The 71,251-nt window shown below is 49.0% G+C and overlaps 5 protein-coding genes across 5 annotated transcripts; all 5 read right to left on the bottom strand.

Moving 5' to 3' along the window:
• Window positions 1-29,198: 29,198 nt before the first annotated feature.
• LOC109769170 (alpha-amylase/trypsin inhibitor) lies at window positions 29,199-30,172 on the bottom strand. The gene has a single exon (XM_020327918.4). It carries the CDS (start codon window positions 30,103-30,105, stop codon window positions 29,398-29,400), a length of 708 nt encoding a protein of 235 aa, XP_020183507.1. The 5' UTR covers window positions 30,106-30,172; the 3' UTR covers window positions 29,199-29,397.
• A 3,509-nt stretch (window positions 30,173-33,681) lies between these two features.
• On the bottom strand, window positions 33,682-34,544 carry LOC109769171 (protein P21-like). Its single transcript, XM_020327919.4, has one exon. It carries the CDS (start codon window positions 34,473-34,475, stop codon window positions 33,795-33,797), a length of 681 nt encoding a protein of 226 aa, XP_020183508.1. The 5' UTR covers window positions 34,476-34,544; the 3' UTR covers window positions 33,682-33,794.
• A 7,157-nt stretch (window positions 34,545-41,701) lies between these two features.
• Window positions 41,702-42,675, bottom strand: LOC109769169 (alpha-amylase/trypsin inhibitor-like). Its single transcript, XM_020327917.4, has one exon. The coding sequence runs from the start codon at window positions 42,606-42,608 to the stop codon at window positions 41,901-41,903; it is 708 nt and encodes a 235-aa protein (XP_020183506.1). The 5' UTR covers window positions 42,609-42,675; the 3' UTR covers window positions 41,702-41,900.
• Window positions 42,676-46,180: 3,505 nt separating this feature from the next.
• LOC141023262 (protein P21-like) lies at window positions 46,181-47,044 on the bottom strand. The gene has a single exon (XM_073499667.1). The coding sequence runs from the start codon at window positions 46,972-46,974 to the stop codon at window positions 46,294-46,296; it is 681 nt and encodes a 226-aa protein (XP_073355768.1). The 5' UTR covers window positions 46,975-47,044; the 3' UTR covers window positions 46,181-46,293.
• Window positions 47,045-54,561: 7,517 nt separating this feature from the next.
• On the bottom strand, window positions 54,562-55,315 carry LOC109769167 (thaumatin-like pathogenesis-related protein 3). Its single transcript, XM_020327915.4, has one exon. The coding sequence runs from the start codon at window positions 55,259-55,261 to the stop codon at window positions 54,749-54,751; it is 513 nt and encodes a 170-aa protein (XP_020183504.1). The 5' UTR covers window positions 55,262-55,315; the 3' UTR covers window positions 54,562-54,748.
• Between the last annotated feature and the right edge of the window lie 15,936 nt (window positions 55,316-71,251).

Here is a 71,251-nt window from a genome sequence, read left to right as displayed (position 1 = left end):
GCTATACCATATCATGCTATTATGAATTGCCTGAGATGTTTATCCCTTATGATGCACCCTTCTTGATTGCGCGGTAGTCGCTTTTATTAGGGTGATCTCTCACAAAAATACCAAGTAGTTAGTGTTCTCCCAAGTGTAGCACCGTCACGGCACCTATCTTTTCGGGGTGCGCCGTGTCACACGGGTACGAACGATTAGAGAAGTGTGAGGCGGGTGAGTTGAGACCTCGCAGCGAGATCACTTGGTTGTCTTGACGTTCCGGAATGACCGTCATGAGCTCGGAACACACGCATCGAAAGATGAACAAGAGTCACATAGAGATGTGATTGGCAAGTTGGCCTACCGGTTGAAATTTTTCGTCATCAGTGGTGTTACACCAATGGCGAACAATTGAAATGTGGGTCTTGTATCACTCACAATCAATTTTGAGAGATATTGAATTGAGTGGGAGCGCACTGTTGAATTAACATGTTTAATTCTTAGTGCAATTAATTATGAACATTGTCTAAGTGTTATATGCAAAATAGTTGTAGAATAATGGCTCGCGTTTCCACCTTCCCTGTTAAAATTGAATAGCTGTTAAATATCTGGTTAAAACTTTACGATTGGTACCGTAATATGAGGATTGTCCTCAAAAGTGCCGAGAAGGACTTTGTCCTATCGCATGCTTTCCGTATCCTCCCGCTAATGCTATGGATCATGTGACTCTCGTCCTTTGATCCAAAAGCTAGAATTCTGTTACGGTCAAGTGGAATATGTTTGCTTCCATGAAACCCAAACTTCGAAAGTTGGGATAGTTATATGATATTCATGGAACTGAAAATTATTTTCAGATACAAACAAAGCAATGTTTGTTTGCAAGTATTAGTAAAAGTGTTTACTATGCATTTGACTGTTGGGAAAGGGATCCAGAAGAACGCCTGTCATATAATGAAAGGTGAATAAAACAACAACTTAAAGAGAAAGGAAGTGTCCAAAGGGTGTTAGTATGACTTACACGCCTAGGAAGTCCGGGGCTAATGCCACTCTTAAGTTGGGTGCTTCTTCTGAGAGTAGGAGAAATACTAAAAGTTAAAATGCTAGAAGTATAAAGGCAAAAGGAAAGAAGACTGGAATATCCAGCTCATGTATGAATGTCATACAAGTTTTTGATGTATAGAAGGCTGGTCAAAGATATAGTTCTTGCGAATTATGGTTAAACATGTTAATCACTAATTCTTGGGTATTGTGAGTTCATCACAAAAATGCCCGCTCGATTGCATTCTGTTGCAACTCGATGTAAGAACTACTATGGCCTGAAAGACTAGCTAGAAATGAGGTTAAGTTATACACAGGGAACATAGTAAATGTTACTATACCTTCCATCGGTGTATTGCCGTCTGTATTTATTTTCATAATTCATTTAGAGTTTTACAAACTCTATCCCATTGCATAAGGCATCTTGCAAGAAGGTTGTTCATAAGAGAACTTTTTATGTTCGATGTTATGAATAACACAAGGGCCATACTTTCATTATGAATGAGATGTATGTTATGAATATTGATAATAATACAATACCTCTGGGTTTACTTTCATAATTCATTTTAGAGTTTCATACACTCTAGCCCATTGCACAATGTTTGTTGCAAAAGAGTTGTTCATAAAAACAACAATTGTTGTTAAGTATTATGAATAACATAAGGGCCATACTTCCATCATCGATGGGACGTATGTTATGAATATTGAGGGTAATATGATACATCCATAACACTGACGCTAAATGTCGCAAGACTAAAAGAATACACACAAGTGTGGCACTACATTTGGTCACATTGGAGAAACCTGCATGGAAAATTCCATTATGATGGATTTTGAAGTCTTTTTGATTTTGAATCATCTGACACTTGCAACTTTCCTCCGAAAAGTGAAGTGACTAAAATACCGTTCACAGGCCATAAGGAACGAACAACAAACTTATTAGTGATCATACATTTGATGTGTGTAGTCCGATAAGTGTTGTTAGTGGTGGATTTATTTATCTTCAGAAATGACTCAAGTAGATATATGGATATTTACTTGATGAGACGTAAGTCTGGATCTTTTGAAATCATTCGAAAGGTTCTCAAAAATGAAGTAGAAGTTATTGTAACAAGAAAATTATGTTTCTGCAATTTGATTGCACAAAGGAATATTTGAGTTACATGTTTAGCGAATGTCTGATGAGTTGTGAAAGGGGTTTCATAAACTTGCACCTCCCGGAACACCACTGCAAGTGGAAAGTCCGTGGAGATGTAATCAAACCATTTATGACATGGTAAGGTCAAAGATGACTTAAATAAATTTGCCATTATCCCTTTTAAAGTGATGCTTTAGAGACTGCGGCTTTTACACTGAAAAGAGCTACATCGGGTCTGTTGAAATGAAGCCATGGTATGGTACGCCCAACCATGTTATATCTTTTCTTAACATTTGGAATATGGGGCTTGTGTAAAAGGTTACAAACCTATTCCAAATCAGACAAGTGCTACTTTGTAGGTTATACCAAAATGTTGGGTATTCCTCCCTCACTATACCGAGGCAAATAGTTTTGCCGCGAAACGGTGTGCTTTTAAAGAGAATGGTTCTTTCTAAAAGGTGAGTGGGAGAATAGTGCAACTCGACGAGATAAACAGTATCTTCATCAGATCAAAGGAAAGAGACCTTGGAAGAAATTCCAGAGTTTCCTACTGCGACTGATACAGAAGTCTCTACAATAAAATGTATGAACTTCGGTCGAACTTGCAGCTGAACCACGTAGGCAAGGCTCGTGCAAACCTCTCAGGTGCGCAAACGAGATATTGTTGTTAGACAACATTATACCTACGATACACAAGGAAGCGTTGACGGGCCCTGACTCCGGAATTGGCTAAATGCCAATACAACCCGAGTTAGTTTCCATATAATTGATTCAAGATTAAAACCTTGATACACCTTTCGGAAGACTTAGAGTCTAACGAATATTTATGGAACTTAAAACTGATACGGATAAAATGTTTTATCCATAAAGCTCGACTTGTTGAAATAATACGATGAGGTTGTTTTCATCGTAGCGATGCTTAAAGTCGGTTCGGGTTGAACTAGCAATTAATACATATTTCAATCATGAGATATGAAACATGGATGATAAAAGGATTTCCATCTGATGGAAATGAAAGCTAGGACTTGTATATGATACAGTCCAAAGTAATTTGTCGATCCAGAGGATGCTAGTAGGTATGCAAACTTCAGAGTTCCAGCAATGGACAGAAGAGAGCAAAATGGAGTTGGAATCCTCATATTATGAAATGGTCAAAGGGGTTTTGACTTCATCAATGGGTAACGAAGATGCTTGTAATTCAAGAAAGTAAGTGGGAGCGTAATAATATTTCTAAAAACCTTATGTGCTTGGCACATTGGTAATTGGAAATAAATTTCTTGACACAAATTAGGACTTCATTTGAAAATAGTTTTTCGATGAAGTGCTTAGGCTAAATAGCCTCAATATTAGGCATGATGATCTATGGAGATAGATTTACCTAATGGGGCTAAGCAATGAATACATATTGACAAGATGCTAAAACCTTTTAGCATTTAAAACGCCAAGGAGTGATTCTTGCCAATGTCACATGGAAAGAGTTTTTGCAAGACTCGGTGTCCCAAAACACTGATGAGTAAAATACATGATGCAGATTCCACACACTTTTGTGTTTGGATTAATCATGTATTCCATGGTATGTAAAACAACCAGATATGTCCGATACTCCCAAGGTGTTGCGAGTATGGATACCAAAGTGATCAAATTACTGATTATGGGACAACAGTGAAAGATGTCACACAGTACTAGAGTAAGTACTGATGACATGGTTTTCTCGCAAGCAGAGATCATGAAGAGTTCGTTGTAAAATTTTACGTCGATACAATCTTCATCTTTTCTCCATGCGATTTTCGATTTAAATTAAGGGTTTTGTGTAACACACAATGTGGTGGCACAGTTAGTTGGAATTTGTTCAAACTAGTTACTGTGGCGAATTCTATAACAAGGGCTAAGTATGTTGACGCTTTAGAAGCGACAAAGAAGATGTTGAATCATATAGTTCATTCATGAACTTAGTATAGTTCCAAGATGGCTTTTGACAATGGGACACTACTGCAGGTAGTTGCTCTATAACTCAGTCTGAGGAATCCAGGTTCGACCTGTGATTCACATACATACAAAGCCAAGTCCACACAAAATATGAATTTTGTGAAAACGCGAGGACATGCAAAGATACACACGGAACTGAAGTCGTCAGATCCATTGGACATCAGGCTATACCACAAGCGAAGCATATTTACACCGGTGTGCCACAGGTGTGAAGTGCATTAGCATAAGCTAGATTATTGTCTCTAGTGCAAGTGGGAGTCTGTAGGAGATATGCCCTAGAGGCAATAATAAATGTTATTGATTATCTCCCTGTTCATAATTATGTTTATGTTCCATGCTATAACTGCTGTGGTTCCCGAGCCCGTATATCCATAAAGGCTCTGGGGAGAACCCATATGCACGTGTGGAATAATAAACGATAAAATGTATTCCTAGTCATGCCTCTAAGACTAGCTCAAGTGTTGCATGATGATTATGTTTTCCCAATCATGGGCATGTCTATGCCAAGCAACTTTGAGGGCACAATGTCAGGAAGGACATCTGTGTTGAATCGACCCGAATTGATGTTATGCTATGAGATACATTCGTCACAAGTTTATTGGTACATAACACAGAGATGGTTAACGTTTGCATGATTCCTTAGACCATGAGAGTATCGAGTTTCTTCATGCTTGCTTCATGAACTTTGGGGTTTGTTAAACGTCATCCGTAAATGGGTGGCTATTACGGCGGCTTACGGGTTCATGGAAAAGTGTGTCAAGTAACTTGATAGCTCAAGATTGGGATTTGCTCCTCCAACGATGGAGAGATATCTCTGGGCCCTCTCGGTGTTACGGTATCCATCATCGTCTGGCCAGACACTTTGTGATTTGATCACGGGGATACCGGAACACGATAACGAGAAAAGAGAACAATACCGGTAACGAGGTAACTAGCATAGTGGACAAGTTGTTGATCCACGGGAATGCCAACATGTCTCACCTCGGGTATTTGTAACATATCGCGAAGCAACAGGAATAGCACACGGCAACTGGAGGTTCACTCGAATATTTATTCGTGTGGGTATAGGGGTCAATATGGGTGTCCACGGCTCCGATGTTGATCATTGATTGGAAGGGGTTCCGGGTCATGTCTATACTTCACCGAACCTATAGGGTCACACGCTTAAGGGTCATCTATCTGCTGAATACTAGACAGGGAGTCTGAGAGAAAATCACCGAAAAAGTTTCGGACAGCGGAATCGTACCGCAGAGAGAGGTCATCGGATAAGTTTTGATGATACCGGAAAGTTGTTTCGGGATACACCATTAAGTCAAATTGGTTTCGGCACATGCCTAATAATTCTTGGAGGATGCCAGAATCATTCTGGAAGCTTTTTGGAATTTTCTGAGATAAAAACCGGAAATGTTCCGGAGCTGCCGGAGCCACTTCAGATGTGTTTCGCAGATGAAAATCACTAAACCCGGAATTGTTTCGGAACGCGTTGAAAATCATTTTAGTGGGTACTGGAAATGTTCTTAGCCCACATAAATATTTTCAGTTCGATCAGACGCTGAAAAATGTCGTCGTGAATAGTGAAAATCAGCTTTATGGTTACTTTATGGAAAGCCACCTTTTGGGGCTTTGCTCCAAAAGATCTTGGGGATGACATGGATGGATAGGAGCCATTTTTTGGGCCCCTCATGGGGGTGTGGCCGGCCACATGGGGTATCCCCCCTTGGGGACCCTCTTGTTCCTTGGTTTCACTCCTAGGTCCTTGTGGAAGGACTTCATTCATGTGCATTTTGGGTTTTTTGTGAAACTACCCTACCCCCTTGGGATTTCCTATAAATAGAGGTGGAGGGGCAGCCCTCCACACTCATCCCTTGCTCTCATACACATGCCATGCATTATCTGGCTTCTTCTCTCCCTCCCACGAAAAGAGTTTCGTAGAGCCGTAAGGCTGTCTGGGTTCTGGCAGGAACTAGTTCTGGACGGCGAAGCCCTGCCGGATAGATGACACCGTATGTGTGCAACTCTGTAGAGAGATCCTAGTTTCGGTCTTAGTTCGTGAGTGCCTCCCGAAGGGCTGTCCGTGTGACCGTCCGAGTTTCGAAGGTCCTCCCGAAGGGCTGTCCGAGTGACCGTTCGAGTTTCGAAGGTCCTCCCGAAGGGCTGTCCGCGACACCGTCCGGGGGCTGTTCGACCGCCTCCCGGAGGGCTGTCTGAGGAGCAGATGAGGGTATACATCCTCGCGGTTGGGAGGTTGTAAATCCTAGCTGCGGGGATCTGCACCGCCGATCGTCATCGACTCTACTTCCCGCTGCGCTACGAGTCGGTAACGAAAAAGATCAAACCATGTATGCAGTCTCCATAGTGGTCCTGGGCTGGTGCGTAGGTCGGAATTTTTTTGTTTTCTGCTGCGTTCCCCTTCACTACACTACTCTAATGCAAGTAGTATAGAGAAGAATAGACGATATCTGGTGATCAAGGGGGGGGGGCTTGCCTGGTTGCTCTGGCAAGTAGGAGGGGTCGTCAACTCCGTAGTCGAACTGGGCAGCAGCAGTATCGGTCTCGTAGTCTACCGGAGAGAAGAGGGGGGAAGAAACAGTAAATACAATGCAAACATAAGCATGACGATGCGTGACATGACAATGAACAGTGCGAGGTGTGTCCTAACGTGACAGTAGGTGGTACCGGCGAAGGGGGGGAACATCCGGGAAAGTATTCCCGATGTTTCGCGTTTTCGGACAGACGGACCGGAGGGGGAAAGTTGCGAGTTCGATAGGTTAGGGAGGTGTGATGGACGAACGGACTGCGTATCCGGATTCGTCTCGTCGTTCTGAGCAACTTTCATATAGAAAACATTTTCATCCGAGTTACGGTTTAAAAGATATGAATTTTCAAAGATTATTTGAATTTCTGGAATTATTTGAATTTAGCAAAAATTAATTATGACGTCAGCATGAGGTAATGCTGACATCAGCAGGTCAACAGGTCGGCTGACCAGGTCAAACTGACCAGTGGGCCCTACCTGTCATAGACAGTGGGCTAACAGAAAATTAAACTAACTAATTTTAGTTAATTAACTACTGGACCCCACCTGTCAGTGCCTAATTAGATTAATTAATTAGTTTTATTTTAAAAAAACATTTTTTTTGTTAATTATGCGGCGGGGCCCGCATGTCAGTGGCTGGGCCTACCCAGTCAGCAGTTGACTGGGTCAACCCAGTCAGCAGTTGACTGGGTCAACCCAGTCAGCAATTGACTGGGTCAACCCAGTCAACTGGGACCGACGGGGCCCACTGGCAGTGGCTCTGGGGTGGCCCCAGGCCAGCCACGTCGGCGGCCGGCGTTTAAACGCCGGCGCACGCTCCGGCGACCACCCGAGACGGCGGCGTTGCGCGGAAACGGCGCACAGGGGGCCATTTGGCCGCGGTTTCTTCCTACGGGACGGGCGCGACGCGACGCGTCCGTTGGTGGCCGTGAAAAGTACGGGGATGGCCGGAAACGGCCGCTACCTCGACGGCGGCGGGTGTGCATTCGGGCGAAGCTCGGGGTCGGCGCTACGGGGCTCGACGGAGTGCATGGATGGGTGCATCTGGCCCGCACAGACGTGCTGAGCATGAAGCCGGGCTCAGCTGAGCTCGACGGCGAGCCTGGCCGCGACGGTGAAGCGCCGGGCGGCGACCGGAGCTCGGCAACGACGGCAGCTAGCTACGGAGCACTAGGGGGCCAACGAGGAGCAGCAGGGGGAGGAGAAGCTCACCGTGCGGCACTCACGTAGGCCCTCGACGGATTAGTAGCTGCAGGTCGGCGCCGGGGAAGAAAGGGATCGCCGGCGACCGAAGTTGAAGACGAGCTCGGTGTGCTCGTTGTAGGGGCTCCGGTCTCCAACGGGCTGCACCAGTCGAAGCAGCGGGCGACGGCGATCCTTGGAGACACCATGGGGCGGCGAGGTGGGCACGGTGGCCGTGGCTAGGCCGGAGGCATGGCGGCGGTGGCGTTCGGGCGAGGTGGGGAAAGGGATCGGAGAGGGAGGAGAAGTGGATCTGGGGGGGGGCGTCGAGGGGGGAGTGGGGGCAGGGGCCAGGGGGTGCAGGGCGTCGCCCTTATCCCTTCGCCGACGGGGACGGCGAGAGGGTTCGGCGGTGACCGGCGAGCGCGGTCGCTGGGTCGGGTGAACAGGGAGGAGGGAGGCGACCGGGGGAGGTGGGCTGGCCGGCTGGGCCTGGGGTCGGCCCAGTTGGGCCAGGGTCCAGTGGGGGGAAAGGGGGGTTTCTCTTCTTCTCTTTTTTTTTGTTTCTCCTCTGTTGCATTTTCTTTTCTTTTTATTTATTTTCTTTTCTATTTTAATTCATTTAAAAGTATTTAGGCATTTTATAAAAATGTGTTCTCTCCACAATAATTATCAGTGCAATATCTGGCATGGCCCGAACATTTTTGTTTAAATTTTTGAAAACTTTTATTTTCCACTTTAAATTTAATTGAAGTTTAAATTAGGAGTTTGACAAGAAATGTGATTCAAATGTGATCAAGCCCTGTTTAGCAACATGATTAGCTTAATCACATAGTTACTGTAGCATGATTCTCGGGGTGTTACATCAGTAGTGCACGACTCGCCTTTCTTTCGTACCGGTGCAGATCCTGATTGAAAATTTATACCTCCGTAAAAACAAATTGGAGATGAAAGAAACTATCTATAAATATGCCTGTTGAAATAAACGACGTGAACCTGTTGGGGTCTTGAGCCATGGTTATTGTGTTAGGGGCTGGTGGTATTTTTTTCCGTTGCAACGCACGGGCTCTTTTGCTAGTGAAGACTTATGTGCGGAGTGTTTTTGCTCGTCGGACGGCATCGGCCCCTGGTGATGTCATCTGTTATGCTCCATAATCACCTAGGGCGTGTTTGGTTACATGCATCAATTTTCAGAGATTGCATGGAAAAAAGGACAAGGCTGAGTTGAGCCAGGTTGAGGAAATAGAGGGCAAAATATGGTGTTTGCATATTGTTTGGTTGCTTGCAAACGGGGTCTCTACATTGTGAAAGCAATTTCCACCTGATGTTTAGTTGCATACATGCATGGCGATTAGGAGTTCACAACTACACTTGAACAGAGAGGTTACACTAGAGCGCACGTGTGACAACACACACACACACACATTTACATAAACAACACACGCATATGTGCCAGCACACCCACACGTTCGCAAAGAACAACACACGCTCACGCTCGCAATGAACAACACACAACGTGACAACACTCTCATAAGTTCGAAGCACCGTTGTACAGTACACTTGGGAGTTCAGAAGGAACTAGTGAGATGTTTCTTCAGCAGACAACTCACTCTTGATGAATTCCTAACTTTGTTTCTTCGCCATAAAACATTGTTTTGCACGGACTGAAATGTGTTTGGCCTTCTTCGATATCGCACCTGAGTTCAACCAACAACAAAGGAGGTGAAGGTACAACCATGTTTTCAAGGTCAAATGATATACTTAAGTTAGCGTTCACCTGATCATGTATTTGCATTGCGCGGCTTCTTGTGATTGGACCGTTGATGATTGGTGGTGTGGTGCCCATGGTTGGGATGTCCTCATCAAAACCTTACTGTCACTGGTGTTCGGTATAACACTTCATGGTCCCCTTGCTCCTAGCCTCACCGGTGCTCAATCTCCATGATATTGGGTACCTACAGGGATGAAGATCGCGGACAAGAGAAGAGATACTTCACGAAACCATTTTATTTCACACATACGAGATGTTGTGTCAAAGACTCCCATTGATCCCTTCACCAAATACCTGGGTTGCAAGGCTCATGCCTCACCCCATACATTACTGAACTACTCACACATGGAGATCAGATCGCGAGAAGAAATCATTGAAGAACACATCTTGGGATTGGTTGATCTTAATATGTCTTATAGTGGATGCCTTGTGCGATGCACGATTACAAGTATGAACTAGATGAGGGAGTGCTATGGTGGTGGAGATGGTTATGGAGTTGAAAGTGGCGGCAACTAGGGTTTGTGGCTGAAGATGATGATGAACAGGTTCTGGCTGTGCTCGACGCTCCTCCTTCTCTCCCGTTCTATTGACATTTCGACGGGGTCCCTTTAATAAAAGTTGTTTAGGTGGACGAGCTGCCTTAGTTTCCACGCCAAACGACCACTCATGCGAGCGTGCGCGGTCGCACGGAACGCCGTCTTTGGCTCTGAAGGCCTTCTGACGTCTCCCGTGTGAAAACTTGTTGCGGTTGTGCGGTGTATGAACTTGAATCACCGCGTACGCGAGAAGACCTCAGTGTAAACATGTACAAAAAAAATTCCATTCAAAGTGATGAAACAATAATGATCCTACGGTACTCACAACATCATACTCCTCTAAAAACATCAACAAATCCATGCCAAACTCAAGTTTGAATCAAAAATATGCATGTCCTAGTCATGGCAATGCTAGGCATGTAGAACATGGATTCACGAAAAATAAGTTGGGGAACGCCCTCTTTGGCTTTGGAGGTCTTCTGGCGCCTCCTGGTGACATGTTTCTTCTCCATCTTCCTTCCTTTCCTTTCTCCCACGTGATTTCTTCCCTTTTAGGCCGTTTCCTGTGGAAAAAATATCATAGAGAGGATTTGTGGAATCATTTGCATTCATTTGTCATTAGTGGCAATATCGGAGCGATGATCTCTCTTTAATGAAATATCTCGGTTTAAACAAGGTTGAAATGGGTGTAAAAATATCACTCATCAACACGTTGAACATTTTTTAAATACACGATGTATATTTTTACCTAAACACATGCTCAATATTTTTTCAAATACACGGTGAACCTTTTATAATAGCAATACATGGTCAATATTTTTTCAAATACACGATGAACCTTTTATAATAGCAATAAACATCTTTATCAGACGCAATACATTAGGAATATTGTTTATACATATTTATCATTTTTCAACTACATGAAACAGTTTTTTATACATCTAAAACATTATTTTTTACACTTTGAACATTTTTAAGTACATGCTTAATATTTCTGTAAATACATGTTTTGATGTATATAATTTACATACATTGTACATTTAATTTATAGATGGTTATTTTTTTATGTCAACTTTTTTTACACACAATGTCCGTTTTTCATATACAACAGGACCATTTATATATACCCATTTTAACATTTTTAATGGCAAATAGTTTTAAAATAAATGTTAATGTAATGTCTACTTTTTCTATACACATTGTATATTTGTCCTATACAATAGGAACATTTTTTTATACATGTTTAACATTTTTCAAATAGATGATTAGAATTTTTGAAATAAAATTTTGATGTTTTTGTATACATTTTTCAAATACATCAGAAACATTTTTGTTATACACGTTTAGCATTTTTTTCAAATGAATGGTTAACATTTTTCAAAATTTAATGTAACAAACGGAAAACAAAATGTGAAAAACAAATTGTTAAGAAAAAGAGCGTTTTGAGCCATGTGGCATCCCGCGCACTGGGCCGGCCCGGTCACGTGCTCGCTTAAGTGAGGCAGTCATCTGTCTCGCTGTAAGCGAGACATAGGTGCGTCCCAGAACATGACTTCCTAGACTTGTTTAATAAGTTCGATGGTGTAGCCGCGATCAAGCACCTAGGGGCGCCCCCGGGGACTACACACAAAAAATCCTTCACTCCACTTTGTTGCATTGGGCCGGATCCAGCTCTAGGATTGATCATACGCTGCCCTAGACGCGTTTGGTGGCATTTCCTATTTAGCGCTGCAGGCGCCTGTTATAGTGCATTTCGCAAACGGGCGCCTGCAGCTGCTGCGAGCTGGGCCGGCCCATGTATATCTTCTTCCCTTCTGTTTTAAGGTTCAAAAAATGTGCGCCCGCGGGAGTTCGAACTTTCGATCACTTGAAGCGAACCGCAATACCAATAGGCTATCGAACGACTACAGCTTTATAACTTGTATTTTCGTTTTTATTTTTATCTTCAATCGCGGGAATCTTTTGGTTTCGGGAAGCCTCAAAAAACTTCCCAAGCCGGTTTTTTCATGGTTCGTTGGTCATTTCCGGGGCGGTTTTATTCGGTTTTTCTTATTTCTTTTTCATTTTTTGAAATATGTGTTCTTTTTTTATTGAATTTGTTTCTTCCGTTTTTTAATATGATGAACTTCTTTTGAAGTTTTGAACTTTTTTCAAATGCGATGAACTATTTTTAAATTTGTTGAACTTTTTTCAAATTTGGTGAACTTTTTTCAACTTCGATGAACTTTTTTAAAACTGATGAATTTCTTTAAAAAATCGATGATTTTTTTGCAAATTTGACGAACCTTTTTTCAAATTTGATGAACCTTTTTTCAAATCCAATGAACTTTTTCCAAAATCATGAACTTTTTTTTGAATGTCGATGAACTTTTATAAATTTTTATGATTTTTTCCAAAATCTATGAACTTTGCTAAATTTTGATGAATTTTTTTTCAAATTCAATGAACTATTTTCAAAATGAATAAACATTTTTCAAACTCGGTGAACTTTTTTTCAAATGGATGAACTTTTTTCCAAATTGACAAACTTTTTCCATTTTTCTGGAAATCTTTCTAATTTTCGAACATTTTCCAGAATTCATTTTTTAATACTTTTTGTGTATTTCTGTTGAAATAATTAATTCTGGGTATATAATATATCTCTTTATGTTCGGAAGGGTATATAATACATCTCGACAGTTGGGTCAAATAGAGCTCGTTTCTTGCAGTGGACAAGCTTGGCAGCTTGGTGTGGTGGTTGCGACGTCGGGTTTCCCTTCGTTGGTGTGAAGTTCGATTCCCAGTTCATCTTATTTTTGCAGTTTTTTTCCTCCCACGAATGGGCCGGCCGGCGCTTGCATCGCTGATTAGGAGCTCCCGCGTTTGGTTCAAGGGATAGCCTTCTTACGGCTCGGGGTAGCAAAGGCTACAGGGGCACGCATCGGCTGCAGTAGCGCGACAGGGCGGTGTTGACTGAGGGGCCAGCAAACCCAGGGGCGCGTACGTGGTTGCCTGAATCTACGTCCTGCTTTCTCTCCAGCGACAACCTTCTATCTCCACCTCAGCCTGCTCCTCTCCAAGTATTGTGCAGTGGTCTATGATGTGAAATTATTGAGTTAAAATCCTTCATGGTCAATGCAGGAACCTTTTTTATGCTGAAATAATTCTACTAGTTCGTGTATGGCTGGTTAAAAGGGCCACCACAACCCCTATCCATCACTAATCTCACAAACCAAACACTTCTTATCCTTCGCACCAAACAAAATATGGGCTAACCTCACCAACCCAACCAAACAAAATAAGTGGCTATCCCTAACTAAATGGCTGGGGTACCCATAGCCACCCTAGAATGGGAGGGAGGCATTGACTGGTCGATCGGCACCTTGCCGGTTTTCCCATGTTTTATGTTGACATAGCAGTGTGGCTGTCAAGAGGGGAGGGACGACGGTATTGTGGCTCAATGACTCTTGAAATATATCATTTCGCTTAGTGCTCCTAGTAGTGACTGATCGCCATAATTCCATCAAGCTCCGTGGACTAGTCTCATCTTGTTTCATGGTCCTAGCTAGTAATGACTGTTGAGCTCTATCAAGTATTCAAGTTTTGCTGGCCTACCGTGATGTGCTTGCTAACTAATCTTGACTTCTGTGGAGAGAGAAAGAGCAGCAAGCTACTAATAACTTCATTGTAGATAAGAAAATTAGGTGACCATCTCTATCCTGGATGTCCGTGTCGCACGACCGCGAGGAGAATTATTATTTGTACAATAGCAAGGTGCAGCTACGAAAATTCAAAGGAGCGCTCGTCCTCGCCTGCACACGTTATCCTTGCTTCATGTTGGTCTCTGGATCTGAGCTGGCAGGAGTCATGTGGCCCGTCGCGCAGTGCATGGCCGTCTGAGCCCGTTCCGGTATAGGTGACTCGTGCCATCAAGTACCGTTGGCCCATGAGAACAGTTACTCAGGTTGGTGACAAGCGTGAAGCACACGTGAAGTACCAGTTGATGAATCTGCTTGGAATTGGATTGCACGTATCATTGTTCTTTTTTCTTTTGAGTTGCATGTATCACTAATTCATTCTGAATGAATGGCGAAAGTATGATATGCATTGTTCTTTTTTTCTATTGATGGTACAATGCTTTGTAAATCATTCTGAAAGCAAATTCCCCATTTAAAAGAAACAAATCTTTTATCATTGTAAAAATATCCCTGTGTAGTTTACAACATGATTTACTAATTGTAACCTAGAAAAGAATACAAAGTCTATGCAACTCTTATGCCATCTGATTCTACAGGAAGATTTATAAGAATGTTGCCCGTTTGATTGATTGATTTTTGGATTTATTCTATTTTGAGTTTCTTTTGATTTTATCCACACCCGTGCAAGTCTCCTGGCATGAGCAACTAAAGTTGCATGTACGTGTACTGACGGACAACTGCATGACAGTTGGTCACGCGCAACTACGGTTGCACGCCCAACTGCTTTTCATTTTTAGGATACACAGTGATATCTTTTAAACACACATTGAATATTTTTCAAAAACTTGTCATTTTTTTTTCTAAATACACGGTTGATTTTTTTATATGTGTTGATCATTTCCTAAGATACACGCCTATATTTTTAAAATACATGCTGAAAACATTTTGACAACACTTTTTTTAAACATGTCAAAGATACTCTAAATGCATGATGAACATTTTAAAAATATATTGAAAATTTCGTATGGTATATATTTAATTCTTTTACAACATAAAAATCATTTTTAAACACATGATAATTTTTTTATTTCTTTCCCAAAACAACACAAACATTTTATGATAGATAAATGATGAAATTATATTACACAATGAATAAACTTTTAATGCACGATGATTTAAAAAAATGCACGATGGATATATTTTAGTACACTATGTTTTTTAAAGATATAGAATGCTCATTTTTACACATGGTCAATAATTTTTAAATATATGTTCAATATTTTTAATACAGAATGAACACTTTTCAATATACGGTTAAATGTTTTGAATTACACTATGGGTAATTTTCAAAAACACAATGGATTTTTTAAATACACGAGGAACAATTTTTTAAGATTTCCGATGAACATTTTTCTAATACAGGATGAACACTTTTTTGAAAGTGTTCACACATTTAAGAAATTATTCATGTGTAACTATAAAAAGTGTTAACGCATGATGGACTTTTTATATTACACGATAAACATGTTTGAATTACGCTATGAAAAAAATTAGTGCACGACAGAAAAGATTTCAAAATACAATGTTTTTTGAATATGTGATGATTTTTTAACATGATGAATATTTTTTAACACAGGTATAATATTTTTCTAATACACATGAACTTTTGTTATATCCCCGAACATTTCTTCGATCTAGGTGGACACACTAATATTTCTAGCCCGTGTATTTTACCCAAAACAATAGAAAAGTGAAAAAAGGGCTAACGGAAAAAGAAAAGAAAAGAAATAAAAAAATAGGGCGTTCACTCCACTGGTATTTTTAGAAAGGGCGTTGCTAACTTTTACTGTTTTAGGGCTCCTTTGATTCAAGCCAATTTTATAGGATTTACGGAGGATTGAAATCCTTAGAAATTTTTTCTGTGTTGGTCCTTTGATTCATAGGATTGGATCTTATAGGAATTTATGGAATTTTTTGTACTACATTTCATAAGAAATGTAACATCCACTCCAACCTTCTTTTATAATTCCTTTGTTTTTCCTCTGCCATCAAACACTTCTTGCTAATCCTACAGGATTCACTACCGGAAAACGGGCCTACCCCAACGGCCAAACCTATGCCTACGGCTGCCGTCGGCCTAGTTAGCGCTATGCCGACAGCCCAGTCCTGGCCGTCGGGTTACACCGATCTACGCCGACGGCAGCCGTCGGCACACCACGGCCGTCGACCTAGATGCAGAGATGCCGACAGCAGCCGTCGGCACAAATCCGCCGTCGGTATACCTGTGGGCCCGGCGACCCTGGCCGTGACAAGCGGCTAACGCCGTCAAACCTATGCCGACGGTCGGGACTGGCGGCCGTCGGCATATCTCCGCATGCCACGTCACCGATCCGCGGCGTAGGTATGCCGACGGCAGCCGTCGGCATAGGTGCCACATCACCGATCCGCGGCACGGCGCCCACCAAAACCCTGCCGTCTCTATGCCGACGGCAATGCCGACGGCAATGCCGCCGGCATAGATATTTTTTTTACATGTGTTTTTCTGCTTATGTTTTTATGCTTTTTGTTACATATGTTTTTATGCTTTTTTTTAATATGTTTTTATGCTTTTTTATGTATTATATGAATATATATGTAGTTTGTAATTTTTTCCATAGATTATGAATATATATATATATATATATATATATATAGTTTGTATTTTTTTTTCAAGCACATTAATAATGTGCTGTCATGTTCTTTTGAATATAGGAACTTATATTTTATTTAAATCAAAAACAGCTATGCGACAGAAGTTTAGTGGCGGTTGCAAACGCCCGGCACCCGTCTCCGGAGTGTGACCCCCTCACGTCCGCGGTGTGCCCCTCTCACGGACGGCGCCGCCGCCAGGATCTGGAGGGTGGAAACAGCCGCATCGGGTCTATACGGTGGGGATGTTGCTCCCAAGTGTTTCTGTGGGATGACCTACCACAACCGGGTGGTGGTGTGGCATGTCCGAAGAGGCGGCACCCATCTCCGGGGCGTGGCCCCCCTAACGGACGGCGCCGCCGCCGGCACCTGGAGGGGGAAAACGGACACATCGGGTCTACACGGAGAGGATGTAGCTGTCGGTTTGGCCCGGATGTTGCTCCCATGTGTCCCTCTGAGCTGACCTCACACAACCGGGTGGAGAGGTCCACTGGTCAAAGCCCGTCCGTGCAAAGTCAAAGGGCTAGATCCCGTGGTGAAATGCTCCAGGGTTAGGCGGGACGGGGTCCCTGGGGGGGTAGCAATGCCACCGGAGCGTCGCACCGGCCCCTCATACATGCGGGGTGGTGTTGTGGCATGTTCGAAGAGGTGGCACGCGTCTCCGGGGTGTGGCCCCCTCACGGACGGCGATGACACAGTAGTAGACGTTCTGCGATAACGGTGCGGCGTGAAAATTATTAAATACTCGAATCGCGATAAAATCATGACTTTTTTACACGACGTGGGCACATGTGCTATAGGACCGATGGTAATTTTTCATAATTTTTCGTGATGGAGAAGTAACCGAACAATTCCCTCTACGCAGATTGCCCCTCGCATGTCTACGACTATGGCCGGCGGCCTCTGTGGGCTAGCATGCCGCCAATCTTGCATACGCGGCTTATCACAAGTCTGAAGGTGTTGTGGCGGTTGCAAACGCCCGGCACGCGTCTCCGGGGCGTGGCCTCCCAGCTCACGGACGGCGCCGCCGCCGGCACCTGGAGGGGGAAAACGGACGCATCGGGTCTACACAAAGAGGATGTAGCTATCGGTTTGGCCCGGATGTTGCTCCCAGGTGTCCCTCTGTGCTGACCTGACACAACCGGATGGAGAGGTCCACTGGTCAAAACCCGTCCGTGCAAAGTCAAAGGGCTAGATCCCGTGGTCAAATGCTCCAGGGTTAGGCGGGACGGGGTCCCTGGGGGGGTAGCAATGCCACCGGAGCGTCGCACCGGCCCCTCATACATGCGGGGTGGTGTTGTGGCATGTCCGAAGAGGCGGCACGCGTCTCCGGGGTGTGGCCCCCCTCACGGATGGCGATGACACAGTAGTAGATGTTCTGCGGTAACGGTGCGGCGTGAAAATTATTAAATACTCGGATCACGATAAAATCATGACTTTTTTACACGACGTGGGCAAATGTGCTATAGGACCTGGACCCAAACGACGAGGACGCACGGATTGATGGTGAGGCAGTTGTGAATCAAAGAGACATAATTATGCTTGAAAAGTTAAATGAAGACGCTGACGATGAGGAAGAGCCTCCACCTCCGTCAGACAACGAAGAAGATATGCGTGATAGTGATGATGAGACCGGTCGACAAATAGATTACAATAGTGATGATTCATATGGGTTCTAGAAAAATGTAAGTTCTTTTAATGATCATTACAATAGTATGCTTAATGTGCTCTTCTGCTATTAATGTTTTTCCTGTATGCTTGTTTATTTGATATCCTTACTAATTGTTTATTCTCTTCTCAATGCAGGTTTGCTAATCATGGGCAAGTCCAGCGGCGCTAGTTTCCTCAGTAAATTCAAAGGACTTACTCGGACTGGACGAGCCCACAAGGTTCCCTCCCGACTACGCGAGGATGACACCTCACAGGGAGGTGGAGTGGTCGGGGGAGGAGACCCTAGAGGAGGAGGCGGTGGGGGGAGAGCCCCTAGAGGAGGAGGAGGTGGAGGGAGAGGCAGTCGGAGCAAAAAACTCTGGGCCGTGTCCGAAATAGGAGGGTCTTCTTCGATGCCCTCCTATACAGAGGCACCTTCTGAGTCTGAGGAGGAGGAGTATGTTCCTGATGGCGAGGAGGAGGAGGGTGAGGAGGAGGAGGCCGAGGAGGAGGGTGAGGAGGAGGGCCAGGAGGGTGGTGGAGGGGAGGTTGATCTCGAGTTGTGGGGTACCTTGCCACCGGGTGCTCCGCAGGGGTGGCTGCGTGGTAATGCCGGACTACCTACACCACCTTCTATCGAGGCGCACAAGTGGCTCATTGAACCCGTGGGGACAGAGTAAGTGCCTCTCAATCATATTTTCAACACAAGACAACATTTTCTTATTGTACACATGGCAATCCTTTGATTCTTTCGCAGTAACTGGATCCTTCGCGGAAAGGGCCGTAAACCGAACGGCGTTATCACTGTCCTGTTGAAGGAGTTTTGGCCTGGCCTATTCTGCCCGCGGGCAGACAGGGACCCGCAGCTGCGGGTTTTGGCCACGAGCTGGGCCCACTACGAGGCTCGTAGCAACGCGGAGTACGGGACGGCCGCTAAGGCCGTGATCACCAAATTTTGGGTAAGTTCTCTTCTGAATCACTTATCTTCAGTTTCGTTCATAGTTTATCATTGAATCACTCAACTCATGCCTTGTTTGCTTCTGGTTTATGCATGATTGCAACAACTCTATAGAGTTCTTGATGAGCACAAGGCCAGAGCCGACGTGGTCTTGCTTGCGGCTGCGAAGAAGAAAGCTCATCAGTTGCAGTACGAGGTGCGCTGGGTTGCCGTCTCGCAGTACTACCACTCCTACCTGCACCAAAAGATGACCAAAACTCAAGCGCAGAAGCAACGACTTACCTTGAACAGGGAGCAGTTCATGATGGTAACTATTACTAACTTTTCATTGTTTCAAGCAGTCAACTATATGTTTCGTGCTCACATGTCATGCTTCCAAAATTTGCATAGGTTGTTCCTCGTTGGTGCTACGGAAGGCATGACGGATGGGCGAGTTTGGTGGATAGGTGGCTCGGCGACGATGCAGAGTTTGCTGCCAAGAGCATCAAGGCCCGGGCTAACCGTGGAAAAGACGGGACACACGGCCAAGGAAACAGGAACCACTGGGGCTTCAAGGCCATGAAGGTATATCTATATGCATGATGCATTTTTGTTCTTCTTTACCGTCATGTTCTTATGTATGGCTAACTTCTATTTGACATTGCAGGAGGACAAGTTGAAGAGGCTGCTCTCAGACATTGAGTCGTGGAAGCTGGCCCGCGAGCGGAGTGATCCCAAGGAGGGCGAGAGCCACTACTACGGCAAGACCGAGGAGCACCTGGAGTCTTACACTCAGCACTTTCAAAAGTTGCATCCGGATGTTCCTGTTGCTGAGGTCGCCCAGTCTCAGATCGATGACACGGCGGTGGTGGCCATCTAGGGGAAGTCACATGGCCGGTATCTGTGTTTCGATGGCTTGATCACTCCTTCGATCTCGTACACACGGCTTCGGGCTACCTACTCGAGCCAGTTAGAGAGTACGGGGCGTTCACAGACTCCCTTAGCCCGCCAGCATGCTGTAAGTACTTCCCCTTTATCTTTTCTCTCTAGCATTCTCAGTTTATTTTCAGCATTGCTCACTTAGAAACAACCTAAATTATGTAGGCATATAAGGCCTTTGTCGAGCATAGGAATCTCGAGGTGCGAGAGTACTTGCAACGAGTGAAGGCAAACGATGATTACAACCGTCAGATGATGGCGGTTAGTTTTGCCCTCTTAAAACCAAGCTAAATTTTTGCACTTTCATTCCTTCTGACCTTCTAGTTTGCTTGTTTAACTAACATCCAGGCTATGTTGGCGTCTTGGAGTAACCGCACGGATCCACCACAAGGGACCCCCACCACCACCTGCGGGAGAACCCCCACACGTGCCCACGTTCGATGAATGGGTGGCACTAGGCAGTGGTAGTCCGGTTAGTACATTTGCCTAACTACTGACAAACTAGTTCTCATTCATTCAACACTATCATATCATATTTACCGTTAGAATCTTCTCTCAAACATGTAGGGGACCGGTGGCTCGACTCCTGCTCCATCGACCCCAGTCACTCTGATCTTCCAGAGTGATGGTGGTCGCGGTGGCGGTTTTGGCGGTGGCGATTTTGGCGGAGGTGGTCTTGGCGGTGGTGGTTTTGGCGGAGGTGGTCTTGGTGGTTTTGGCGGAGGTGGTCTTGGTGGTGGTGGTTTTGGCGGAGGTGGTCTTGCTTGATGTCGATGATGATTCCGTGCATGTGGCCGTCGTGCCATACCTTTCATGTTCCTACTTTTATGATGTTCCATGTCTTGCACTACTTTTATGTTCATGAACTTTCGCCGGTGATGGGTGGTCTTGCTTGATGTCGATGATGATTCCGTGCATGTGGCCGTCGTGCCATACCTTTCATGTTCCTACTTTTATGATGTTCCATGTCTTGCACTACTTTTATGTTCATGAACTTTCGCCGGTGATGATCTTTAGATGATGAACTTGACTATGTTTAAATGATGATGATGAACTTGAGTATGTTTAGATGATGAACTATCATATTTCTGCATAATCCCATATTATTCTGCTTTGAAATGCTGTCAAATGAATTGAAAAAGAGAAAACAGGGAAAATAAAAAAAATAAAAAAAACTATGCCTACGGCAAAGCCGTCGGCATATATAAGCCCAGGACTTCCCAGGATGCGCCACGTGGCAAAGCTATGCCTACGGCAAAGCCGTTGGCATAGATTTCCATCTATGCCGACAGCTTTGCCATAGGCATAGCTCTGCCGCCAGGAGGCACCAGGGGACGACACGTGGCAAGGCTATGCCTACGGCAAAGCCGTCGGCATAGATTTCATCTATGCCTATGGCTTTGCCATAGGCATAGCCCTGCCACCAGGAGGCACTAGGGAGTGCCACGTGGCAGAGGTATGCGACGGCCAAGCAGTCGGCATACCTCTGCCACGTGGCATTCCGTGGATCATTAGCTCTTTTGACGGAGCCGTCCGTTGCCGTCAGGCGAAAAACACTGCCGACGGCTAAACTATGCCGACGGCTGACGCCTGGCCGTCGGCATAGGCCCCTATGCTGACGGCTATACTACGCCGACAGTCTGACAAGACTACGCTGACGTGATCTATGCCGACGGCAAATGACCTATGCCGACGGCCCTGGGCTGTAGGCATAGGGCGCGAGTCCGGTAGTGATTCAAGTGTGCATGCCACATCAACCCTATATTTTTTCTATTCCTATACGTTTCAAAAATCATGCGAATCAAAGAGGCCCTTAGAGGAAGTATACTTTGCTAGCCCTTTTTACTAAAGAAAAAGAAATCCACGAAATAGCAGTGCGCACCGGACTGTACACCCCGTCATGTGCAGCCCACGAGAGATGTTCACTCACGGCTTCGTCAACTCCCCATTATCGAACAGTAAATGCCACCTCCAACATCGCGTTGTTTCACTGGTCCACGTAAGATGAGCATGCGAGCTCGTCCACCATATCGCCTCTCTGCATGCAGCTATATGTCTCTTCGAGTTAGCTACAAAAGATAGACAAAAGGTAGACAAAAGTGGATAACAGAACATTAGGATCGAAAAAACTTGGCTGGACAAAGGGGATTCCGATAATCCATTGTAATGTCAATTGTACAACCGGGTTTATTTCTTCAAAAAGGAGGTTGAAATCCGTGGCCTCTGCATCCAAAGATGCATAGAGTCGTCTTTATTATATTATTCAACAAAGTTTAACAAAACAAATACATTGATCAACCCAAAATCATCTTCATGGGCAATCTCTGTCGCTACACCTATAGCTTGATGATTTGGCATGACCTTGCACCAACACACACAATCTAAATCGATGGCCTTGCCAAGCTGTCCCACGACGAGCCGAGAGTACCAACCTATCAAGCAGACCCTCAGTATGCACCACATTCAAATGCTCTAGAATCCGCCGTGGCCATCTTCCGTCGTCCTATCTTCATGAGGGATCAATGCAATGACCTTGCCAAGCCCAACTTTCGTAGACGCCACCACAACGCCAGATAGCGAAACCACCCTGCGCGCGCGTCCACCCACTCGGCGCTGACGCGGCTGAACTGCAGGCCACTGATGGCCCCTGCACATCCGAGGATGTTGGTCTGCAGCATACTTAAGTCATTTATCTCTCAAGTGCAATAGTATGAATTGTAGGGACGCGGAGTATCTAGCTCGAGCTCAAATGAGCTCGGATGTCGTAAACTTTGACAAATGTTCTAAGTGCTTGCATATTTTCATCATTAGATCACATTTGTGGAAGTCGTGACAAAAAAAATTGATGCTCAGAAAATACTACTTTCGAAAGCATTTTGAGCACTGATTTTGTTTTTTGGCCACGCCTTCCACAGATGTGACAAAATTTGCAGACACTAAGGACATTTGTCAAAGTTTACTACAATAAATAAACAGAAATTTTTGAATTGTTTTTCATTTGTTTTTACTATTCATTCGTGCTCATTTGAGCTCGAGCTCAGATGGGTACTTTTGGTACTGTAGCAGCTGCCTCTTGGCGCATGGTCAATGTATATGATGCTCATGGTTTGTAGCTTAACAATGAGGATCCTCTGCAAGACGGGCCTAGCCAGCAGCTCACCATGCGGTGGAGCTGCGCTGGACGGGGTATCTCAAGGGAGCACACTGGTCCACGGCAACTGCGGCGGCCTGGAAGCGGGGCATGAGTTTTTGCGGTAACTGACGAAGCAATAATTACATGTGACGGCTCGTTCTTTTCAACGGCTCTACATTTAAAAAAGAGTTCAAAGGTGAAAGTCACCTTCTCAACCCAAGCTCACACTACTGGGAAAAGGCTTACAGGTGAACTCAAATTAGTGACGGGCGAAGCCGGGCACCCGCCACAGCTAATTTTGAAAACCAGCAGCAGCGGGTGACAGGACGCACCCGCCAGTGCTGGTGGTGTAGCAGTGGCGGGTGCGCCGGAATGACTGCCACAACGGGACTAGCAAAATTTGCTAGCATGTTGAAACCTGCCACTAGCGGGCGTTGCTGCCTACCTGCCACTGCTACTTCGTCTTACAGTGGTGGTCGTGGAATACGCCCGCCACAGACATAGTGGGGTGACCCTCCCAAAATTTTAATATTCCATCCAGATGTTTGCAGCGGCGGGCAACAAAGGTACTCGCCACTGCCGCAATGCAGTCACCCATAGAATAAAAAAAATCAAGAAGTCAGCAGTGGTGGGCATCCTGTATTGCTCACCACAGAACTTTATTGACTTTTTTGCTTACCCAAAATTCAGTAAATGCCGTGAAAATAGCAAGCCAACTCCAAAAGTTGTCAAATTGTAGAACGGGACTTCTGATGGCGTATATTACAGATGGAAAAATTTCAAGTCCAAAATCTGTTTAAAAGTTGAGTTCTATGAGTGAGGTGGTCATTTCGAAACCCTATACACTTGGCAGGAGAGTGTCCTGCCTGCACACGATGTGCGTCAGGTTTTGGTCGTAACAATCTCTAATTTTCATCACACCCTACACATGTTCAATGAAGACGCCATGGAAAGTTTCAAACATTTCCAACCTCGTTAGCATGGCCAAAGTTTGTTTTGCCTTCTGTACTTGCCGAAAATTCAGTTTATGCCGCAAAAATACCAAACCAACTCCAAAAGTTGTCAAAGTGCACTGCCGTATTTTTACGCAATGAATATTTGTGGAAGACAGATTTTACGTACGTAGGCTTTGGGCTGGCGGGCGGCCCTGCCCGCCTGTCGTTGCTAATGTTTGCAGTGGCGGGCGGCACGTTATGCCCGCCGTGTGTTAAACGAAAACACGCCCCCTCCCCCCCTCGCGCATAGTTCCCCTCTTTTCCCACCTCTCGCGCGCTTGTCCACCGCAACCGCGGCTGGTCGCCGTGCACCTCTCTCTACTATTGCGCGCTCCGGTCCGCCGCTGCGCACATCTCTCTACTATCGCATGGCCGGTCCGCGTGCCGATGCCGTAGCCGTCGCCGGTGCTCGTACTCCGCCGCCACCACAACTGTAGTTTTTTTCCCGCGGGATCATGTGGGCCGGCACCTCAACAACCTCGCGGCCGTCGGAACGAACCCAGCCGTCTCGTCAACACCGTCGTCGGCGTCGCAAATTTCTGATTCACATCTGTGTCAAGGTATAATTTCACTATATTTCACATATATATGTTCCACTATTATAGATGATTGTAACGTGTTCGGTGACATGCCACACAAAGGATTTAGATCTTAGATGTACATGTACAAACACGTGGATGGGATGGTGTCATTCGATGTAGAATGAGATGGTTGTGTTTGATTTGTAGGACTTAATATGAGTGCCAATGTTTTTGACGAAATGTTGATTCGTTTTTGTTTCGTCAAATTTCTGGTACTCAATATGCCCTACTTTTAGCAAAGTTCATGCCGAATTTTCCAATTGCCATTTTCTTTCTATGTTCAGTCATAACTTTCTGTTACAATATTGCAGTTGGACAAATGGATCCCAGCGCCGGAATGTCATATATCAGAAGGAACCTCGGCACACCAACCCTGACGTCGAGATGAGCGCCCTTGACGTGGTTGATTCGGCCATCCCTGACGTCGAGATGGGCAGCGACCAACAGGTAGAACCGACCACCGGGGCAGGGGACACGAGCCACACTGACGGGACTTCATCCAGCACGACCGCCACAAAGAAGAGCAACCGAAAGGCAAGGGATCCAAACAAGCTTAAAGAAGGTATAATTGCAATCACCGCAGTTGACCCGAGTGGCGAGCCCGTCACCCCAGTGGACGCATCAAAAAGGTATAGCAAAATGCTAGGTTGCATCTTGCAAAAAACCGTCCCGATCGGTGGCAAGGATTTGGTCGGACACAAGGAGAATCTACTATTGGCGTTAAACCGTACTTATGAATTTCCACCTGATTTCAAGAAGTTAGCCGAAGATTATTCCATGTCAAAATGGCCAAAGATGTTAAGGGACTGGAAGAGCAGCGCCCGTTGCAATCTAGTTGGTAAGAACTTCGTGACCGTTAAGCGGCTCAATCCAACTATGGATCACGAAGAACGGACGAAGTTTTGTGAATCCTCTGGTAGTGAGTCAAGCAAGGAGATAAGCGATCATTTCCGTAATTTACGCTGCCAAGTAACAACCGTCTGGGCCCTGGTGGTTACAAAGCTGTAGAACTCAATTGGGAGAAGGAGGCCGCGGAGTTTATAGCCGCGGGTAAACAACCTCCGTTCTGGGAACATCGAGATCGTGCTCGGTACTTCCGTTTTCTCAGCGCCCGTGCAGTGCAAGACCCAGACAGTAAGGAGTTGGTCCTCCCGATGCAGGAACTTCGCTCGACGGTGGAGAACTTAGTAACATCAATAACCACTAATAATTTAGCCCCCACAACTTATTTATTATGTACCATACTAATTGTTTACCAAAATACATGCATTTTTTGTAGAGAAAAATAAAGCAGGAATTTGGACCGGGTCCTCATGAATCTCCTCATGGCTATAGGTATGATGACCCTCTTCCCTGGGCAGTGAATGTGGGTTTGGGGTTAACAGGAAGCCCAAGACTGGGCGTTCGTTGGGAGGGGGTAAGATGTTGTGGGACGACGCCTACCCCAAAACAAAAGAACTAAAAAAATACAGAAGGAAGTACATAAGCAAAACTAAGTTAGATGCAGTAGTCGAGAAAAGGTTAGCACAAATGTTTCCGCACGACGCGCCAAGTCCTACCCAGTAACATACACCTATCATCACCCATCAGCCACGTGCATCCCACTTTATTCCATGCTGGCTGCAAGCCAACGTGGACGGGGCGAAGACAAGGGTTGCCAAGGGTCAAATCATCCCATTTACCGATGGTAGAAGAATGATGCATGGGTTCGTCCTGCCAAGTGGCATGATGAGGGTGCAGGTGCAGGAGGTAGTCACGGGCATCGAATATTGGTCACTGCCTCACCCCCTGAAGATGGCGTCACTATTTCATGGAAAGTGACCCAGAGCCACCAGCTTAAGTGGCCAATGAATGATATAGAGGAGATTCCCCAAGGATATGCCGGCACCGAAGACGTAGTGCGAGATCACATTTAGGGGAGATGAATGCACGTGACAATTGCAGACAATCTGCGGACGAACCACCTATGCATGTTGTCATCCCCGAAGGGCGAAAAATGAACATGTATAAGCCCGGGAACCGCTTCTATCAGCCTCTATGTTGGCAACCCACTCGATTGATCTTCAAATTTTACACGCCCATGTGGTAGATAAATCAAAAAAGGTCAACATGGATACACGACCAAGATGATAAAAGGTTATAGTTTTGTCCCGGAGTCTCAGGCAAACAAAATTGATTTGGCCTTTGATGAGGTCATCCATGCAAATATTTTCTCTATCAGCGCAGTCACCCAAGAGTTAATGAGGCTCTGGGTACTTCATCGAGCTATAGATCCCCTACTCCCGCATGGTAAAATGTCCTTACCTGATCCTTTTTACATGCACTGACACAACCTGGAAACCACAGAAGGCCAGGAGGTCATTTCAGACTACCCGTTCTCATTCTTTATTGTCAATCATCCACTTGCGGACACTTTTCTAGTGCCATACTGCGATAAGTAAGTCGTTAACGTTCATTAATTTATTTTGAAACATATAAATGGCCTTGTGGTTTGATCTCATCAATGCTAATTTCTTCATTTTTTTTTGCGCAACAACCGACATCGGATCGTAATCGCACTATTGCCGACGCGGGGCTTGGCTTACTTCTTCGATTCGAAGAGACACGCTCAAAAGCGATGGACCGGATTGAAGAAGGTTCTAAATGATGCTCTCGCCAAGTGTAAGAATGTCAGAGAGACTATAACGGAACATTCATAATTCAAGTTCTTCACTAGCGCTTGTTGCTATCAAGAACAAAACCTCTCATAGGTCTGGATACTGCCATGGCTATCATGGATGACATTTTGAAGAAAAGCAAATACATGCGTAATCATAGCGAGATCATCAAGTGGTCCAAAGGGATGGAGAGGGACATGGACATAGGGGAACTATTAAAAGAGCATGGCCGCCTCCAAAAGGTGTTGGCTAGAATCATCAACAAAGAGGTTGTAAATGAGGATGGGAAGTTTCACTTCCAGCTAGAGCGAGATGAAGAACGAATTCACTGAGTCGAAGACATATTCGGTAATTGATTGCGAGCGATACAGTGCTTCAAAACATCTTGATTCGTTGTTCACTTTATGAGTTGAGAATTTTACATGTTTATTTGTTGCCTTACACTTCTTATACTATATGTTTGCTTCATTAATAATCTTAATTATTGTAACACCGTTGTAATATGATTGTTTGAATGCAATGGGATGATTGAGTGCAAAATACCGCTTCAGCGCCGCAGCAGCAAAAAAACGATGCCATGGTAGCAATTTCTCTATATGTCGACATCACTACCAGTGGCGGGTGGCAAAGTTGTCTGCCACTGCTAATGCACACAACAGTGATGAGCAAAGATTATAGTTGTGGCGGGCGATAACTTCTGCCCGCCACTACAACACTGTTATCAGTGGCGGGCGGCGGCCCGCCACTGATGCCATAATAGCAGTGGGAGGAGGTCAGTGGCGGGCGGTCATGAGAGCCTGGCCCGCCACTACGAGGATTTCTGCACACGTCACTGCTGGGCATTCCTGCAGTAGTGTCAAATGAGCTCGGGTGAACAATAAATCAAATTAAAAGAATCCATAAATCTGTTTTTTTTGTGATAAACATTGACAAATGTTCTAAGAGCTTGCAAAGTTTCATCATGGAGTCACATTTGTGGAAGTCGTGGTAGCATATCCATTTTCTTTGCCTCGCCTTTCAGGAATGTGATTCTATGATGAAATTTTGCAAGCTCTTAGAACATTTGTCAATGTTTGTCATAAAAAATATTCAGATTTTTTTATTCTTTTTAAATTTTTTTCAGTTTTAATGTTCATCAAAGTTCATTTGAGTTCGGGCTGAGAAACTCCGTGTCCGGTCAAAGGTTCTTTTTTTAGACAGAGAAAATACTCTGGTTTTGAACATACTCTGGAATTAATATCAAAGTTTTTAATGGTAGCCAAACACCTCAAAGTAAATTAAACGAGCGTTGACACCAGGCTCCGTGTGATACTTTTGTCCATCAGGTCTCGTTTCTTGGCTGGCGATTGGAATCCCTCATTGTCTTTCAAGATTCTAAGCTTACTCCAATGATCATCAACATCATTTCTTGTGGCCTTCTCCCGCATCAGCCACTCAAGATCCGAAGAGGTTGTTGCATGAAACTCGTCAGAGAGCTCATAAACTCCTCCAATCTCACCTTGCCAGCATCTGGAGACAGGACCGCCCAGAGTTTGAGCGTCCTGAGAATTAGTCCCCATACCTAGAGAATGGATGTCCAAATGGTGTTGTTAAAAATCATAGAGTTCCCATATTTCCACAAACACCAGAGGACAACAGAGCTTATAATGTTCAGAGCAGAGTTCTTATTGGAGACCTAGTAGTGAGCAACGGATTCAAAATTTGTGCTTATTTGGATATGGAAGAAGCTACTAACAAAGGACCAAACATGTCTAGCTACTACACAGTCAAAGAACAAACAGAATTGCACTTCACATATATAACCGTAGAAATTACACCTCCATTTTATTTATACATTTATTCGCTGAATGGCACGCACCAGCCATGCACGCCCGCACATGTGACATTATATATGGGCATATATATGGGCACACACACAAATGATCGATGATCAACATAAGTAAGGAAGACTACAAGGAGTAGTACGTCCTCTGCTTACTGATCCATGTGTAAATCATTTCGGGCGGGGCAGAGGACGATCTGGTAGTTGGTTCCGGCGGGACACGTGAAGGTGCTGGTCTGGTCGTCCTTGGCGTAGCTGTAGGCGTCTGGGCACTTGCCCTTGAAGAACCTCGAGTAGTTGGTCGGCGGGCAGTTGTGCTCGAACTGGCCCCGGCAGCAGTAGGTGTCGCCGCCGAACTTGCCGCACGCGCTCGCGCACCCTCCGGGCACCTGCAGCTCGGGCAGGCACTCCCTGGTGATGTCTACGGCGCAGGTCGCCGCACGGCACGGCGCGCCGCCGACGGGCTGGAAGCTCATGGGCGTATTGAAGCCGTCGATGACGGACAGATCGAAGAAGTCCTGGCTCCCGCCCTGCCCCAGCGTGTACTCGGCCAGCGTGGCAGGCTGCTCGCCCGACACGCGGCAGGAGAGCGCGCCCGCGCAGTCGCCGGTGATGCAGTGGCCGCGGCCGCTGCCGTCGAAGGTGCATCCCGTGCGCGGCCACACCCTGGCGCCCGCGGTGCCGGCGGGCATGTTGAGCTGCCACGACTGGCCCGGGTCGAGACGCACGCCGCCGCCTGGGAGCGCGCCCGGCCATATCGTGTAGGAGCACCGGTTCACGACGGTGATAGTGGCCGCATCGGCGGTGGCAGCGAGCACGAGCACGAGAGCGATGAGGTGGACGACGCCAGAGAACGCCATGGCACCTGCCGTTGTTGTTGTTTGACGAATGGTGATGCGGCGATTCTGAATGGTGGTTTGGCGGTGTGGCAATGGAGGTATTTATTGTCGGGCGTCCATAGGCTGCTATAGGCTGGTTTGGTGGCGTGTCCAAATCCAGGCCAGCTAGCCTGCCTAGACATTTTCAACGGCGGCATCCGCATCAGGCTAGTCGTAATGGGAGTATCATAAGTGATATCATGCATGTCAACTAGGCTTTTTGGATGATGTGGCACACAATTAAATGAGAAAAGAGAGGATGTGGTATCATATCATGATACCGTATCATATTAAATGTTGTACTATTTTGTGTCATGCATGGTAATTAATAAGACAACCTAAGATACTAATTATGATACTATACATTACGGACGTAGTATCATACACTAGTATCATATGCATGATACTAGTATATGATACTCACCATTACGACCAGCCTCATGACGCAATTAATATGATTACAATGTAAGGTGCTAGAAAGCCAAAATCACTGAATCACTAGTACCGGAAACATTACCAGTGACCGGGTCTTCAGTCCCCCTTACAGGTTAGAGCGTCCAAGTGTCCGACCGGACATTTAAACAGGCTTTGAGGGGTCCGGTTAGATCAACTTTTTCTTCTCTCTCCTATCCGCGGTTAGTGTTTCTAAAACTGCCCGGTCGATTTAAGGAGTCCGGCTGTAGATGCTCTTAGCTAGTACATCAGCAGTGAAGGGCGGTCTCCCGTCAGAGTGAGGCTCATAACTTAGCATCCACTTGAACCTCTTGGAAAACCTCTTGGAAAAAAATGTTTTTCAACTACATGATCAGCCAGAATTTGGAGAGAGGAGGGGGGGGGGGGGGGGGTTATATCAAATTATTATAATGTATTGCACAGTAAATGTTATATGGTCAAACAATAATGCTTGTTGTTCCAAGATATACAAGTGAAAATGCATACCTAAGATGGAGAAGGCTTCATTCACATGGGTCCTCTCCTCGACGTACGTAAAGGACCGATACGCCGCCACTCCACCACTTAGACACCAACAGCCACGTCCACTCCGGCGAGGCACTCGGCTATTTGTCCTCTCACAAAGATCGACCCCTGTCTCTCCAGGTTCGCTACCCACAATCGGGAGCGAGACTGGCGCTAGGAACATCACCCACGAGATATGGTAATTTGGTGGTAAAATCCACGATGCTCCTGTGATCAACTGATGGATTCTCAGTGAGGAGGGGGGGGGGGGGGGGCAGCTTCATATGAGGAGCTCGCGGGTTCGACGGTGGATTTGAATTGACTGGAGAGGGCATCAGAAAGGGCGCGAGGGAAGCGCGGCACACCAGAGAAAACAACATAATTGCATCAGAAACTTGATTTTTATATAAAAAACGAAAGGTAAAAGGACAACTGAACAAGAAAAAGCCAATAGACAAAACATCCGAAAAAATAAAGAGGAAACTTCTAGACTGCATCTAATTAGGCCCGCCCATCTTTGTTCGCTCGCTCGCTTCCTTGTGCATTTGGTCGACAACGAAATCCCTATTTGCCGCTCGCCGCGGCCCAATGCCGTTGCTTCGCACAGCACAAGCGAGCCAGCGAGCGAACCGCTGATGGTCCGGCCCAAGTAGTTAGGATCCGTTTTTTCTATTTTGTTTTCGTTACAGTTTTCTTTGGTTTTTCCTTTTATTTTTTTCTTCGCTTGTTCTTCCTTTCCCTTTTCTTTTGCCTTTTCCTTTTCTTCTCTTAGGTAGAAAATTTTGAAAAATGTTAACGTATTTTAAGAAGTGTTTCTAATATTATAAAATGTTTACATTTATAATTTTAAAATGTTTACCATTCAAATTTTGTTCATATATTTCTAAACTATTTGGAAAATACAATGAACGTTCACCTTTTAAAAATGTTTGGGAAATTCTATAAATGTTTAAAATTTCAAAATTTATTCGTGACTCTGAAAAACTGTTTGAGTTTAAGAAATAGGTAAAAAAATTAAAAAATGTTTATGGCATTCCAAAAATTGTTATTTTTTTTCCTCAAAAATGACCACTACAGTACCATGCTACAACACTACTTCTCAAACTAACATATGTTGTTTTTTAACGCTGTCATGGACTCTAAAAAAGCATTGGAGAAGGTTATAGAGGGAGTAGTTGCTACATTGCGTTGCTGCAGTGCTTTTTTGAGGGGTATCACCAGGTTTTTATTAACTCAAAACAACGTTTGGGATACAAGCCATTTCAGGTGGGTATGTAACCCACAGGTGGCACCCCAAATCTAGCGATAAAGCAGCTTTTGCTAGGCAGTGAGCTTCTTCATGTGATTCTCTCATCTCATGCTTTACCCCTAGCATCTTCAAAGGATGACATATTTGCTTTCATATCCTTTATTTATGGTCACTGAACTTGGTCCTACATTCAGATTATTAATCCATGTTTAGGCACTGAAGCAGTACTTTGTTTATGGGCCGGTAGCCCAGCGGCTGCTCCTATTCGGCTCGCTACTGTTGGATACAGCAAGCGTCACATAAGATGTCCTGTCGACAAACCGAGGCAACGAGCATCATATAGGAAATACGAGATTCACGGTTAGCTACTATCTCAGGAAAAGACAACAAAACTTGGGCAGGCCCTAGGCCTGTAGCCAATGCCTTATTTCATATACTCCCTCAGATCCATATTAATTGTCGCTGATTTAGTACAACGAAAAGGTGTAGTAGCACCGGGCGTCCAGACCCCCATTATCCTCCCGTTGAATCGCACAGAGACTGTGCAGAGGTCTGACGAGTTACAGGCAGCAGTGTGCTTAGCCAGGCCATTTTCCCTCATCTAACATCGATGTGTACCAGGCCGTAGGTCTCAGTATTAGGTCTAGTCAGCAAGTACAGGTCTGACGAACTTGTCTCCAACAGAAGTGACAGGCGGGTCACGTTCTACATGGTCAAAGCGGCGCGTGCGGTAACCTTGACCATTCGTTTTTGAGACAATAACTTGTACAGACATTTGCAGGTCATCTCCACTGCTCTAAAACGGACTCCTCTTGATAAAGGTGGGAGCCAGCGAATTGAAAACAGCAGCTGTCTCCACTGATATGCTTGGCAATCATTTACAGAGACATGAATAGTACCCGTGGCACTGTTCAACTACAGGATGTACTCCCTCTCTCTATACAAAGACTACTCTGGTCCAAGGCTGACTTTTCCATGTTCATGTGCTGCACACACTGTAGAGAGACAGAGATTGAACAGTGGCATGTGATGTGATGCGTTGGTTACTTTTGGGGTTTACGAATCATGGGTTGGACAACGACCAGGCTATGTAGTTGGGAATCTTTACTGTTCACCTAGGCCTGCTAAACAAACTAGCGGTCAAGGGCCTAGTACATATCTCGATGAGAAAGGTACAGCATGAGCGGCTAAGATAACCGGGAGTCCAGACCCCCCGGGTGCTAAAAAGCCAATCTCAAAATTGCACTAAACCGATGACAATTAATATGGATAGAAGGTAGTAGTATGTTTGTTCTCAAAACAAAAAAGTTGACTATTGTATCCTTAAAAAAGAAAAAATGTTGTCGAACAACTTTTCTCAATAAAGTTTTTCAGTATAATTTTTGTGGAATCATGTGTAATCATTATTTCCATTACATTATAGATAGAGACTTATATATTGAAGTAAATTGAATCCCAATCGCCTCTATGGGCAGAAGGTGACTTGGTAGTCTGATCCGACGGGGCAGGTGAAGGTGCTGCTCTTGTCGTCGTAGGCGTAGCTGTAGGCGTCCGGGCAGTGCCCCTTGAAGAAGCGCGAGTAGTCCGTCGGCCCGCAGGTCGACGGCGTGAGCGGCGGCATGCAGCAGTACTGGGGGGCGCCGAACTTGACGCAGGCACTCACGCATCCTCCGTCCACCTTCAGCTCCGACGGGCAATTTGCGTTGATGTCCGCGGCACAGCTTATCGCGTGAAAGCCGCCGCCGGCAGGCCCAAAGCTCATCGGCACGTTGAATCCGTCAACGAGGGAGATGTCATAGAAGTCGGGGCTGCCGCCCTTACCCAGCGTGTACTCGGCGAGCGTCGCGGGTGGCCTCCCGCCGGCAGCGCAGGCTAGCACGCCGCCACAGTCGCCCGTGGTGCATGACCCGCGGCCACTAGCATCGAAGTTGCAGCCGGTGCGGCCCCAAATCCTTCCAGCCGCCGTGCCCGGGGGGACTTGAATGGTCGCCGCCTGACCCGTGTCGAGCCTGCTCCCGCCGCCGACCGGGTAGGCTCCTGGCCACACCGTGTAGGGGCACTTGTTGAGTAGGTGGACAGTGATAGCGTCGGTGGTGGCAGCGATTGCGAGGAGAAGAGCAAGGATGAGGGTAAGTGAAGATGCCATGGTCGTCGTTGTTGTTTGTGTTGCCTGTGTAGTGAACGATGGAGGACCGGGGATGCTCCTGGATGCTAAATATAGATATTTTTGATATCTGTGTAAATGTGACCTTTTACATGCATTTTAAATGGCATTAGATGTGCCAGATTATATACCTCCGAATATATATAGGCACTCATTTATATGATCTTAATGAGCCACGGTGGCGTTTGCATCAGGCGATTAATATGTACAGTACGATACAAAGGCCAGACATGTTAAAGGGATTCTCAGTTTCGTTTTTCGAGCGCTGCTCAAAATAGAAAAGGTCAGCTGCAACGATTTTTTTGTTTGATAGGAGGCAAAAGTTTGCCTCATCATATTAATATTGACGCCGATAAGTATGAACGTTCGGTTTTTGACCATGGTAAATTGAATTTTTTTATGACAATTTTAGTTGACCGAGGCTGTCAAGTCTAGTTGACAAACATGATAAGTCTGTCTTAGTTTATTTTATGCTAGAAAATTGTCAAGCTTACCAAGTAAAACTTGCCATCCCCAGGTCAACTAAAATTGCCATTACAAACATTCGATTTGCCTTGGTCAAAAGCCGTATGTTCGGTACTTATCATTTCCTTATTAATCAAGGATGAGTACATAGGAACAAAATCGATCTAGGTGCGACTGAACCAGGACCTGTCTACTCTCACGATATTAGCAAGCTCAGGCGAAAATAACACTGCCTCCTAAGAAAACGGATGCTGTGAGAATCGAGCAGTTCAGGCCGATCTGCCTTCTCAATGTTAGTTTTAAAATTTTTCACCAAGGTGGGGACTAATCGGCTCACACAGATTGCGCATTCTGTGGTGCAGCACTCCCAAACTGCTTTCATGCCGGACAGAAACATCCTAGAAGGGGTGATGGTCCTTCATGAAACGCTCCACGAAATTCACGCGAAAAAATTAGATGGAGTTGTTTTTAAGGTGGATTTCGAAAAAGCGTACGATAAAGTCAAATGGCCATTCCTTCAACAGGCATTGCGTATGAAAGGTTTTGATGAAGACTGGCGCCGCCATGTTGAATCGTATACGCAAAAAGGGAGTGTTGGAATTAAAGTGAATGACGAAATAGGTCATTATTCCCAGACACATAAGGGCCTGAGACAAGGAGATCCGATGTCCCCTATCCTGTTCAACATTGTAGTGGATATGTTGGCAATCATGATAGGAAGGGCTAAGGAGGCTGGTCAAGTGGGTGGCCTGGTACCTCATCTCGTTGATGGAGGTGTGTCCATCCTTCAGTACGCCGATGATACAATCATCTTTATGGAGCATGACTTGGCCAAAGCGCGAAATATGAAGCTGGTGTTATGCCTCTTTGAACAATTGACCGGGTTAAAGATCAACTTTCACAAAAGCGAGTTGTTCTGCTTTGGTAGAGCCAATGATGAACAAGAGGCATATAGGCAACTGTTTGGGTGCGATTTGGGGGCCTTACCTTTCACTTACTTAGGAATACCAATCCACCATCGTAAGCTGACAAACAGAGAATGGAAGTGCATCGAGGACCGATTTGAAAAGAAACTGAGTTGCTGGAAGGGCAAGCTCATGTCATACGGAGGCCGATTAATTCTGATTAACTCGGTTCTCACGAGCATGCCTATGTTTCTTTTGTCGTTCTTCTAAGTCCCAGTTGGAGTCAGGAAAAGACTGGACTTCTATCGATCACGATTCTTCTGGCAGGGTGATGAACTAAAAAGAAAATACCGTCTCACCAAATGGGATATCATCTGTCGACCGAAAGACCAAGGGGGTCTTGGTATTGAGAATCTTGAGGTCAAGAACAAATGTCTCCTCAGCAAGTGGCTGTGGAAGTTATCAAGCGAGATTGATGCCCCTTGGGCGCAAATCCTCCGTAGCAAGTATCTCCACTCCAAAACTTTGTCTCAGGTGACAGTAAGGCTGACTGACTCACCTTTTTGGAAAGGGCTTATGAAAGTCAAATTAACCTTGTTTAATAAGACAAAGTTTATCATTGGTAACGGTGCTAGTACACGATTCTGGGAGGATACTTGGTTCGGAGAGACACCCCTAGCTATTCAATACCCGTCTCTGTATCGTATTGTTCAACGACGTGAGGTGTTCGTTGCAACGGTACTTCAATCTATCCCCCTTAATATTCAGTTCAGAAGGGCGCTAGTGGGCAATCGTTGGGAAGAATGGCTCCATCTAGTAAGTAGACCGATGGAGATTCAGCTTTCGCAACAACCCGATAAGTTACGCTGGAAGCTTACTAGGTCTGGAGTATTTACATTTAAATCAATGTATATTGATGTTATCAATTCAAGCTCGATTCCTAGTTCTAAACATGTTTGGGCTGTCAAAGTCCCTTTGAAAATCAAAGTGTTTATGTGGTTTGTCCATAAACAAGTTATTTTAACTAAGGACAATTTGACAAAGCGTAATTGGACAGGACCTACTAGGTGTAGTTTCTGTGATCGGGATGAAACGATCAAACACCTTTTTCTTGATTGACCGCTAGCCAAAGTTTTATGGCGGACAGTCCATATTGCTTTTAATATTACTCCACCGAGTTCTATCAACACGTTATTTGGAACGTGGCTTAACGGGATAGAGCCCGAAACAGCGAGACATATCCGCGTAGGAGTCTGTGCTTTATTGTGGGCAGTCTGGAACTGCAGAAATGATTTTGGTTTTTAACAGGACAACAAACATTCATTTTTTGCAGGTTATTTTCCGAGCCACGGCGTTGATCCGTTTGTGGTCGTTACTCACCTCGACGGAGGCCAGGGAGCGTTTGGTTATTGGATCTATCCGCTGGGAGACGGTAGCACGGGATATCTTCAACCGGTTTGGATGGCGGTTATGTAATAGGATAGGCAATTAGTTTACCTACCTCTCTTTTGCCAGCCGATTGTCGCGTCCTTTATTTGGCTAGTTTATCTTCTAGCCATTTTGGCTCTGTGTGAGCTCTTCTTTTTTTCGTTTTTGAGACTTTAAGACCTTATTGGAACCTATTTATTTGTTTAATAAGATGGCCGTTTGCATCGTTCTGATGCAGAGGCCGGGGAGTCCCTCCTTTTCGAAAAAAAGAAAAAAAACCTGCCATCATGATGAACTTCCCATTTCCGCACCTAACCTTCCCAGCGATCTTGTGAAGAAGCTGTTGCAAGTCAACACTTCACAACCGGTGCACCACTAGCGAGAGGTCGAGGTATCGCAATGGGAACTGGGACCGCATAGCCGGGAAGGCGGCCATGATATCATCAAGATTAATGCCCGCACATCTGATTGGGGCAACCAAACTGTTCTGAACATTTGTTACTAAGCAAGTGACATCTTTAAAACTTTGCAGAATGCTTGCTAGCATATGAATATGCTCCTTTATCGGTGAGGGATAACGACACCGATATCGCCTCCATCATCTGGTATGGTAGACCAAAATCAAGCCCTCCCTCCCAATAGCCTGAACGAGGAGACGATGACTGCAACGCACCATGACCAAAGTCGGAGCTCGATTTTCACTAACTGCCACTTCTGCCCAACTCGTCGCCGGCTGGATCGTTGCCAAGTTCACACATAAGCTTTGTGCTAGGCCCCAACCGCGTCGCTGTACGACCACTGGCTACGCCGATGACGGATCCGGACGGGTGCTAGATCCGCAACCCATCACCACCAATCATCACCAAAGTAGAGCAACCCATGGAGGCAACGACCACCGCCGCATATCCAGGGGCGGCATCCTGACCGCCACGCCCGATCTCCCACAAGCACCACCCAGTCGCCTCAGGGGACACTGCTGTAATCCACCCGCCCAAGCACCTTTGACGCCGGTCCTGCCGCCACCATGGCCAACGCTGGTGACAGCAGCGGCAAGTGAGATCCCGAGATCGGGGCATCACGACGCTACGGATGGGCCCCGACATCGCCTTGGGGAACATCACGAGGGGTTTTCATTCGGTTCCTATGAGGTCTATGTTCAACACTATCATAGGGTTTCCTAGATAAGGCCTTATTAGCTGAATTTGTAGTTCCTTTCTTGTACATGATTTGATACTGTAGGTCCGTCATTTTGGTCATCAAAAAGTCAGGTCGGTTCCGTTGTGAGAGCAGTGATAGCGGCACATATCGGTGCCTCATTCTGGTGGTGGCAGTGGTCATTCTATGGCGCGGAGAGCTCGATGTAGTCTTTATTATGTTTGTAGTGTTTTATACACACGTTGAATCTTTATATAATAGATCTGGCCAAAAATGAAAAAAAAATGTGTTCAAGATTTTCTTTCAAGCTCTGTGTTAGTCTTCGACATCGCACTTTTTCCTGTTTTTTTCTTCCCGGTTTTCTCTGGCTTTTTCCTTTATGGTTTTTTTTCTCATTGGTTTTCCTTTCCTTCTTTTAGGTAGAAAATTGTGAAAAATGTTCGCATATTGGAAAAAGTGTACATGTTTTTATAAAATATTTGCATATACAAAATAATGTTTTGCTGCGTCATCTGAAGAAAAAACCACACTCCTTAACTCAATAACCATGACTCAAATCCCAATAGGTTCATGTCCTTTATTTCAACACATGGCGTCCCATCTGTGCTTCCACTCATTCCCCTTCCCATCCTCGCTGACGGTGGCCTCACTGTTCACGGAATCACTACACATTTGAACGTTGTCAAGTATATCTCCTAAGCTGTCCTGTCTCTCGGCATGACATGAAAAATCTGCTTTCTTTTTCTGTGGACTTTTGCCGAGGCGTGCATGCATGCGTGGTTATAGATGGTTTCTTTCGTCTGCAACCTTCGTTTTGTTGAGGTGCCCATTTCTAATCCGGATCAGCACCGATATGAAAGAAAAACAGATCATGTGCTATTGATGAATGTTGCACCCTAAATAACATTTCTTAAATGCTTAACAGGTACAATAACATCATATTCAGATTTTTCACATTTTTCTAATCAAATTCCATGTATAACATGTTAAATTTGGAGTTCGTATTTAAAAGATATGGATATTTTTAAAAAGCACTTGATCTGTACTGCAGGTGGATTAACCCAGATATCAGGGGTTTCCTACATACGCAAAAAATCTAACCGCAAAGTGGCTTGCCGGGTGACTACCAGAAACATCAGACGGTTTTCTGCAAGAGCGAAAGTCTAACTTAAAACTGAATTGCTGGTTGATTACCAGAAACAACAGGGGATTTTTTTTGCTAAATAGCAGTACGGACCAAGTATACCTATTTTCTTTATTTGTAGCTGTAGTTAGTAGTTATTTTCTCTGACAGATCTCATGGGATTCGATCGGTGTTGGTCTTCGATGGATCTTCATGGATCCAGTCTTGGTGTGTCTACGTTCGTGTGTCTACAGATTGGTCTCTTTTGATCTATGTTTTTCTTCATCAGCGGCGGTTGCTGTTCTGGTGCGCTGGTCCTCTAAAGCCTTAGCACGACGACTTCCTGATTGTCTACTACGATGAGTTTTGTCCGGCTCCGATGAAGGAGGGGCGATGACGGCGGCGTGCCTTCGGCTCGCTCCAGTGCTTGTAGTCGTCGCTAGGTGGTCAATTGACATGAATGTATTTTTTACTATTTCTAGTGTTCTTTCTACTACCATGACATTTGATGAATAGATTGTAAATTTTCTTGCAAAAAAAAAATAACAACTTGCTGCGTTTCCAATTGAAAAAAAAGTTGTTGCATTCAAATCAGTAGTATGCACGACTATTTCTATGTTGATTACTTCTACTGCACTTGCTCAATCCACTATGTTTGGCAACAAAAAAAATGCCTGAGAGAGACTAGAACTTTACTGAAAGTTGATGCTGCCACTTCCGACCAATAAGTCTACCCACGTGAAACAGATTCTTGCAAAATAGAAAAATAATGCAAGGACGAAAACGAAAGGAGGTTAATTTTAGGGCTGTCAACTAGATTTGGTGTGAGGAGTTGCAGATTTATACAGGGGTTCAACGACGACGACTGCGGCTACAGAGCGCTGGTCTTTAGGGGTACGTGGAAGACTTCCTGGCTGTCATCAGCAAGGTCAAGCTGGCTCCGGTATGAGAGCGAAGACAGCGGCGTGTCGGCGGCTCGTTCTGACGGCGGCACGTTTTTTTCTATTTCTAAACTGTAAAAAATGCACGTGAGGAGCGATTCAGACCCGCGACTTCGTTGCTCGGTGTAAGCCGCGATAATCAACTAGACACCACAAATGGTGTACATATTGTTTCATCTTCCTTCTTTCTTCTTTGCTTTTTTGTCTCTTTTTTCTTTATTTATGTTCCTTTTTTTTCAAATGCGTGAATTTTTATCAAAGTCGATGAACTTTTCAAAATTAATGTTGTTTTCTTAAATCAGTGAACATTTTTTTTCTATTTTTTTTTCAAATGCCCGAACCTTTTTTCTCATAATTCCTTTTTTTATTTCTTGAATATTTTTTAAATTTTTAAAAGATGTACAGGGAGGCTCTCCATAGCTCCATTTCCAGAATGAAACCCAAAGGTCTGTGACGGTACATCAGCTCAAAGAGCAGTTCAAAAGGAATGTAAACAGCTACAAGAGCTGCAGAAACGCGAGAGGAAACTAAGCTAGTGGCACGCAGGCCTCAGGTCGATCACACCAAGAAAATCAAGGAATTCGTGAACGAAAACACACACGGGGGGCACTGAGGCGCCATTCACATCATGACCAGCTCACCGGACCTCCTGAACTTGTGCGGCAGCGCCTCAGAGGCTTGAGGTGACCAGCAGGCCACGAGCGTTGACACCAGGCTCCGTGTGATACTTTTGTCCATCAGGTCTCGTTTCTTGGCTGGCGATTGGAATCCCTCATTGTCTTTCAAGATTCTAAGCTTACTCCAATGATCATCAACATCATTTCTTGTGGCCTTCTCCCGCATCAGCCACTCAAGATCCGAAGAGGTTGTTGCATGAAACTCGTCAGAGAGCTCATAAACTCCTCCAATCTCACCTTGCCAGCATCTGGAGACAGGACCGCCCAGAGTTTGAGCGTCCTGAGAATTAGTCCCCATACCTAGAGAATGGATGTCCAAATGGTGTTGTTAAAAATCATAGAGTTCCCATATTTCCACAAACACCAGAGGACAACAGAGCTTATAATGTTCAGAGCAGAGTTCTTATTGGAGACCTAGTAGTGAGCAACGGATTCAAAATTTGTGCTTATTTGGATATGGAAGAAGCTACTAACAAAGGACCAAACATGTCTAGCTACTACACAGTCAAAGAACAAACAGAATTGCACTTCACATATATAACCGTAGAAATTACACCTCCATTTTATTTATACATTTATTCGCTGAATGGCACGCACCAGCCATGCACGCCCGCACATGTGACATTATATATGGGCATATATATGGGCACACACACAAATGATCGATGATCAACATAAGTAAGGAAGACTACAAGGAGTAGTACGTCCTCTGCTTACTGATCCATGTGTAAATCATTTCGGGCGGGGCAGAGGACGATCTGGTAGTTGGTTCCGGCGGGACACGTGAAGGTGCTGGTCTGGTCGTCCTTGGCGTAGCTGTAGGCGTCTGGGCACTTGCCCTTGAAGAACCTCGAGTAGTTGGTCGGCGGGCAGTTGTGCTCGAACTGGCCCCGGCAGCAGTAGGTGTCGCCGCCGAACTTGCCGCACGCGCTCGCGCACCCTCCGGGCACCTGCAGCTCGGGCAGGCACTCCCTGGTGATGTCTACGGCGCAGGTCGCCGCACGGCACGGCGCGCCGCCGACGGGCTGGAAGCTCATGGGCGTATTGAAGCCGTCGATGACGGACAGATCGAAGAAGTCCTGGCTCCCGCCCTGCCCCAGCGTGTACTCGGCCAGCGTGGCAGGCTGCTCGCCCGACACGCGGCAGGAGAGCGCGCCCGCGCAGTCGCCGGTGATGCAGTGGCCGCGGCCGCTGCCGTCGAAGGTGCATCCCGTGCGCGGCCACACCCTGGCGCCCGCGGTGCCGGCGGGCATGTTGAGCTGCCACGACTGGCCCGGGTCGAGACGCACGCCGCCGCCTGGGAGCGCGCCCGGCCATATCGTGTAGGAGCACCGGTTCACGACGGTGATAGTGGCCGCATCGGCGGTGGCAGCGAGCACGAGCACGAGAGCGATGAGGTGGACGACGCCAGAGAACGCCATGGCACCTGCCGTTGTTGTTGTTTGACGAATGGTGATGCGGCGATTCTGAATGGTGGTTTGGCGGTGTGGCAATGGAGGTATTTATTGTCGGGCGTCCATAGGCTGCTATAGGCTGGTTTGGTGGCGTGTCCAAATCCAGGCCAGCTAGCCTGCCTAGACATTTTCAACGGCGGCATCCGCATCAGGCTAGTCGTAATGGGAGTATCATAAGTGATATCATGCATGTCAACTAGGCTTTTTGGATGATGTGGCACACAATTAAATGAGAAAAGAGAGGATGTGGTATCATATCATGATACCGTATCATATTAAATGTTGTACTATTTTGTGTCATGCATGGTAATTAATAAGACAACCTAAGATACTAATTATGATACTATACATTACGGACGTAGTATCATACACTAGTATCATATGCATGATACTAGTATATGATACTCACCATTACGACCAGCCTCATGACGCAATTAATATGATTACAATGTAAGGTGCTAGAAAGCCAAAATCACTGAATCACTAGTACCGGAAACATTACCAGTGACCGGGTCTTCAGTCCCCCTTACAGGTTAGAGCGTCCAAGTGTCCGACCGGACATTTAAACAGGCTTTGAGGGGTCCGGTTAGATCAACTTTTTCTTCTCTCTCCTATCCGCGGTTAGTGTTTCTAAAACTGCCCGGTCGATTTAAGGAGTCCGGCTGTAGATGCTCTTAGCTAGTACATCAGCAGTGAAGGGCGGTCTCCCGTCAGAGTGAGGCTCATAACTTAGCATCCACTTGAACCTCTTGGAAAACCTCTTGGAAAAAAATGTTTTTCAACTACATGATCAGCCAGAATTTGGAGAGAGGAGGGGGGGGGGGGGGGGGGTTATATCAAATTATTATAATGTATTGCACAGTAAATGTTATATGGTCAAACAATAATGCTTGTTGTTCCAAGATATACAAGTGAAAATGCATACCTAAGATGGAGAAGGCTTCATTCACATGGGTCCTCTCCTCGACGTACGTAAAGGACCGATACGCCGCCACTCCACCACTTAGACACCAACAGCCACGTCCACTCCGGCGAGGCACTCGGCTATTTGTCCTCTCACAAAGATCGACCCCTGTCTCTCCAGGTTCGCTACCCACAATCGGGAGCGAGACTGGCGCTAGGAACATCACCCACGAGATATGGTAATTTGGTGGTAAAATCCACGATGCTCCTGTGATCAACTGATGGATTCTCAGTGAGGAGGGGGGGGGGGCAGCTTCATATGAGGAGCTCGCGGGTTCGACGGTGGATTTGAATTGACTGGAGAGGGCATCAGAAAGGGCGCGAGGGAAGCGCGGCACACCAGAGAAAACAACATAATTGCATCAGAAACTTGATTTTTATATAAAAAACGAAAGGTAAAAGGACAACTGAACAAGAAAAAGCCAATAGACAAAACATCCGAAAAAATAAAGAGGAAACTTCTAGACTGCATCTAATTAGGCCCGCCCATCTTTGTTCGCTCGCTCGCTTCCTTGTGCATTTGGTCGACAACGAAATCCCTATTTGCCGCTCGCCGCGGCCCAATGCCGTTGCTTCGCACAGCACAAGCGAGCCAGCGAGCGAACCGCTGATGGTCCGGCCCAAGTAGTTAGGATCCGTTTTTTCTATTTTGTTTTCGTTACAGTTTTCTTTGGTTTTTCCTTTTATTTTTTTCTTCGCTTGTTCTTCCTTTCCCTTTTCTTTTGCCTTTTCCTTTTCTTCTCTTAGGTAGAAAATTTTGAAAAATGTTAACGTATTTTAAGAAGTGTTTCTAATATTATAAAATGTTTACATTTATAATTTTAAAATGTTTACCATTCAAATTTTGTTCATATATTTCTAAACTATTTGGAAAATACAATGAACGTTCACCTTTTAAAAATGTTTGGGAAATTCTATAAATGTTTAAAATTTCAAAATTTATTCGTGACTCTGAAAAACTGTTTGAGTTTAAGAAATAGGTAAAAAAATTAAAAAATGTTTATGGCATTCCAAAAATTGTTATTTTTTTTCCTCAAAAATGACCACTACAGTACCATGCTACAACACTACTTCTCAAACTAACATATGTTGTTTTTTAACGCTGTCATGGACTCTAAAAAAGCATTGGAGAAGGTTATAGAGGGAGTAGTTGCTACATTGCGTTGCTGCAGTGCTTTTTTGAGGGGTATCACCAGGTTTTTATTAACTCAAAACAACGTTTGGGATACAAGCCATTTCAGGTGGGTATGTAACCCACAGGTGGCACCCCAAATCTAGCGATAAAGCAGCTTTTGCTAGGCAGTGAGCTTCTTCATGTGATTCTCTCATCTCATGCTTTACCCCTAGCATCTTCAAAGGATGACATATTTGCTTTCATATCCTTTATTTATGGTCACTGAACTTGGTCCTACATTCAGATTATTAATCCATGTTTAGGCACTGAAGCAGTACTTTGTTTATGGGCCGGTAGCCCAGCGGCTGCTCCTATTCGGCTCGCTACTGTTGGATACAGCAAGCGTCACATAAGATGTCCTGTCGACAAACCGAGGCAACGAGCATCATATAGGAAATACGAGATTCACGGTTAGCTACTATCTCAGGAAAAGACAACAAAACTTGGGCAGGCCCTAGGCCTGTAGCCAATGCCTTATTTCATATACTCCCTCAGATCCATATTAATTGTCGCTGATTTAGTACAACGAAAAGGTGTAGTAGCACCGGGCGTCCAGACCCCCATTATCCTCCCGTTGAATCGCACAGAGACTGTGCAGAGGTCTGACGAGTTACAGGCAGCAGTGTGCTTAGCCAGGCCATTTTCCCTCATCTAACATCGATGTGTACCAGGCCGTAGGTCTCAGTATTAGGTCTAGTCAGCAAGTACAGGTCTGACGAACTTGTCTCCAACAGAAGTGACAGGCGGGTCACGTTCTACATGGTCAAAGCGGCGCGTGCGGTAACCTTGACCATTCGTTTTTGAGACAATAACTTGTACAGACATTTGCAGGTCATCTCCACTGCTCTAAAACGGACTCCTCTTGATAAAGGTGGGAGCCAGCGAATTGAAAACAGCAGCTGTCTCCACTGATATGCTTGGCAGTCATTTACAGAGACATGAATAGTACCCGTGGCACTGTTCAACTACAGGATGTACTCCCTCTCTCTATACAAAGACTACTCTGGTCCAAGGCTGACTTTTCCATGTTCATGTGCTGCACACACTGTAGAGAGACAGAGATTGAACAGTGGCATGTGATGTGATGCGTTGGTTACTTTTGGGGTTTACGAATCATGGGTTGGACAACGACCAGGCTATGTAGTTGGGAATCTTTACTGTTCACCTAGGCCTGCTAAACAAACTAGCGGTCAAGGGCCTAGTACATATCTCGATGAGAAAGGTACAACATGAGCGGCTAAGATAACCGGGAGTCCAGACCCCCCGGGTGCTAAAAAGCCAATCTCAAAATTGCACTAAACCGATGACAATTAATATGGATAGAAGGTAGTAGTATGTTTGTTCTCAAAACAAAAAAGTTGACTATTGTATCCTTAAAAAAGAAAAAATGTTGTCGAACAACTTTTCTCAATAAAGTTTTTCAGTATAATTTTTGTGGAATCATGTGTAATCATTATTTCCATTACATTATAGATAGAGACTTATATATTGAAGTAAATTGAATCCCAATCGCCTCTATGGGCAGAAGGTGACTTGGTAGTCTGATCCGACGGGGCAGGTGAAGGTGCTGCTCTTGTCGTCGTAGGCGTAGCTGTAGGCGTCCGGGCAGTGCCCCTTGAAGAAGCGCGAGTAGTCCGTCGGCCCGCAGGTCGACGGCGTGAGCGGCGGCATGCAGCAGTACTGGGGGGCGCCGAACTTGACGCAGGCACTCACGCATCCTCCGTCCACCTTCAGCTCCGACGGGCAATTTGCGTTGATGTCCGCGGCACAGCTTATCGCGTGAAAGCCGCCGCCGGCAGGCCCAAAGCTCATCGGCACGTTGAATCCGTCAACGAGGGAGATGTCATAGAAGTCGGGGCTGCCGCCCTTACCCAGCGTGTACTCGGCGAGCGTCGCGGGTGGCCTCCCGCCGGCAGCGCAGGCTAGCACGCCGCCACAGTCGCCCGTGGTGCATGACCCGCGGCCACTAGCATCGAAGTTGCAGCCGGTGCGGCCCCAAATCCTTCCAGCCGCCGTGCCCGGGGGGACTTGAATGGTCGCCGCCTGACCCGTGTCGAGCCTGCTCCCGCCGCCGACCGGGTAGGCTCCTGGCCACACCGTGTAGGGGCACTTGTTGAGTAGGTGGACAGTGATAGCGTCGGTGGTGGCAGCGATTGCGAGGAGAAGAGCAAGGATGAGGGTAAGTGAAGATGCCATGGTCGTCGTTGTTGTTTGTGTTGCCTGTGTAGTGAACGATGGAGGACCGGGGATGCTCCTGGATGCTAAATATAGATATTTTTGATATCTGTGTAAATGTGACCTTTTACATGCATTTTAAATGGCATTAGATGTGCCAGATTATATACCTCCGAATATATATAGGCACTCATTTATATGATCTTAATGAGCCACGGTGGCGTTTGCATCAGGCGATTAATATGTACAGTACGATACAAAGGCCAGACATGTTAAAGGGATTCTCAGTTTCGTTTTTCGAGCGCTGCTCAAAATAGAAAAGGTCAGCTGCAACGATTTTTTTGTTTGATAGGAGGCAAAAGTTTGCCTCATCATATTAATATTGACGCCGATAAGTATGAACGTTCGGTTTTTGACCATGGTAAATTGAATTTTTTTATGACAATTTTAGTTGACCGAGGCTGTCAAGTCTAGTTGACAAACATGATAAGTCTGTCTTAGTTTATTTTATGCTAGAAAATTGTCAAGCTTACCAAGTAAAACTTGCCATCCCCAGGTCAACTAAAATTGCCATTACAAACATTCGATTTGCCTTGGTCAAAAGCCGTATGTTCGGTACTTATCATTTCCTTATTAATCAAGGATGAGTACATAGGAACAAAATCGATCTAGGTGCGACTGAACCAGGACCTGTCTACTCTCGCGATATTAGCAAGCTCAGGCGAAAATAACACTGCCTCCTAAGAAAACGGATGCTGTGAGAATCGAGCAGTTCAGGCCGATCTGCCTTCTCAATGTTAGTTTTAAAATTTTTCACCAAGGTGGGGACTAATCGGCTCACACAGATTGCGCATTCTGTGGTGCAGCACTCCCAAACTGCTTTCATGCCGGACAGAAACATCCTAGAAGGGGTGATGGTCCTTCATGAAACGCTCCACGAAATTCACGCGAAAAAATTAGATGGAGTTGTTTTTAAGGTGGATTTCGAAAAAGCGTACGATAAAGTCAAATGGCCATTCCTTCAACAGGCATTGCGTATGAAAGGTTTTGATGAAGACTGGCGCCGCCATGTTGAATCGTATACGCAAAAAGGGAGTGTTGGAATTAAAGTGAATGACGAAATAGGTCATTATTCCCAGACACATAAGGGCCTGAGACAAGGAGATCCGATGTCCCCTATCCTGTTCAACATTGTAGTGGATATGTTGGCAATCATGATAGGAAGGGCTAAGGAGGCTGGTCAAGTGGGTGGCCTGGTACCTCATCTCGTTGATGGAGGTGTGTCCATCCTTCAGTACGCCGATGATACAATCATCTTTATGGAGCATGACTTGGCCAAAGCGCGAAATATGAAGCTGGTGTTATGCCTCTTTGAACAATTGACCGGGTTAAAGATCAACTTTCACAAAAGCGAGTTGTTCTGCTTTGGTAGAGCCAATGATGAACAAGAGGCATATAGGCAACTGTTTGGGTGCGATTTGGGGGCCTTACCTTTCACTTACTTAGGAATACCAATCCACCATCGTAAGCTGACAAACAGAGAATGGAAGTGCATCGAGGACCGATTTGAAAAGAAACTGAGTTGCTGGAAGGGCAAGCTCATGTCATACGGAGGCCGATTAATTCTGATTAACTCGGTTCTCACGAGCATGCCTATGTTTCTTTTGTCGTTCTTCTAAGTCCCAGTTGGAGTCAGGAAAAGACTGGACTTCTATCGATCACGATTCTTCTGGCAGGGTGATGAACTAAAAAGAAAATACCGTCTCACCAAATGGGATATCATCTGTCGACCGAAAGACCAAGGGGGTCTTGGTATTGAGAATCTTGAGGTCAAGAACAAATGTCTCCTCAGCAAGTGGCTGTGGAAGTTATCAAGCGAGATTGATGCCCCTTGGGCGCAAATCCTCCGTAGCAAGTATCTCCACTCCAAAACTTTGTCTCAGGTGACAGTAAGGCTGACTGACTCACCTTTTTGGAAAGGGCTTATGAAAGTCAAATTAACCTTGTTTAATAAGACAAAGTTTATCATTGGTAACGGTGCTAGTACACGATTCTGGGAGGATACTTGGTTCGGAGAGACACCCCTAGCTATTCAATACCCGTCTCTGTATCGTATTGTTCAACGACGTGAGGTGTTCGTTGCAACGGTACTTCAATCTATCCCCCTTAATATTCAGTTCAGAAGGGCGCTAGTGGGCAATCGTTGGGAAGAATGGCTCCATCTAGTAAGTAGACCGATGGAGATTCAGCTTTCGCAACAACCCGATAAGTTACGCTGGAAGCTTACTAGGTCTGGAGTATTTACATTTAAATCAATGTATATTGATGTTATCAATTCAAGCTCGATTCCTAGTTCTAAACATGTTTGGGCTGTCAAAGTCCCTTTGAAAATCAAAGTGTTTATGTGGTTTGTCCATAAACAAGTTATTTTAACTAAGGACAATTTGACAAAGCGTAATTGGACAGGACCTACTAGGTGTAGTTTCTGTGATCGGGATGAAACGATCAAACACCTTTTTCTTGATTGACCGCTAGCCAAAGTTTTATGGCGGACAGTCCATATTGCTTTTAATATTACTCCACCGAGTTCTATCAACACGTTATTTGGAACGTGGCTTAACGGGATAGAGCCCGAAACAGCGAGACATATCCGCGTAGGAGTCTGTGCTTTATTGTGGGCAGTCTGGAACTGCAGAAATGATTTGGTTTTTAACAGGACAACAAACATTCATTTTTTGCAGGTTATTTTCCGAGCCACGGCGTTGATCCGTTTGTGGTCGTTACTCACCTCGACGGAGGCCAGGGAGCGTTTGGTTATTGGATCTATCCGCTGGGAGACGGTAGCACGGGATATCTTCAACCGGTTTGGATGGCGATTATGTAATAGGATAGGCAATTAGTTTACCTACCTCTCTTTTGCCAGCCGATTGTCGCGTCCTTTATTTGGCTAGTTTATCTTCTAGCCATTTTGGCTCTGTGTGAGCTCTTCTTTTTTTCGTTTTTGAGACTTTAAGACCTTATTGGAACCTATTTATTTGTTTAATAAGATGGCCGTTTGCATCGTTCTGATGCAGAGGCCGGGGAGTCCCTCCTTTTCGAAAAAAAGAAAAAAAACCTGCCATCATGATGAACTTCCCATTTCCGCACCTAACCTTCCCAGCGATCTTGTGAAGAAGCTGTTGCAAGTCAACACTTCACAACCGGTGCACCACTAGCGAGAGGTCGAGGTATCGCAATGGGAACTGGGACCGCATAGCCGGGAAGGCGGCCATGATATCATCAAGATTAATGCCCGCACATCTGATTGGGGCAACCAAACTGTTCTGAACATTTGTTACTAAGCAAGTGACATCTTTAAAACTTTGCAGAATGCTTGCTAGCATATGAATATGCTCCTTTATCGGTGAGGGATAACGACACCGATATCGCCTCCATCATCTGGTATGGTAGACCAAAATCAAGCCCTCCCTCCCAATAGCCTGAACGAGGAGACGATGACTGCAACGCACCATGACCAAAGTCGGAGCTCGATTTTCACTAACTGCCACTTCTGCCCAACTCGTCGCCGGCTGGATCGTTGCCAAGTTCACACATAAGCTTTGTGCTAGGCCCCAACCGCGTCGCTGTACGACCACTGGCTACGCCGATGACGGATCCGGACGGGTGCTAGATCCGCAACCCATCACCACCAATCATCACCAAAGTAGAGCAACCCATGGAGGCAACGACCACCGCCGCATATCCAGGGGCGGCATCCTGACCGCCACGCCCGATCTCCCACAAGCACCACCCAGTCGCCTCAGGGGACACTGCTGTAATCCACCCGCCCAAGCACCTTTGACGCCGGTCCTGCCGCCACCATGGCCAACGCTGGTGACAGCAGCGGCAAGTGAGATCCCGAGATCGGGGCATCACGACGCTACGGATGGGCCCCGACATCGCCTTGGGGAACATCACGAGGGGTTTTCATTCGGTTCCTATGAGGTCTATGTTCAACACTATCATAGGGTTTCCTAGATAAGGCCTTATTAGCTGAATTTGTAGTTCCTTTCTTGTACATGATTTGATACTGTAGGTCCGTCATTTTGGTCATCAAAAAGTCAGGTCGGTTCCGTTGTGAGAGCAGTGATAGCGGCACATATCGGTGCCTCATTCTGGTGGTGGCAGTGGTCATTCTATGGCGCGGAGAGCTCGATGTAGTCTTTATTATGTTTGTAGTGTTTTATACACACGTTGAATCTTTATATAATAGATCTGGCCAAAAATGAAAAAAAAATGTGTTCAAGATTTTCTTTCAAGCTCTGTGTTAGTCTTCGACATCGCACTTTTTCCTGTTTTTTTCTTCCCGGTTTTCTCTGGCTTTTTCCTTTATGGTTTTTTTTCTCATTGGTTTTCCTTTCCTTCTTTTAGGTAGAAAATTGTGAAAAATGTTCGCATATTGGAAAAAGTGTACATGTTTTTATAAAATATTTGCATATACAAAATAATGTTTTGCTGCGTCATCTGAAGAAAAAACCACACTCCTTAACTCAATAACCATGACTCAAATCCCAATAGGTTCATGTCCTTTATTTCAACACATGGCGTCCCATCTGTGCTTCCACTCATTCCCCTTCCCATCCTCGCTGACGGTGGCCTCACTGTTCACGGAATCACTACACATTTGAACGTTGTCAAGTATATCTCCTAAGCTGTCCTGTCTCTCGGCATGACATGAAAAATCTGCTTTCTTTTTCTGTGGACTTTTGCCGAGGCGTGCATGCATGCGTGGTTATAGATGGTTTCTTTCGTCTGCAACCTTCGTTTTGTTGAGGTGCCCATTTCTAATCCGGATCAGCACCGATATGAAAGAAAAACAGATCATGTGCTATTGATGAATGTTGCACCCTAAATAACATTTCTTAAATGCTTAACAGGTACAATAACATCATATTCAGATTTTTCACATTTTTCTAATCAAATTCCATGTATAACATGTTAAATTTGGAGTTCGTATTTAAAAGATATGGATATTTTTAAAAAGCACTTGATCTGTACTGCAGGTGGATTAACCCAGATATCAGGGGTTTCCTACATACGCAAAAAATCTAACCGCAAAGTGGCTTGCCGGGTGACTACCAGAAACATCAGACGGTTTTCTGCAAGAGCGAAAGTCTAACTTAAAACTGAATTGCTGGTTGATTACCAGAAACAACAGGGGATTTTTTTTGCTAAATAGCAGTACGGACCAAGTATACCTATTTTCTTTATTTGTAGCTGTAGTTAGTAGTTATTTTCTCTGACAGATCTCATGGGATTCGATCGGTGTTGGTCTTCGATGGATCTTCATGGATCCAGTCTTGGTGTGTCTACGTTCGTGTGTCTACAGATTGGTCTCTTTTGATCTATGTTTTTCTTCATCAGCGGCGGTTGCTGTTCTGGTGCGCTGGTCCTCTAAAGCCTTAGCACGACGACTTCCTGACTGTCTACTACGATGAGTTTTGTCCGGCTCCGATGAAGGAGGGGCGATGACGGCGGCGTGCCTTCGGCTCGCTCCAGTGCTTGTAGTCGTCGCTAGGTGGTCAATTGACATGAATGTATTTTTTACTATTTCTAGTGTTCTTTCTACTACCATGACATTTGATGAATAGATTGTAAATTTTCTTGCAAAAAAAAAATAACAACTTGCTGCGTTTCCAATTGAAAAAAAAGTTGTTGCATTCAAATCAGTAGTATGCACGACTATTTCTATGTTGATTACTTCTACTGCACTTGCTCAATCCACTATGTTTGGCAACAAAAAAAATGCCTGAGAGAGACTAGAACTTTACTGAAAGTTGATGCTGCCACTTCCGACCAATAAGTCTACCCACGTGAAACAGATTCTTGCAAAATAGAAAAATAATGCAAGGACGAAAACGAAAGGAGGTTAATTTTAGGGCTGTCAACTAGATTTGGTGTGAGGAGTTGCAGATTTATACAGGGGTTCAACGACGACGACTGCGGCTACAGAGCGCTGGTCTTTAGGGGTACGTGGAAGACTTCCTGGCTGTCATCAGCAAGGTCAAGCTGGCTCCGGTATGAGAGCGAAGACAGCGGCGTGTCGGCGGCTCGTTCTGACGGCGGTAGTGGTCGTTTGATGGTTTCGGAATCTTGATGTAATTTTTATTATGTTTGAGGTGCTTTGTACTTCCGGTGAACTATGATAATAGATCTGCATCATTTTCGCAAAAAAATAATAATATAGCTACCCAAGTTAGAGGCTAATGGACACAACACTGTTGAATATATTCAACTGAAAATTAGTTCTTATATTTTAAATTTATATAGACAAGATTAAGAGCTATTAAAGGTACACTCCTGGTCCAGCCTAAGAAAATAAGAGAACAAATTTGCTCAAGCAGGTCCAAATTGATCAATCTTGCACACCCCGACAACTTTTGTATGTGGAATGAAGCATTAATAAAACTTTTTGAAGACACAAGCTCCTCCCCAAGAAAAGCTTAGGGTTCCTTTGCCTCCTGCCGGTGCCGGCGCCGATCCACCTCGTCTCCGGTGGCCTTAGGGCCATGGCGGCGCGGTGGATCCCGGCCCTTGCCGGTGGGAGGGCTCCGTTTTTAGATATTTCTTCAAGTTTTGTTAGGGTTTGTGTCCGGCTCAGGAAGATGAGGCGGCGGCGGCTCCATGAAGATGGAATAAGGTCTTCCCTGCCTAGCCCCTGTTCCGGTGGTGTGTCTAGGATCGTCGATGGGCGTGTGGAGGTGTGTCTTCGACGGATCTATCCTTGGTGGATTTGCTCGCATCTGGTCGTAGTTCGTCTACGTTTGTGTTTTTTCAGGTTGGATCCTTCCGATCTACGCTACTATTCATCGGCGGCGGTTGCTGTCCTGTTGTGCTGGTCCTGTAGGGCCTTAGCACGACGACTTCCCGACTGTCTACTGCAACAAGTTTTGCCCGCCTCCGGCGAGGGAGAGGGGATAACGGCGGCGCGCCTTCGGCTCGCTTCAGTGCTTGTAGTCGTCGCTAGGTGATCTACGGACCTGGATGTAATTTTTATTATTTCTGGTGTTCGTTGTATTGTCATGATTGAAGATGAATAGATTGAAAGTTTTCTCGGGAAAAAAACTTTCTGAAAACAATTCCTTTTGACGATGCAAGTATTACATATATGACTTTCGATGTGCATGGTTCCATGTGTTCATATAGTTTGGTTGAAGATGAATAGATTGAAAGTTTTCTCGGGAAAAAAACTTTCTGAAAACAATTCCTTTTGACCATGCAAGTATTACATATATGACTTTCGATGTGCATGGTTCCATGTGTTCATATAGTTTGGTACAAAATTAAGTGGATTTTGCTTTATTTTCATACTATTTCGAGTTCGGCTTGGCTTTATGCATGCCAAACCTCCACTTAAACATTTTCAAAATAAGTCAAAACATTTTTTTTGCGAGGGAAGTCAAAACTTCAACAAACCATTAATGAAAGGTCATGAAAACATGGGGAGGGGGTGCTGTTGAGCAAAACGGGAAGAACATAAAGAACTGAAAAATATTAGAAATTTGAAGTCCTAGGTGCGTTCTTGACCTCGCATATTATGATGCAACTTAAATATTAGAATTTAGAAATCAGAAATGAGATATTCCTTACCTGTATTTATTGACTTTATCGGGCACTCGTACATATTCGCACGGCCATTATTACATGGAAAATGGAAGTACAAATAGTTTAGCTTTCGCGCGGACATAGTATTACACTTCAGATAGTATTATGGTCGTCCGTGGCATGGCACGCATGCATATGATAGAGTAGCTCATCATGGGCAGAAGACGACATTGAACCTCCTGTTGCCGCTGCAAGCTTTGGTCCTGACGTCGTTGGGCTGGTGGTAGGCGTCGGGGCAGCTGGGGTCGCGGCACTGGATGTTGACGCCGGTGCTGCAGGAGAAGTCCATGGGGAGGTTGTACCCGTCGATCACCGAGATGTCGTAGAAGTCCTGCGAGCCGAGGGTGAACTCCGCCAGCGTCAACGGGGACTGGCCGGACAGGGTGCAGGACAGCGCGCCGCCGCAGTCGCCGGTGCTGCATCTCCCGCTGTTGCCGTTGAAGCTGCAGCCCGTGCGGCCCCAGATCCTGCCGGAGCTGGTGCCGCCGGGGATATCGAGGTTCCACGTTTCGCCTCTGTTGAGCTGCCGGCCACCGCCCACGGGGGTGGCCGCCGGCCACACCGTGAAGGAGCAGCGGTTGGTGATGGAGAAGCTGGTGGCGCTGGCACCGGCGACGAGCCCCACGGCCAGGAGGAGGATGAGCGCCGACGACGAGGCGGCCATTGTTGCTTGCTTGCTTGATTGCTGTGGTATTGTTGGTTGAATGGACGGGCTAGCTCGTGCTTATTTATAGTACTAGGTGGCTGGGTGAAGGATAGCTAGAAGAAAATTCAAGATTGGTAGGGACTGCAATTTACTCTACGTGGATGCGTATGCGCCAGCCAATTCAGGCTGAGAAAAATCTTCGAGCTTCACTCCGTCGACAGGCCACTTCGCAGTTGGTCTTTGCTATCCCCACTGACAGTGACGTTCGGCGTAGCTTAGCTAGCATGCCTCGTTTGAATGTTCTCGCCGTGTCAGGTTGGTTGGAAAAAATGGCAACGTTTCCAGGATATTCGACTTGTGCTGGAAAATACGCGGCATTTGAGAGGGACATACACGGATCGATCGAATTATTTTGTATAGTGGACAAATTAGCATTCCCTTCTCAAGCTCGCTCCTGCCCATCGACTTGTTTTTTTCTACACAAGCTTCCAGAGTGACCTTTCTTTTTCACACAAGACAAACCGAACAAACACATCACAGCAGTACTGCAGATATGTGGATATATACAGCTCCACAAGTTTTTGATAGGTGCATTTTTTGTCACTCAACTTATCGTGAAGTGTGAGTTTCGTCCCTGAATTTTTTCATGCAACTTTCGTCCCTCAATTCTTAATACCAGGTATAGTTAGTCCCTGGGCAGCGGTATTTAATAGTTAAACCCGGTTTTTGAAGGATAAATGTTGTGCCAAGATGTGGTCAAAACAATGACACATCAAGTCAAAACTGGGTTTGATCAAGAAATACCAATACGAGGGACTAACTGTACCTGGTATTAAGAGTTTAGGGACGAATGATACAACAAAAGAAAAATCAGCTATGAAAGCCACACTTCGCGATTAGTCGAGAGACGTAAAATGCACTTTTCTCAAAACAATATAAAGTATTAGAGCGCCTATGCATCAGGTACCTGAAATTTATTTAAATTTGAGACATTTTTTCCTACACCTATGGATTAACATCCAACGAAGGTGCTATACAAAGACCCACACGCTGCACGCATGCACCGGAAAGGCGTTGCAAGCTACCTCTTGGAGTCTGACCAAAAGTCTCATCATGGGCCACGCATGCATCATGTAGATGATTGCTACTCCCGGTGATGCTACACCATGTTTAAGCCTAACTCTTGGAATTCATGTGCTTTTCTTCAGCTTTATTAGAAATAATGTGCGAACTTTTTTTTTGCGTGAGAAACTTTTAACCTATTGATCTCCAATCATGATAGTACAACGAACACCAGAGGTATAGAAATTACAAGCAGGTCTGTGGACCACCTAGCAATGACTACAAGCACTAGAGTGAGCTGAAGGCGCGGCGCCGTCATTGCCCCTCCCTTGTTGGAGCCAGTCAAACCTTCTAGTAGACAGTCGGGAAGTCGTCGTGCTAAGATCGATCCCATAGGACCAGCGCACCAGAGTAGCAACCATCGCCGATGAAGAAAGTCGTAGATCGGAAGCATCAAATGTGTAAACACCCAAATCAAGATGAATATATATCGGATCCAAACAGATCCACCGAAGACCAGCACCGACCAAATCTCGCAAGATCTGACGGAGACAAACCTCCACACGCCGTTCCGACGATGCTAGACGCATCATCGGGATGGACATAAACGTGAGAGACATTATTTCTACTGAGGGACATTGCCGCCGCCACACAGCCCCAACAAAGACACTGAACCTAACAAGAACTAGTACCGGGTCCCTCCCGCTGTCGGGAGGCCGTGATCCTCCGCACCTCCATGGCCCAAAGGCCATCGGAGATGGGGCGGACCGTCGGCAACGCCGACGGGAGGAAGAGAAAAGTTTGGGATGTTTTCTTGTGAAAGAGGAAATAGATAAAAATAATAATGTGCGAACTTGAAAGGTACTTACACATATTGATGCGTGGTGTGTACAAATCTCAATGTTCTTTAGTTGTGCACAACTTAAAATATATTACAGTCCTGTTTTCTCAACAATAAAATAATATATAAAATAGTTACTGACGGAACATTAAAACATGGGGTATGCTCAATATGTTGTGCATACGTGCCCGCTCTGTTGTGAACCCGCTCAGAAATATCTTAAAATAAAAACCATGGTAAAAAGACGAGCTCGAAGAGATTCAAGTACAGGTGTTGGGCTTAGAAGGAACTGCCACAGAAGATCCCCGATGAGAGCCTTGACGTCAGCCATGACGCACCCCGGGGCTGCCTCCCTGAGCTGGCAGGACACACATTGGCCAGAGGAGGTGGCCTTGCGGCACACTCCACCGACCAGGCTTTGAATGCCTGACCAGGCTACGAGAGTAGCCCGATGCAGGGCTAGGCCTAGGGCCATCATTGCGACAACCTGAGGGGCACAAGACAAGACGGGATGCTGACATGAAATAAAGAGACGGAAGGGCGGTGCGGTGCAGCGTGTCACGTCGGGGAAGGCACTCGAGTACCTTACACATCATAGTATCAGGTTATCTACCGACCAATCGGCAGAAGCAAGTGGACTAGTTAGACCAGATACCTCTTTGTACATTGCTTCATATTTAATTATTTATTAAGCAGACCAGTGTGGTGCCCCCCTCCTCCGATCTATAGAAGGGGAGGGCCATGATCGAATTAAGGGGAGGCAACACTACATACACTGTCGTGGTGGGCGCACGGCAGATGCCAAGAGATGGCTAAAGAGAGGAGGAGGCTCGAGGGCGCTGGTGGGCTCCAGAGGCGAGGTTGGCATGAGCGGGCGCGGGACGCCGGACATACCCAGGTTCGGGGCTCTCCGGAGAGATAATACCCCTAGTCCTGCCGAGTGTAGTTGGATGATCGATAGTACAATGTTGCTCCTGGAGCTGTATGAAGGAGGAAGGAAGCTGGCCAAGGCTTGGGCTGCTCCTTCTCTCCGGTGTTGCTGTTTTTTGTGGCTAGTCCTTCTGCTTCGCTCCCTGAATGATCGTGGGCTCCAGGGGGTTTTATAGTCCAACCCCTCGGGGGTACAATGGTAATGTTATAAGTCGGTGGGTCGGTGTAGTCGGAGTCCGGGGTCCCGGGCTGGGCCCCGCTGAGGGCTTGTGGTTCGCCGGGTTCCCCTAGGTGCGGGTCCCGCAAGCCTAGGGGGACTGTGCGCCGTCTTGTCGATCGTCGGGGCGTGGCCGAGTCGAGCCGCGTACAGTGCTCTCCGTCAGGTTGCCGCTTGCTGTCGTCAGCGGTGAGGATGGGGGTACTGTTGCCACGCCGGCCCTGGTCAGCGGGTAGGTGAGGGGCACTGTTGCCACATTCCTGCTAACCAGAGGCATCGGCGGGGCACTGTTGCCTTGGTCATCGTTGATTGAAGTCTTGTCCCCGTCATACGGCCTGGATGGGACGGGAGTTGACCCGCGGCTGGATTGCGTAGCACGTCATGGGTGGCGCTGGCTTGGTGAGGAGGCCTTGGCCGTGCCGGGTTCGACTGTCTTGCGCCAGTTGTTGGGGCCGAGTCGACGTGTCTTGCCGGGTCGGCTAGTCTGGCCGGCTTGGGGGGCTTGGCCGGCCAAGCGCGCGCCGGTATTGAGGGGCGGTGCCAGCCCCATTGTTTTTAAAGAGGGTCCGGGTTCCGTTGCCTGCCCGGGGTCCATCCCCCCGATAGTAGTCCCCGAAGCTGTGAAGGTCCGCCGTCTTCGGATGAGTGGGCCTTCGCAGTTTCCCCCTTAAGCAAGGTGGATTCTGCGAGCGCCAGGTCCAGCAACACCCACTGTGTGCCGGTTTTCTCGGAAACCGGATCGCGGCGTCTCGGTCGTGGCGGGGACCGAGAAGTCCGCCGAATCTTGGGGCAATCCCTCAGGCTTTGCGCGGGCGCCACGTGGTGCTCGGAAGCGGGAGGGGCCTGACAGGCCATGCCGTGACGGGACCGGGCGACGGGCTGGGGCCCGCCGCCGCGCGCCCTCGGCCCAAGCGCGCGGATTTCTTGCGGCGTCCGGGGGCCGGTTGCTCTTCCCCGGGCAGTTACTGCGCGTGTACGCGCGCACTTATTGCGGGGTAGTGGAACGGGCGCATGCAGACGATCCCACTTCCCCACTTCCCCACGTTCAAACCGAGGGTTATAAATCGGGGGGGGGGGGGCAGGGGGATGGCGGACATTATTCTCGCTCGCGCCCTCCTGTCCCTTTGCTCTCGCTCCGCTCTTCGCAACAGACGCACTGCGGCGCCCGCTGCTCCGAGCAGAACTCCTGTGCCGTCCATCTTCCTTCTTCTTTCTTTGATCATGTCGCTGCCATCGGGCTCCTGGATGGGCTCGAACGTCACCTCTGAGGACATCACCCAGATTCGGGCGACGCGGCGCCTGCCATGGGAGACGGACGTCGGCGTCCGCCTGCCGCGCGGCGAGCAGAGGCCTCAGCCCGAGGGGCAGGAGCGCGTGGTCTTCCTCACGCACTTCGAGCGCGGGTTCGGGCTGCCGGCGAGCACCTTCTTCCGTGCTTTCCTGGAGTTCTTCGGGCTTCAGCCGCATCATCTTGGCGCCGGCGCCATCGTCCAGCTCTCCGGCTTCGTCACCCTCTGCGAGGGGTACCTGGGGGTCGAGCCTACGATCGGGGGCGGATTTCCCCAAGATCCCGTCGTCCAGGGAGTTCGCCGATTGCGGCGACGCCGTCATCTTGAAGTGGTCGGGGGCGGATTTCCCCAAGATCTCGCTGGAGGACTCTGCCAAGAAGTGGCAGAACTCCTTCTTCTACGTCCGCAACCTTGGAGCGGATCGCATCAATCTTCCGGCCTTCGCTATCGCACCGCCACGGGCGAAGACGAACTAGGGCTACTCGCCCAAGCGCCCGTCGCAGGAGATCGTTAATCTCTGCGAGCGGGTGACGGTGATGAGGACGTAGGAGGGGCTCACCGACACCGACCTCCTCGCCGCGTTCATCATGCGCCAGGTCCTTCCGCTTCAGGGGCGCTCCTGCCTCATCGGTGAAATGGTCGGCCTTCAAGACCCGAACCGCATGGGGTCGACGCGGCTGTCCGCGGAGGAGGTCGCACGCGGCGTGAACGACATCTCCAAGGCCAACCTTGGGGAGGACTGGCGGTTCGGCAAGGCGCCGTACATCCAGTCGAACCCGGCGCCGCAGGTGAGTGTCTGGTCTTCTCACTTTGCTGCCGTGCACCTTCGCATCCATCCTGACGCAACGCGGGGGGTACTTCTGAACGCGATTCGGCATCCTTACGCCCGGGCTCCGTCGCAGGTGGAGCCGGTGGCGCCAGAGGAGCCCGTGGCTCGTGGTGGGGAGGAGGAGGCCGAGTCCGACGCCGGCGCAGGGCGTCGCGCGGGTAAGTCTCGCGTTTTTCTTCATGTGTCTTGAATTGCTGACCGCGGCACGGAACGGCTGGTGCTGACGCCAGTTGCTGGTGTAGTGGCGTTGGGCGGGGGAGGCGGCGATGTGGGCGGAGCCGGGTCCTCGCATGGGGCGGCGCTGAGCCGCCCGCATGGGAAAGACAGCGTCGCGCCGCGACCCCGGGCCCCGAAGCGCACGGCGGACCCGTCCGGGGCCGGGAGGCCGGCCAAGAGGAAGCGCGGCAACGGGCACGGGAGGCCAACCCCGGTCCCGGTCTTGGCAGGGTAAGCTTCATCACTTGTTTGCGCTCAGGTTTTTTTTCCTTGAGCTAGTCCTGTTTCTTTTCTGATCATTCTGTCTTCTTCTCTAGGTCGCCAATCGCGCTGGCGAGGGCGGTGGCGGAAGCCGCGACCGCCGAAGGGGCCGCGTTCCGCAGGAGCCGGTCCGACCTCGCCGACCAAGCCGAGGCGGAGGGACGGGCCGACTCGGACCTCGGCCTGGATCCGAATGACGCCGAAGCCTTGGCCTGGCGGGACAGGAACCGGGCCGAGGCGGAGCTGGAGGCGGCGTCGGTCCGGGCTTGGACCGACGCGGCGGCAGCATGGGCGCGACCCGGCGAGGAGCCGGTCTGGCGCGAGATGCCAGAGGGCACGGTGGTGGCGGCGACGGTCTTTGAGCTGTCATCGGTGAGGGAGCACGGCCGTGGAGGCCGGGCTGAGGCGGTGATCCCCGACCGGGGGGTCGTGGAGGTGGAGGATGACACCCCGCCGCAGGCCGACGTGGCCGAGCGAGCGGGGACTGATGGTGATGGAGGCGGCGTCGTTTTGGAAGAGACGCTGCGGGCGGCGGCGTCGGAGGCGTCGCCGGTTTTGGAGGAGGCACCGCGGGCGGCGGTGCCGGAGGTCACCCTGGCAGCTGGGCTGGAGACGGCGACGTAGGGCGTCCCGGAGGAGGTGCTGGCCGCGTCGCGAGCGGCCAGCGAGGAGCACGCCTTGGTGACCTGGCAGGGAGAGCGCCGAGCTGCCGTGCCGCAGCCGGCACGGAGCGAGGGCGCCGTTGTCTTCGGGCCTCAGACCCAGGAGGAGGCGGCGCTGGACGCCGTCAGTCACCGCCTGGGAGGTCGGACGGAACAGCTCGAGGCCTTTGCCCAGGCCGAGGTGGAGCGGTCGTGCGACCTGGAGCGCGCCGTTCTGGTAAGTCTCCTTGCAATTTTCTTCTTTGTGGGGGCGCGCCAGCGCACCCATTGGGTGTAGCCCCCGAGGTTCGGGCCAACTACGTAGTAGTTGGGTCGAATCTTTAGAGTGTTGGCCTTGTTCTGATTTCTGCTTTCTTCAGCATCTCGACGCCTTCCGGGTCGCTGCCTACATTCGTCTCCTGGGCAAGCACCGGGAGCTCGTGGAGCGGCTTGCCGCCAAGGAGGAGGAGCTCCGCGTACCCGCAGGTATCCTTGTGCTCTTTTCTAGTGGGGGCGCGCTAGCGCACCCACTGGGTGTAGCCCCCGAGATTCAGACCAACTGTGTAACAGTTGGGCCAAATCTTAAGTCTTGCTTTTTTCTTCTGCTGAGTCCCTTTTTTTTCGCAGCCGAGGTGCTGTTCTGGCGGGCTCGTCTGCTCCGGGCCGGTCATCACTACGACCGACTCGTTGCCGACACCGGCCGTCTTGGCGTCGAGGCGGCGCAGGTGAGGGTGGAGGCGGCCGCGGCTCGGCGGTCTCTCGACGAGGCCAACCGGCTGCATGAGCAGCTGGCGGGTCACAAGAGCTGCCTCGAGGCCGAGGTGGAGCTCCTTAAGGCGGAAGCCGCCAAGGTGGCAGAGGCACAGCAGGCCCTGGTGGAGGCGGACCAGCAGCGCGGCCAGCTGGCCGACGACAAGGGCCGGCTCCAGGCCGAGGTGGATCGCCTGCGGGGGCAAGTCACCACGGCTGAGGGGGCCCGTCAGGACGAGGCCCGTCGCCGCGAGGCGGCCGAGAAGGCGGCCGAAGACAAGGACGCCGAGCTGAAGGCGGCCCTTGCCAAGGCCGCCAATCTGGAGAAGGCGCTCGAGGAGCACGACCGTGCCATCAAGCGGGAGCGGTGCGGTACGTTGCTTGAGGCGCAGCACTTGGAAGAGTCCTTCTGCAGTAAGTGCTTTTTTCTTGTCGTTTGCCGGGTCGGGATTTGGCCTTTCTTCCTTGTTGTTCTTCTTCTAACTCGCTTCTTCCTTTGAGGCAGGGGCCTTCCCAGAGACGCAGCGGCTGGCGGAGGAAGCCGTCCGCTATCAGCGCAACCCGACCGGCGTCGTTGGGTCCGGGACGGATCCGCGGGTGGCCTGGACCTTCCCAGAGATCATCGCCACCGCTGAGGCCCGCCTGCAGGCCCTGGGAACGCAGTTGGGGCGGCTGTCCCAGGCCGGCACCGCAGTGACGGCGGCCCTATGGCCGGACTCCGTCCAACCGAGCAGCTTCTCGCACCTGGCGCGTTGGTTGGAGATGGGGCCGGACCGGCTTGGCGAGTGGCGCGTCTCCGCTGCTCGTGCCGGTGCTGAGATGGCGCTCCGGTTCACGCTGTCCTAGCATCCGGACCTGTAGCTGGACGCGTTGATGGGCCAGCGGGCCGGTTCGGAGCAGCTCTTGCAGGAGCAAGCCGGCCGGATCGCCTCCCGGGCCAGCTACATCGCCGAGTTCGCCTTCCATGACAAGTTCCATCCGGAGCGGACGAAAGACGGTGGGGTCGTGGACGGCGACGACTACGGCTTGCTCTTCCACGATCCGGAGGGGAGCTCGGAGGAGACGGGCGTCTACCGCGACGCGGACACTGAGGAGGGCACCGGCACCTCGCCGGACCCGGAGGCCGCGAGGGGAGAGTCGTCGATGTCGCGACGCGGCGCTGGAGATGCCTGAGACACTTTGTGTAAAATTTGTTAAATAGCAGGTCCACCCACCCACTGGGGGGGTTTAGGGTGTAATGAACTCGGGCCGTGGGCCTTTTCTTAAATACTTGCAGATGTCGTGGGTGCTTTTGCTTTTTTGCCTTCCGTTTTTTGGACCGATTTCATGCGTTTTTCCTTTCTCAAACCTCCCCCCCGGAGTCAGACGGCCGAGGCTCCGGTCCGTGACAAGGAGTTCGGTTCTTTGAGAGGAGTGCAAAGGACTTGGGTCCCTCGAAACGTTGGGCACGAGCGAAACACCCACTGGGCCGGCTGGCGGCAATCCGGCGAAGCCGGTTGGCGAGCAGCCGGTCGTGCGGCTGTTCATTTGATGAATGGCGGACCGGGTTGATCGACCCGGCGACCTTTGGCTTAGTGTATGAAGCGTAAAGGAGTTTTGGCCCGTTGTGCTTGCCAGCCGACAGCCAAAGCTGGATCTGTGGCTTTAGAGCGAAGTGGGGGACCGCGGCATCCTAACTTTATCAGGAATCACCAAGTAAGGCGGCGGGGTAGCGACCGAGCCGGCCAGCCCCCGAGCCCCCGGGTCGAGCAAGTCGGACCGGTGGCCGGGTTTAGTGGTATAGTGATGCAAGAAAATAGGGACACAATAAATTGGTTGACAAAAGGCAGCCCCCGAGTCTCGTTCGGGGACCCCATAGTTTCATGTGTTTACAAAAGGCAATGATACATACGCTCGTGCGGCTAACTGTAAAATGGGCGGAGGAGTTCCGCGTTCCACGGCCGGGTCGTTTCTTCACCGGCGGTGTCCTTCTTGCGCTTCCTTGACTTGCGTGCGTCGATGAGGTAGTAGGCGTTGCGGTTGCGCAAGGCCCTATTCATGATGAATGGGCCCTCCCATGGAGGGGACAGCTTGTGCTGGCCTGCCTGCTCTTGGACGAGTCGGAGGATGAGGTCGCCCTCGCGGAACGCGAGGGGCTTGATCTTCTTGCTGTGGTAGTGCCTCAGGCCTTGCTGGTAGACGGCCGAGCGACTGAGCGCCAGGAGGCGTGCTTCTTCGAGCAGGTAGACGCCATCTTCGCGGGCTTCTCTGGCTTCGGCTTCGGTGTACATCATGACGCGCGGCGAGTCGAACTCGACGTCGGTCGGGATGACGGCTTTGGCTCCGTAGACGAGGAAGAACGGGGTGAACCCGGTCGACTGATTCGGCGTGGTGCGTAGACTCCAGAGAACGGCTGGCAACTCGTGAAGCCAGCTGCCGGTTGAGCGGATGAGCGGCTCGACGAGTCGTGGCTTGACGCCGGACAGGATGAGTCCATTGGCCCGCTCGACCTGCCCGTTGGACTACGGATGCGCAACGGAGGCTAGGTCGAGGCGGATGCCGAAGACGGAGCAGTATTGCTCGAGCACGCCCTTGGCGAAGTTGGTGCCGTTGTCGGTGATGATGTTGTTCGGCATGCCGTAGCGCACCGCTATGTCCTTGATGAACCGGACGGCTGTTGGCCCTTCCAGTTTCTTGATTGGTCTTGCCTCGATCCACTTGGTGAATTTGTCCACTGCCACCAGCAAGTGCGTCATGCCGCCTCGGGCGGTTTTTGAAGGGTCCCACCATGTCGAGTCCCCAGACCGCGAAGGGCCAGGCGATCGGTATGGTGCGGAGTGCTGACGCCGGCTGGTGGCTCCGTTTGCTGAAGTGCTGGCATCCCTCACACTTGAGGAGGAGGGACTCGACGTCTTGGAGGGCCGTGGGCCAGTAGAAGCCGTGGCGGAACGCCTTGGCCACCAGGGATCGTGATGCATCGTGGTGCCCACACTCGCCCTGATGTATGTCGAGGAGGATGTCGATGACCCGCTCCTGCTCGACGCAGCGCTGGAACACGCCGGTGGAGCTGCGCTGGACAAGCTCGTTGTTGATGATGCTGTAGGCGGACGCCCGGCGCTGCACTTGCCGAGCTTCGGTCTCGCCCATGGGGAGAACCCCGTTCTCCAAAAATTCTGATATTGAGAGGGCCCAAGATGGAGCCGTAACCACGGCGAAGACGGCCACCAGGGTGGGTTCCGAGTCGGCAGCCCCCGAGCCGGGTTGAGCAGCCCCCGGGTCGGGGATGGCGACGGCCGGGTCCGGGACGATGGTGGCCGGGTCGAGCTGAGCAGCCCCCGGGCCGGGTTTAGCAGTCCCCGGGCCGGGTTGAGGTGCGGCCGGGTCGTTTGGAACGTGGATGGACTCGGAGTCCGACGATGGCTTGATGGACGGCTTGCGCAGGTGCTCGAGGGAGACATCGGACGGGATGGCTTGTCGTGACGAGGCGATCTTGGCGAGCGTGTCGGCTGCTTAGTTCTCCGCGCGCGGGACGTGGAGGAACTCGCAGCCCTCGAAGGATCCGGACAGCTTCTGGACGAGGAAGCGGTAGCTTGCCATGTTGGAGTCACGGGCGTCCCATTCGCCGGAGCATTGCTGCACCACTAGGTCCGAGTCGCCGTAGCACAGGATGCGCGGGATGCCGAGTTCCTTGGCCAGCCGGAGGCCGTGCACAAGGGCTTCGTACTCGGCGACGTTGTTGGAGGCGGCGAAGTGGATCTGGAGCGCGTAGCGGAGCCGGTCGCCCTTCGGGGACGATAGTACGATGCCGGCCCCCAAACCGAGTCACATCTTGACCCGTCGAAGTGCATGCGCCAATGCGTCGAGTCGGGAGGCGGCGGCAAGTACTGGGTTTCGGTCCAATCGACGAGGAAGTCGACCAGGGCTTGAGACTTGATCGCGGTGCGGGGCTCGTAGAGGATTGTGTGGCCGGCTAGCTGGATCGCCCATTTGGCAACCCGGCCAGAGGCATCCTGGCACCCGATGATTTCTCCGTTAGGCGCCGTGCTGACCACGGTGACGATGTGCTCTTGGAAATACTGCTTCAGCTTCTTGGCGGTGAAGTACACGCCGTAACACATCTTCTGGTAGTGCGGGTAGTTCTGCTTGGAGATGGAGAGCACCTCGCTCAGGTAGTAGACCGGGCGCTGGACGGCTTGGATCTTGCCCTTCTCTGGTCGCTCGACCACCAGCACCGTGCTGACCGCCCGCGAGGTCGCGGCTATGTAGAGCAACATCGGCTCCTTGTCGGTCGGCGCGGCCAGGACTGGCGTGGTGGAGAGCATGCGCTTGAGGTCTTGGAAGGCCTCGTCTGCCTTGCCGTTCCATTCGAACGGGCTCGTCTTCTTCATCAGCTGGTACAGGGGTAGCGCCCTCTCGCCCAGCCGGCTTAGAAACCGGCTGACCGAGGCCAAGCATCCGGTGAACTTCTGGACATCGCGCAGCCGAGCCGGCTTGCGCATATGCTCGATGGCCTTGATCTTCTCCGGCTTCGCCTCAATGCCGCGTTCCGAGACGAGGAAGCCGAGTAGCTTTTCGGCCGGGACGCCGAAGACGCATTTTTCCGGGTTAAGCTTGACCTTGTATTCGCGGAGGTTGACGAAGGTTTCCTTCAAATCGTCGAGGAGCGTGAGGTGCTGCTTGGTCTTCACCATGATGTCGTCCACGTATACGTGGATATTGCGGCCGAGTTGCGGCAGCAAACATTTCTGCATGCAGCGCTGGAAGGTGGCGCCGGCGTTCTTCAAGCCGAACGACATGGTGATGTAGCAATACACCCCAAAGGGCGTGATGAAGGACGTCTTTAGGGCGTCGGCCGGGTCCAGCTTGATCTGGTGGTAGCCGGAGTAAGCGTCCAGGAAGGACAGGAGCTCACACCCGACGGTCGAGTCGATGACTTGGTCGATCCGCAGGAGGGCGAACGGATCCTTGGGACAGGCCTTATTGAGGCTGGTGTAGTCGATACACATGCGCCAGGTCTTGTTCTTCTTCAGGACGAGGACTGGGTTGGCCAACCACTCGGGGTGAAACATTTCCATTATGAAGCCGGCCGCCAAAAGCTTGGCGACCTCTTCATCAATGGTTCTTCTCTTCTCTTCGAAAATCGTCGTAGGGGTTGACGGACAGGCTTGGCGTCCTTGCGGACGTGAAGTTTGTGCTCGGCGTACTTCCTCGGGATACCCGACATGTCCTTGGGGGTCCATGCGAAGATATCCCAATTCTCACGGAGGAAGTCGACGAGCTCGCCTTCCTATTTGCTGTCGAGGCGGGCGCCTACGACAACGTACTTGCTGCAACTGGGGTCTTCTGGGTTGAGCTTCACTTTCTTGGTCTCCTTGGAGGGCTTGAAGGCGGCCTCGTCGGCCGGGTCCGGGGTCGGGATTGACGCGGTGGAGGCCTCGCCTGCCAGGGCGACGATCCGGTCCAGCTGGCGCCGCTCCTCGGCAATGACCAGCGACTCGGCCAACTTGGAGCCGTCTCGGGCGCACTCCAGGGACTTGCGGTAATCGCCGGCGATGGTGATGAGGCCCTTGGGACCCGGCATCTTCATCTCCAGATACGCGTAGTGGGGAACCACCATGAACTTGGCGAGCGCGGGCCGGCCCAGCAACGCGTGATATGCGCTGGACAGATCCACCACCTCGAACCAGATCGGTTTGCGCCGGAAGTGGCCGCTGTCACCGAACAGGACATCTAGCCGGACTCGGCCAATGGGGGAGCAGGAGAGGCCGGGTACGATGCCGTGGAAGATCGTTCGGGTTGGCTCCAGGTCCTCGGCCTTGAGGCCGAGCTTTGTTATCGTGTCGCGGTAGAGGATGTTGATGCTACCGCCGCCGTCGATGAGGACTCGCGAGAACTTGCATGTGCGCCGCGTGATGATGGTGGGGTTGAGGACGAGGGCGTAACCACCCGGACTTGGCATGACTGTCGGGTGATCCTCCCGGGTCCAGGTGATCGGGCGATCCGACCGATGCATGAACTCCGGTTTGGCCGGGACGACGGTGTTCACCTCCTGCTGAAGGAGGCGCTCGCTGCGCTTGTCGTCGCGAGGCTGGTGAAGACGACGTAGGCCACGCTCTGGTCCGGGTAGGCGTCGTCACGCATCGCGCCGCCAGATGGAGGCGGTGGTGGAGGCGGAGGCGGTTGTCCCGAGCCTGGAGCCGGAGCCGGAGGGGGCAGGACGTCGCCCCTCATGATACGCTTGGTGATGGCGCACTGCCGAAGCGTGTGCGTGGAGGGTCTTGCGCCGTTGTGGTGCTTGTAGGGGGCGTCGAGCATCTGCTCGAAGCTCATGGCGGGTTGCCATGCCGTCTTGCTGGTTTGCCGGCGCTTCGCCGCCGGGTCTGCCGCGGGCTCGGTGGCCGCGACGAGCCGGGTGTTGCGATGCGGCGCCGGCTGGTCGGCCTTGCGCTTGTTGTTCTGGTGATGCTGCTACCGGCTGCTCTCGGCGGCCAGCTTCGGAAGGGGAACCGGCTTCGCCTTGCCGGCTTCATCCAGCGCCACCTGGATCTTCATGGCGGAGTCGGCGTTGGCATACTTGTCCGCCGTCACCATGAGCGCAGCCATGGTGGCAGGCTCTGAGTGTAAGAGCTTGTGCTTGAGGAGGGTGCCGTCTCGGCACCCGCTGACGAAGTACTGGATCGCCTGGACTTCATGGACACCCTCGCAGCTGTTCCGGAGCTCGGTCCAGCGTGCGAGGTACTCGCGGCCGGTCTCCGTAGGCCCTTGCACGCACATGGCGAGCTGGCTTGGGCGGCCGGGTCGCTTGTAGGTCCCCGTGAAGTTGCGGACGAAAGCTTCCTCGAAGTCCACCCACGTGTTGATGTTGCCCATCGGCAGGCCGTTCAACCACGTGCGGGCCGACCCTTGGAGCATGAGCGGTGCGTAGCGCACGGCGAGACGACGATTGGCACCGGTGATGCCAATGGCCGTGGTGTAGTCGGTGAGCCAGTCTTCTGGCTTCACCGTCCCGTTGTACTTGAGGGTGTCGTGGGGGAGCATGAATCCTTTGGGGAAGGGCTCCTCCTAGATGCGCGGGCCGAAGCACGCCGGCCCGATAGTGCCGCTCTCCTCCACCTCCAAGGAGCGACCAGCTGATCGAGGCGGGTGGCGAGCGTCGGTGTCGTCGATGGCGCGCGGGCCGAGTCGACTTGCGGCCAGGCCACGGGGGGCCGGGTTGGTTGGAGCCGGACGCCGGCCATGCTGGTCGGGTCCGCACTGGGTCTCTAGGACGGGCTCGTTGCCCAATCCGCCGGCGGCTGTAGCGGCCGGAACGCGCCGAGTCCGGGCTTGGCCGGAGTGCGCCTCGCCGGGTGGCGAGGAAGCGGTGTGCAGAAGCTCGCCGGGCCCGCCAAGGCGGGCGGAGCCAGACCCCGCCGGCTTGGCGAGCTGGTTGAGGCGGTCCTGCTGGGTGTTGGCGGCGTGGAGGAGTTCACGCATTCGCCCAATGCGCTCTTTCAGCTCCTCACCCGCGAGCTGGTCCAGGCCGACTGCAGCTGCGTGGGCCGCGCGCATGTTCTTCGCTGGGGTCTCGTAGACGGTTGGGACGGCGCCGAGGGCCCGGCCGATCGCTCCTTCCCGGGCACGCACAACGGCGACCCGGCTTGGCTCGGCCGCGACGGGCGTGAATCCGTAGGCGGCGTCGCGCTCCAGCTAAGCGGCGTCCAGGCGACGCTGAGTGGCGGCGAGCGTCTTAGATAGGTCCAGCATCTGCTGGCGCCTTTCCTCGAGCTGGGTTCGGGCCTCAGCGACGTTGGTGGCGTCAACGTCGGTGCCGATGGGGATGCGGAGGCTCTGCATCGCGGCGCGCAATGGATCAGACGGCTCGATCCGATCCGCTGCGGCCCTGGCTTCGGTAGCCTTCCTCGTCTTGCTCGACGAGGAGGAGGCACCGTCGCCGGTGACGAAGACCTCCACATGGACGTCCATTGCCCCGGCGGAAACGCCGCCGAGGGAGAGGGGAGAGTCGGAGTAGCGTAGCACCTCGCTGGGGTACTCGTCGGCCGTGAACGCATCGGAGATGCGCAGTGCGGCGAAGGAGGAGACAAGCGCGCCGACGACATCGTCCGCCACAACGACGGACTCGTCGGCGTAGGAGAAGGGCCCCGTCCAAAGCATGCTCCCGGCCAACTCCTCAAGCTGCCCCACGGTGCGCGCCAACTGTCGTGGTGGGTGCACGGTAGATTCCAAGGGATGGCTAAAGAGAGGAGGAGGCTCGAGGGCGCTGGTGGGCTCCAGAGGCGAGGTTGGCATGAGCGGGCGCGGGACGCCGGACATACCGAGGTTCGGGGCTCTCCAGAGAGATAATACCCCTAGTCCTGCCGAGTGTAGTTGGATGATTGATAGTACAATGTTGCTCCTGGATCTGTATGAAGGAGGAAGGAAGCTGGCCAACGATTGGGCTGCTCCTTCTCTCCGGTGTTGCTGTTTTTTTGTGGCTAGTCCTTCTGTTTCGCTCCCTGAATGATCGTGGGCTCCCGGGGGTTTCATAGTCCAACCACTCGGGGGTACAATGGTAATGTTATAAGTCGGTGGGTCCGTGTAGTCGGTGTCCGGGGTCCCGAGCTGGGCCCCGCTGAGGGCTTGTGGTTCGCCGGGTTCCCCTAGGTGCGGGCCCCGCAAGCCTAGGGGGACTGTGCGCCGTCTTGTCGATCGTCAGGGCGTGGCCGAGTCGAGCCGCGTACAGTGCTCTCCATCAGGTTGCCGCTTGCTGTCGTCAGCGGTGAGGGTGGGGGCACTATTGCCACGCCAGCCCTGGTCAGCGGGTAGGTGAGGGGCACTGTTGCCACGTTCCTGCTGACCAGAGACATGGGCGGGGCACTGTTGCCTTGGTCATCGTTGATTGAAGTCTTGTCCCCGTCATACGGCCTGGATGGGACGGGAGTTGACCCGCGGCTGGATTGCGTAGCACGCCATGGGTGGCGCTGGCTTGGTGAGGAGGCCTTGGCCGTGCCGGG

Source organism: Aegilops tauschii, chromosome 5 (assembly GCF_002575655.3).
Source record: "Aegilops tauschii subsp. strangulata cultivar AL8/78 chromosome 5, Aet v6.0, whole genome shotgun sequence".
Taxonomy (NCBI): domain Eukaryota; kingdom Viridiplantae; phylum Streptophyta; class Magnoliopsida; order Poales; family Poaceae; genus Aegilops; species Aegilops tauschii.
This window is presented reverse-complemented; position numbering and strand designations above follow the sequence as displayed.

Excerpts from the sequence above, each read along its gene's own strand:
- LOC109769170 (XM_020327918.4), bottom strand. The coding sequence starts at position 30,105 with ATGGCGTTCTCTGGCGTCGTCCACCTCATCGCTCTCGTGCTCGTGCTC.
- LOC109769171 (XM_020327919.4), bottom strand. The coding sequence starts at position 34,475 with ATGGCATCTTCACTTACCCTCATCCTTGCTCTTCTCCTCGCAATCGCT.
- LOC109769169 (XM_020327917.4), bottom strand. The coding sequence starts at position 42,608 with ATGGCGTTCTCTGGCGTCGTCCACCTCATCGCTCTCGTGCTCGTGCTC.
- LOC141023262 (XM_073499667.1), bottom strand. The coding sequence starts at position 46,974 with ATGGCATCTTCACTTACCCTCATCCTTGCTCTTCTCCTCGCAATCGCT.
- LOC109769167 (XM_020327915.4), bottom strand. The coding sequence starts at position 55,261 with ATGGCCGCCTCGTCGTCGGCGCTCATCCTCCTCCTGGCCGTGGGGCTC.